At 48.0% G+C, this 60,948-nt stretch overlaps 4 protein-coding genes and 1 non-coding gene across 6 annotated transcripts; all 5 read right to left on the bottom strand.

The window, feature by feature from the left end:
* Positions 1–1,472: 1,472 nt before the first annotated feature.
* Positions 1,473–19,887, bottom strand: PPP1R8 (protein phosphatase 1 regulatory subunit 8). The gene is made up of 7 exons (XM_042885627.1): positions 19,789–19,887; positions 9,274–9,334; positions 5,669–5,822; positions 4,882–5,102; positions 4,066–4,210; positions 2,925–2,989; positions 1,473–2,030 (listed from the first exon to the last, which is right to left on the bottom strand). The coding sequence occupies exons 1-7, from the start codon at positions 19,851–19,853 to the stop codon at positions 1,677–1,679; spliced, it is 1,065 nt and encodes a 354-aa protein (XP_042741561.1). The 5' UTR covers positions 19,854–19,887; the 3' UTR covers positions 1,473–1,676.
* On the bottom strand, positions 6,951–7,116 carry LOC122187817. Its single transcript, XR_006181429.1, has one exon.
* Positions 19,888–20,874: 987 nt separating the features above from the next.
* On the bottom strand, positions 20,875–32,517 carry STX12 (syntaxin 12). Of its 2 annotated transcripts, XM_042885613.1 has the most exons (10): positions 32,356–32,517; positions 29,666–29,735; positions 28,652–28,751; positions 27,246–27,383; positions 26,757–26,800; positions 25,251–25,322; positions 24,823–24,928; positions 24,265–24,337; positions 24,006–24,088; positions 20,875–22,305 (listed from the first exon to the last, which is right to left on the bottom strand). In XM_042885613.1, exons 1-10 carry the CDS (start codon positions 32,465–32,467, stop codon positions 22,213–22,215), a joined length of 891 nt encoding a protein of 296 aa, XP_042741547.1. In that variant the 5' UTR covers positions 32,468–32,517; the 3' UTR covers positions 20,875–22,212. The 2 variants fall into 2 exon arrangements, with proteins under 2 accessions (XP_042741547.1, XP_042741548.1); XM_042885614.1 differs by lacking the exon at positions 25,251–25,322.
* A 3,467-nt stretch (positions 32,518–35,984) lies between these two features.
* Positions 35,985–40,613, bottom strand: LOC122187766 (guanylate-binding protein 1-like). The gene is made up of 15 exons (XM_042885568.1): positions 40,421–40,613; positions 40,206–40,318; positions 40,005–40,114; positions 39,732–39,925; positions 39,460–39,612; positions 39,289–39,389; positions 38,784–39,168; positions 38,573–38,700; positions 38,388–38,497; positions 38,116–38,300; positions 37,803–38,045; positions 37,438–37,718; positions 37,155–37,367; positions 36,824–37,090; positions 35,985–36,679 (listed from the first exon to the last, which is right to left on the bottom strand). Exons 1-15 carry the CDS (start codon positions 40,596–40,598, stop codon positions 36,464–36,466), a joined length of 2,877 nt encoding a protein of 958 aa, XP_042741502.1. The 5' UTR covers positions 40,599–40,613; the 3' UTR covers positions 35,985–36,463.
* Positions 40,614–49,268: 8,655 nt separating this feature from the next.
* On the bottom strand, positions 49,269–51,467 carry CITED4 (Cbp/p300 interacting transactivator with Glu/Asp rich carboxy-terminal domain 4). Its single transcript, XM_042885584.1, has 2 exons — positions 51,417–51,467; positions 49,269–51,156 (listed from the first exon to the last, which is right to left on the bottom strand). The coding sequence occupies exon 2, from the start codon at positions 51,143–51,145 to the stop codon at positions 50,528–50,530; it is 618 nt and encodes a 205-aa protein (XP_042741518.1). The 5' UTR covers positions 51,146–51,156; positions 51,417–51,467; the 3' UTR covers positions 49,269–50,527.
* Positions 51,468–60,948: the final 9,481 nt, after the last annotated feature.

Raw genomic sequence — 60,948 nt, 5'->3', positions numbered from 1 at the left:
TAGCTCTAATTGCCTCAACACCATGATAGATGCAATCACTGCAGATGCACAAGTCACACTGATTTTGAAGCACCTGTCCAAAACAAGTCTAGTGCCTACAGCACAGAGGCACTACAAAATAGCACTGCTTCAGAAACCATCATATTTTCACAGAAATTCTTAGCCTGGCAGCTACAGTACTGTACACACTAATGAACAGCTGGCACCACTGTCATTTCAGTGCACATTTCCTAGAGGAATCCCCCAAACAAAGGAATGTGACTACATAGCTGAACTGCAATAGATAGTGTTAAAATACAAAAGAAATCCAAGAAGAAAAAAACAAAAGGGCTCTGGCCTTACCTTGTGTAAAGGCATACAATCTGAGTAACTCTGAATCAGATTTTCAAATCTAAAACTGAGGATTTCATAGGCTGGAAACAACAACCCAAATCACACTTCTCATTTTACTCAATGGGGAAAAATGATGAAATAGTTAAAAATAAAATAAAAAAAAAGGAAAAAAGCTCATGTCATGAAACCAACTTGAACTTGGCATGCTTCTTTATTCAGGGTGAGGCAGAATCTCTACTGAGAATTCCTATTCTAGCTTTAGGTGGCACGTAATTCTTATCTTCTGTTACCAGCAGCCAAAACACCGTGCAGACTGCAGTTTTAGTTGTTAAATATGAGTCCTGCACCACTGTTGATGGCTGCTCATGTTCACCTGTGCCTTGTTGCATGCCATGTGCTCTAAGCTCAGAAATGCCATTAGCAAGTAAAAATGAAACTACTGAAGTTAAAAGGGCCACCAAGTTTAAATAAGTATCTTCCTCTGTGCTAACTCTACCTTCAGTTACCACTACCTTGCTGTTGATTCTTTGCACACTGTAGACAGTTTCCAGCCACCAGTCAAATGCTCCCAGGCTTGCCATGCTTGTTTGCTGCCATAAACACCCATACAAACTCAGATCCATCCATGGGTGCCCCTCTATCCAGCCACACAGCAGTCTGTGATACAACACTGCACCACAGCTCAAGAAGCCCAGAGGTTCCCCATTCATCTCAACTCCCAAGTTCTCACGAATTCACGTGATGCTGCAGTGCTTTAGGTGGAAATTAAAACGAGTTGTAGCCAAAGTAGGAAGAAAAAAAAGAAAAAAAAAGAGATGCCCCATGCAGGTAAGGCTTTGAAAAGATAAAAAATAAAAGCTGGCCTGTATTTTGCAGGTTTTAGAACTCAGACCAGTGGGATTTCTGGAAGGCCTGGCCCCAAGAATATCGACTTCTGATACAGCTGACCTGCTATGAGCAAGCCTGGCAGGAACGACGTTACTCATAGTAAGCACAACACCTAAATACACACATTTGCAGGGTCATGCCATAAATGACAACCTAAACTGTGTGATTCTGCCCCTTCAACCTATATGATCAAAATTCATAGTAAAGACCTTTGGGGATAGAGGCTAAGAAAAGGCTGCCATATATTTTGGTTCAGAGGGAGATGGTAGCTATATTGTCGTTGTCTTTTTTTAAACAGTTATAAAAATGTTTGAAGACAGATCTTTAAAGGATTATTTCGCTTCTCCAACCTCCGTATTACATCTGGTTAGGACATTAAAATTGCAAAAGGACAATACTACACATAAACAGTTTCTGGAGTTCGTAACTCCCATTCTCCCTCATCAAACCCTAACTCAGATCAGCAGGGAAGGGGTTGGCTTCTTGCCCGGCCATGCCTCCTTTGCATATTTCTTCTTCTTGGGTTCATTCACAGCTTCAGGATTAAAGACAGCAGGATTTGGAGCTGGGTTCATGTTAACTGTTGAAGGTACAACAGGAGTCAAGTCCACATCTGGGGCAAGATTGGGGTAGGGCATTGGCAGACCACCAATGAGTGCTGTCCCATGGACGCCGTGTGACTGGGAACCTGCCTCATTGTGGGTTGGAGGCAAACCCCCATATAATCCTCCGCTGTAGGGGAAGTTCTGCATACGCCGTGTCGCAGAGTCATCCGTGGTCAGTGAGCCCGGATTGTCCAACCGTTTCTTCTGTAGAGCAAAAGCATTTTAGCAGTTATTCAGAATACATGAAACAAGAAAGCTACTTAAACCAGATGGCTGCACAATTTTCCCCCAAAACACTCCGAGAGCAGCCACAAATAAACAGTCACAGATACGAGTGGATTTCCCACTCTTTGTCCCAGAATATTTCCCTCGGGTTTCTTTGAAAACTACTCAGTAATAAATGGTTAAAAATGCACAATGAATGCAGACCAGTCTTGAGCTTTTCCTGAACACCAGACCAGGCAGGTCACTGGTCAGTAACACAGTTCCTCTTTTCCCTTTTAGTAAGAAAGAAACTGCAATTTTCTACATCACTCGAATGATCCTCATCACCTGAATCTTCTCCTGCAGTAAGTTTGTGGCTTAGGTAGAATGATCCTTTTCCACACTTATTTTATACAAACAACAAATGCTGCTCAGTCACTTGAAGTTTTGCATAACTTCTTAGAGTATTCAAATTAAACACAGTGCTGGCAACACACTTGTTCTGGAAGAGTCTTAGCTCTCTAAGTTCTGGCATGCAGCCTTATCAAATCTTTAGTACTTACAGTGTTTAAACAAACACTTTCTCATTTTAATTATTTGTTTTGCACAGTTCCCACAGTTTCAACCAATGCCCAGTATTACCACACTGAAAAGTGATTTGAGATGCAAAAAAACCTGCCATTGAGCCCATGTGCTGTTAAAGAAAGAAGATGAGCTGGACTTAATGCAAAATGGTCAGATTGCTAAAAGGTATAACTGTGATACACAAACACAACTTCTCCTTAAAAGGAAAATCCCTTTCAGCACAGCACATTCTGTTGTAAGGTGTAAACCACCCGGTGAGTTAATCACTGCAATAATGGATTGATTACAAGGTTGAAAGTCACTGCGTACCTTAACAGGGACCACTGCTGTCTGTACCATGTTCCTGAAACGCCCAACAGAAGGGTCCACGTCCTCTGCAAAGGGAAGAACAGTGCAGCTTTCAGAATCAACAGAGGAAAAAACAGAACATCTGCCAAGTAAGGACATGAAGGAACCTACGCGAAGAGCTGGTAAGTGGATGTACTTTCCAGCACTCCAGCAGCCCTCAGAAAGCACAAGTGTGCTTTAATAAAGAAGAGAGAAGTGGCTGGGTGGGGACACCTAGTGGCTTTGTGTCAAGGAGGCCTCATCAGTTATTCTGGCAAGGAAAACTTCCATGCAGCTACAAAATGGGGCAGTGATCTAGAAGGGATAGATGGACAGCCGTGTTTACACTGCTCAAACTGAAAGGAACTGTGGGCTGAAAGGTGCTGCTGGACAATGCACTGTGCATGCTCACAGGCACAAGAGCTGGTCCTGAAAGGCCTTGAAGGAGTCAATGAAGAAGAATTCAATGCAGCCTTTGAAAAATCAAACACGAAGATGTTCTGAGAGCTACATTATGAATAAGAATGGCCGTTCTGGGTGCCACGCATTATCAAATTAAGGCAAGACTTATGAATAAGCTGTGCTTACTATGAACATTAGCTACTAAATACATCATTAATGTCATTACCGTAAAAGAGCTGAGGAAGAAAAATGACTAAAGAGGGATTAGACACAACTCTAGAAGTGTCATTTTGAATTAGATAGCCAGACAAGTAGCAAAACACTGAGCTGAAGACAGACACTGAATCCATTAGGGAACAGGAAGGGAAAGCATTAAGGCTCTAATTAAAAAACAAACAATAAGTTCAGTTCTCATTTAGATTCTAGAGAAGGCAAAGAATTCAAAACCTTTCTTTCTTTTGGATCCATAAGGTCTTTTCAAATCTGATTAAAATTGAACAATTAAGCTGAATGTGACATCTCCATCCTGCACAAAATCATGCAGAAATTTTACAGAGAGAAGAAAAGCAGAAATCACAGATTTAAGTGAGTCAGAAATAGCAGATCTCAAACATTCCGTGTCAAATTTCTATTCTCTTACCTATATACAGCCATGAGGAACTCCTATGAGAATTTGGAAAGAGAGCCTTTAATGTTATCAACTAGAGAGTAAACTACTTACCTGGATTGATGATTTCATCATCATCACTGAATGTCACTCTGGAATTCTTCCGTTTTCTCTTTGGTCTCTGAATATCCAAGTTCCCTTCCTCTATGGTTAGTGTGGAAATTCTTTTGTTGTGGGCTGTATTAAACTCTGTCAGGTTCTAAAAAAAGATTTAGATAAGAAACATCTTAAGCAAGAAGTCTGTGAAGTCTGCTTTGATCACCGTCTGTGCATGTCAAAAGATTGCCACCCACTGCCTAACTTCAACTCTGGACCCCTAGGAAGAAAAAATGTTTTGATGCAGGAACAGATTATCTAGAAATGCTGCTGAGTGTTTCAGTGGAGATGCTAAAAACTTAACTAGGCTTGGGCAACTTGTTCTAGCTGACTTTGCTCGAACAGAGGGCCAGATGATCTCAAGAGCTCCTTTCCAAACTCAGTGATCCTGTGAATACCATGCAAACTGCTTTGCCACTCTGCACTGGCTAACTGTAAGAAACAGAGCTGCATTCACTGTTATTTGGCAATGGGAAACAGCATGGGAAATCACCGGTGACCTAGCTGGCAAGAGACAACTCTTTGCAAGGCCTGCAATCCCTCTGTGAAAAGACTATTGGAATAGTGGGATTATTGGAGCACTGATTCTGGGAAAAAGCATGAAGATACCCTATCATGGCAGAATGAGATGATCTGTACGTTTCTGCTGGCAGAAGGCAACTCAGACCATCTTCATGAACAAGAAATTAAGAACCTGAACCAAGCAAACAAGTAGAAAATGCCACCTGTTACAGACGGATAGACCATCTAACAACAAGGGACCTTCATACTCACGTCAAGCTCCGTCTCCTCTTCTGGCAGGCCCAGCAAACCCTTGAGCTCTTCATCTTCTCCACCCATTTTCTCATCTCCTTTAACTGCTGAAGGCAGAGTCTGAGGCTTCTCTCGCAGAGTATATGCCCGTGTAGAAGCACCAAATGAAACTGTGGAATCAATGGGTATCTGTTGGGGTTTGTGAGCTTCCAAACGGATATGACCCAAAAACGTGCCATGTGCTGAGAAGAACATCACAATGGAAAACAGTGTTAGTCATCTGCTCGAGCTCACAGTGTTCAAGCCTTGAGAAGTTCAAAACCTGCACGTGGTTTGCAGAGATACAAACCAACGAAGCACTGCTGCAAACACCAGCTGTGTGTGTGTTACCTATCATCTCACAAACTAAGACAGTCTGCAGAAAATCCTGTATGCCACAACGTACCATGTCTGCAACCATTCTCTTGGTGGAAAACACAGTATGTCAGCTTCTAGATCTTAGAAAACCACTCCTAGGATAGAACGTTTCATGACAATTGCAAAGGAAAGGTCAAGTGATTTTCTTCCACTCTCTTAAGAGCCTAAAAACACCACTTTAAACACCAGGGGAAGCAGAGGTAAGCTGCCTGGAACAAGCACTCACTTGTTCTTAACCACTGCCAATCTTTCACTAGGATGCTATTTCAGATTCTGACCATCTGGCCACAGAGTGCAAACAGCAACAAAAAAGAAAGGAAAGCATCTCTCATTCAAAAACGTTGAAGCACTGAAGCAGTATTACTGTGGGATTAAATGTCATGTTACTTACTGCTGTTTAGATCTATGAGGAAGACCCTCTTGAGATGTTTGTGATAGACCAAGGCAGCATGGACCCGAGAGCAAGACTGGTGGTCAATGGTAAAATCGCACAGATCAGGATTTCTCCCAAAGAGATAATATTTCTTCTCATCAATGATGAGTTTCTGAGGTAGAATATCAAACAGAAGAGGACATTAGACTCCTAGAATCTTTTGGAGCTTCCTGGAAAAGTTCAAAAATGTGAATAAAAAGAGTAAATGCAAAACAAAGCATCATAAACTGACCAACATGCCAGTAATGGCTGACATTGTTCAACACAAAAATGTGCATTTTTTCTTTTTAAATTCAGAACAGCTGAATATGGAAGATGCCCAGTTATTCCTGTCTCTAACATCTCACTTGATACATCAAGAATCACTGTTTGATCAGAAATTCACCTTCAAACAGTATCTGCTGACAAACAAGGTGCAAGTGCAAATAAAATGTGAACAACCATATTCTTCCTGTTGGAACATCTGAAGCATGCAGGTCTCTCCTCTGAATTTACTTGTGTCTGGTGGAGAACTGTACACCTTGAAGGCTCACTGTAATTCAAACTAGAGCAATACACTGATACACTGAAAGAGTCTCCTGGACTTTTATATCTTCTGGGTACTTTATTATCACTGTCTCTTTACAAATACTGGTTTTCACAAGACTTCTCCTTTTCCCCTGCAAGCCCTAATCAACAATTACCATTCCTATGTTCTCCCATTATTGCCCATTAACATTACAGCTGTTTCACCCAGCCACTGACCTGCAAACAGTGTTTGTTACAACACAGCTTTTGAGAAAGGTGAGCTGGGTTTTGTGGGGATCCAACCTCACACCAACAGCTTTATGACAAGTAGTACCCAGTATTGTCCCTTAGTTCAGCACTGAGAACTCTCCCCACATTCAATACCTCTGTACCAACGAAATCTGTGGTTTCAGTTTGTGAGAAAGATGAGCACTAACTTCTATTTTTGCATATTCAAACAAGTTACCTAAACAAAACTAGCATACAAATTAATGGATCTTTAAAAGCTTATTTCTTATTCCATATGTAAGCATTTAGCTGTTTTACAATTTCAAGGACCACAAAAACTGGTCCAGTTATTTCTCATTCTTGGCCAAAATCTACTCCAAAACAAACATCCAACAGGTTTTCATTTGCACTCAGGAGCTTTTGCAAAGATTGAAACAAATTCATAAACTGGAAGTCTTGCAACAAATCACTGTTGCCTTCACTTCCCTGTGATGTTTCTAACATTCTCTGTGCCTCTGAGCTATAACCCAGTGTCATCCTTCGCACACTGAGCTTAAACACTGCAGGGCTCGTTTTAATGTTGCACTTTTCAGACCCAGCAATCACAAAGTACACCTCAGACCTCTGGAGGAGACCCGGCATACAGACGGCTCGGTTAGTATCAAGTGCTCCAGGAGCCACTACAGCAAACAGGACCTCAGGCTGTGTAGGTGCCTGTAACCAGCAGTCACCTCGTGCTGCAGCACTCAGCACATGGCGCAGTGTGCGGCAGGCAAAGCGCCCCTGAGATGCTTCAAAGCTGATAATCGGCATCAGATGCTCCAGAGATGAAGTAGGACTCTATGGTCACTCCCTAACCTCTCCACGATCACATCCCCTACTGAACCCCTGAGTACCTGGATAGTAGGCTAGCAATGCCTGGTAAGAGTAAGCAAAAAGAACTGCTGGATGACCATGTGACAGTAGAAAAGGGAATCTGGATGTTTGCACCATCTGCTTTACCCATTCAGACAGAGACCTCAGGCTTACAAAGCCAAACTTGGCCTTCTGCAGATCCAAAAGCTTTGGGTAGAACAGCCTAACCATCCATCCTTGGAACGTGACAGGACCAGGATGATATTCCTGACTGACAGTTTACCAATGCTGAATTTCTTCGTGCATTGTCTAAAGCAATGGTGCATTCTCAGCTTCTGTATTGCATTCTGCTGCCTTTTTCAGTCTGGAACAGATCTCCTTTGATTGCCTCCGTGGGTTCATTTAGCACAGAGTTGCATATAGGCTCTTTCATCCAAAAGCTCTCCATTCTCAAAAATCCAAAAGAAACATGACAAGAAAAACCTTGTCTCGTAGAATAAGTCTCTCAGGTGGGAGGGCTGCAGTAAGGCCACCTGCCAGAGACCAGAAAAAAAACAAAGGCACTGCCAGCTGGCTCTGCTCACCATCTCCTTACACGGCCTGAAAGAAATACTGGAAAGCCTGATGCCAAGTACAATCCTTACCACAGATGCTATTGATAGGATGGCAGTGGGATGGCTGAGCTGACAAGCAGTCCTAATTCAGCTGTGACCTCTGAAACCTCTAAAACAGTTCCTAACAACTGCAACAACACTGAGAAAAGACAGAGATCATGGTTTGAAGACAAAAAATGCACTGGGATTGAAAGCTATTGAGGGCTAGGGAGAGCCAGTGAAGGATGGCTGCACTGAAGGTTAGTCCAAGTAGCTGGTATGAGCCAACTCATCCACTCCTTACATGGGGTAATGAAGTACTGTGAAGATGTGGTTACAAGTGTTGGTACCTAGTTCCTTTCAAATTAAGGCTGAGCAAAGATCTCACACAGGTCAATGCTGGCATTGCCAACTGCCTGTGCTTTTAAACGTGGACTAAGAGCAATCTCTGAAAACAACCAACAAGTTGTTTGTTAAACCAACAAGTCGTGGACTATCCCCCATAAAGGCTCATTTTACTGGCTTCTGGGCTGGGCAAATATAAGCCTGTTTGTAAATCCTCTATTTTCTTTCCTTTGCAAAGCATATTCTGGTATCCTAATCAATTTTTAAACAGTAAATCTCTCCTGCAGGACATCAGAAGAAACACTTTACGTCTGATGCACTTGCAGTAGCATACAGTACAAATCAGCAAAGACTAAGCTCCTCAATCCTTCTTCATCTGACACTGAGCTCCTAGTTTTCCAAATTTCTGCTCAGAGAAGTTGGCTTGACTTTGCTGTCTAGAAACTTCTGTCTGTGTTCCAGTCAACTGGAGGTTAGCAGTCTCCCTGTGGCTAAAATAGGGTCATTGGCTTAGGTCTTCTCTGTCAAAAACATGAAGAGCATTTGGTTTGTGTGTTGGTTTTTGAAGAATTTTTATTCTTACTCTTTTGGATTTGAGGTTTCTTCCCCATGTTGAATTCCTGCTCCTGAAGTTTCTAAGACAAAAGTCTAGGAAACAAAATTGCAACCTTGGAAGCAGTAAGACTCTGCCAAGTGCTGACTTTCCCTAACATTTTATTTTCTCTCTCACACCAGGACAGGTTCAGCATTCAGGAACCAAAGCATCACTGTTTGCAAACTGACCACTGTGGTTCTGCATCCTTTCAAACACAGCATCTAGAAATGGAAGCACTGCACAGAATGAGAGACAGTACAGGCAAAGGAAAACTTTCACTTAATTCAGCAGTTTTGGAGTAAAAGAAAGTGATTTGGAAATAGCAAACCTCAGAGAGAAGGGAAATACTTCTGAGTGGGTGTGGAAAGTGCTGCCAGATTTTCTACCACTGGTGCCTATATATGTGATACATGGAGCACACACAGAATCTGCTCTCATACCTCAATGAGTTTGTCTCCTTTGACTACATCCAAATGTAAGCCAGGTGGAGGTTTTCCTGCCCTGGAAAATAAAGAAAGTTAAGTATAGTATCAAAGTATTTAGTGAAAAGTTCATTAACAGTAGAGCTAATATTCTATTAGATTTACAGACCAATGCAAGCAAATTTATTTGGAGAAAAAAAAAAAGATTAAACAGCCAAAAATTGTCCTTTTGCTCCATGCAGATTCCTTTGCCTACACATAAACCACACGTGTTTACAATGAGTTAAGCTAACAGAACACAGGCATTTCAAGATTCACTACTCCAACCAAAAGACAGCAACTTCACAAATCAAACAGAGCAGCTCCCAACATGAACCCACAAGGAGAGAAGGGCACAGACTGGACCTGTCAGTATAAGGGCCTCCTTACGAACAGCCTGAGCTGCTGAGAGGAACAGGATCTTCTACCATCTTCACCAGAACTGGTGATGGTCAAAAACATCAGAAGGGTTCCACGCATATCTGAGTAATATAAAAATGCTGCCCAGTGACCAGTGTTCTTCCACTTAGTCAAACTTCCCTACCGAACAGGTAGCATGGAAGAAATGACAGCATTAGATGGGAAGGGGATCATGATCCTACAGCAGCACAGACCTCCTCCACCAAATTCTCCCTACAGCTCAGATCCCCCTGCCCTATGGCTGCACTTCTGCTTACCCTATGAAGCAGATTCACTGGGCAGCTTCATTCTCTTGAGAAAAGGGAGCACAGAGGCACCTGGGATTCAGCAAGGCACAGCAGAACAACACCAGCACGTAGCTGAACACAAGCATTAATGCTGGTGATCAGCATTCACAACCACAGCAGCCCCACGGCATCAGTATGCTGCTGTTCACAACAAAGGATCCTTGACTGCTCAGAGCAAACCGACTTTTTCTGCTCAGCCCTTTAAAGATGTGTATTTGTGACTCTCTCTTGCTGACAGCACCACTGCTGCTTGTCTCTGTGGCTTTCTGGGCAACAGCAGCGACCCAGTTCTCAGCTGCACTGCTGCCCTTCCCAAGAACAACCCCAGAGATCACATTTCCATTTATTGCTTTTCTTACTGCACAATGCAAGCCAAGAGAACAGTGACAATGGGCAGTGACATTCTCAGCACGGTCGGGGAAGGAAGAAAGGTCACTTGTAACTCAAGTTGTTTGAAGGGGTTAAATATAGATGCTCGTGCTGCTGGGATGTTTTGAAGGTTCATTCTGTGCCCTTGGATCAGTTGGTTACTATACACATGCTTTCTGAGGTAACTTCAGATAGAGTAAGTCCTCTATTATTCCTACTCGTTTGTTTCTCAAGTGCTGTGCAAGTACTTTCCATTCCTGCTCCAAATCCATTACAGCAGCCTGCTCAGCTCTCTCCCTGACCCCTCCTGAATAGGCCAGTCCCTTTTCACAAGTTTCCCTACCAAATCCTTCTCTGACGTTGTGTGTAGCATCGTCCTGTCAAGTGAAATGGATGCTTCTGATAGGCTTACTCTCTTGGATCAAAACAACAACAAAAAACAAGCAAAAAACCACAGCATGTAAAACAGACACAGCAAGGCGGCCCCAGGAGGCTGAAATGGTCCCCTGACCAAAGGAGCCCTGACGGTCCCCTAAGAACAGGATTATGTTAGGGCAGAAGAAAGACCAGCAGGTAGAAATGCTCCCACTGAAGCTGCACACTGTGTCTGGTGAGTTTTACAAGGATTCACCCCACCAGTCACCGAAACACAGCCGGGGAGCCACCTCCCCCCAGCACTCCTTCGGAGCCCAGCCCAGCTGCAGCTACAACCGCTCTCCCTCCCTGTGCCGCTCTGTGATCTCAGCTCTCACGTTTCATTCTAAGATGGGTTTCATTCACAGCCTCCCATCATTTCTCACACCCACTTCCCAGTGTTTCCTCTTGCTGTCCCTGAGCACTGGCAAACTCGTTTTTCTCCGTTCCGCTGAAGATCCATCAAATTCTACAGCACAATTTCCTTTGGCAATTTCTGCAAAGCATACCTTAATTCAACGGAACAAAAGCTGCCTCCCCTCCTTTTAAAAATAAATATCTGTAATTTGCTTCCAGCAAATTAACTCTACGTGGAAGTCCCCTCCTATTCAACATGGCATCTGCTCTCCCCCCTCTCCTTCAGTGATTGCTTCCTGGTTACTCAAGGGTCAGCAAGCCTTAAAAGCATTTCAGCAACATCTTCAACCCCTTGTTGGGCCAAGAGAATTGCTGCTAGGATGGTGCTGTGCCCTCAGCCCACCACAATCCCCACTACCCAAACCTCTTCTGCTCTCTACAGGTCAGCATTCTGCACCAGACCTTAGCTCACTGAAACAAAGCCTGCCTAGCCCTCTCACTGCATCTCTGAAGGCTCACCTGCAAGAAGAGCAGCCTTCCACAGAGCTAACATGGCTGACTGATGAGAATATGGCAGTTATTGGTGAATTACTCTGCCAGATCAGAGGGAAGAGGACATCCTATGACAGCATTTGTCTTCACTGAAAAGGAATATAAGGATCTCAAGTGCCAGTACAAGAGAATCTGTGACAACTGCTTATAGAAGAAACCGCAAAACCTAGATGATATTTACCCAAGTATTCGATGAGAAACCAAACACTTCTAAACCTAAGAGTATGGCAATTAAATTACTCAAAAAAGTCAGATAAATTAAGGTATCCACTGATTATGCTAATTTTCAAACGTGAGTGTGACGTGGAAACACACAATAAAGTCTGAAACTGGTAAAACTGTACTGATAGAAACTGTGTTGGCAGAAACTTGTGCTGAAGAAATACATATTGTGTGTGTACATACATTGTACCACGGTGCACTGTTTAGTGGGAAAAACTGATTTGTATTGGTAGTGACAGGTGGATGGTTGGACTGGAAGAACTTGGAGGTCTTTTCTAACCGTGGTGATTCTATGATTCTATCAGACTGCATTACAAAGAAGATCTAACAGACACAGAACTGAGTAACAGCCAGCCCAGAACAGAGCCATCTCATTTGTCCTTCAATATTCAGCAGTATTTTGTTTGGAAATACATGACGATACGCAGTGTGTGTTGGTCCCTCCAATGCCATGGAAACACGTTTTTTCTTTTACAGAAGAACAAACGTTGCTCTGAAGTACACACAACCTGCTCCATTCTGCAATAATAATTAATTCTGTGATAATGCCAGAAGAACCTGAAGGAGCACTGCATTCAAAGAACACAGCCAAGCACTGAAGTGGTTTCTGCTCTGTGGGTATCCTGAGGAGCTGTTAATGCAGGATGTAGAGAGCGCTGATGTCTACCAGCCACACCAGTCGACTGCCTGCAAAAAGGAGTGTGCATACCCATGGATCGTGACAAACAAGCACAGAAACGAGACCAAAAATGTCATCAGCAGACACAGAAACAAATGTGTGTGCAACCCATGACCTGTACAAGGGATGGACGGTTACAAAATTGACTGTTTTCACACTCAAAACGTTCCCAGTAGGATGCACATTTACACACTATAGGAGAAAAGAAACCAACACCAATATTCAGATTCCTTTGGACCATTTCTCACGTAAAACCAGAGTGCTATGAAGAGTGCAGCACTGCTTCTGAGTGATAAGCATTACCAACTCTATTTCTCTTTCTCACTCCTGTGGAACAGCATTGGGCAGACCGAAGTGACACAGGGTAAAGAACGTTTAGCAAAATGAAAACAACATCTAGCAACAGCATTACTCTCCCAGTTTACAACAGCTGCCTGCCCAAGGACTCCCTGAGCCACAGCTGCTGTTCATACAGGTTGAACCCAGGTAAACTTACATTCACAGAATCTGACAGTTTCACAGATCACCCACGTTCAGCTGAAGCATCACCTCCACCTCTTGGCCACAAATCTGCTTGCTTCAAACTTCATTTTACAGATTCTGCTTCTTGTCTGAAGGACAGCACACACTCATCTCCTACAGCTTCTGAGGACACCCAACACATCCCTTAGTTGTTCCTCTTCCAAACCATGGAGAAGCTCAGGCATCTGTAGCACAGCTTTCACTGTCCTGAAGATAATGCTTAAGATAACACCCAGGAGAAAGAACTCACCTGGTTTTTTGAAGAGGTGAGCATTAACCCACCGTCTATTATGCTTATTGCAGACAACCAAGATGCAAATAGTGCAGTACATGAGCAAAACAACAAGCAAACACAAAGTGGTTCTCTTGATACATGTGATAGATGAGGACCACCTCAACCATGCAAATGCAACAAGGAGCTCTGAATTCCTTGCTGCTACTTAGGAAAGATCTGGAGACATCAAGATGCCATTCAGAAACAACCAGAAGAACATTCAACAACATCTGACAAAGGAAGAAATTACAAAAATAAAATGTTTTCACATTTTGGAAGCTCTATGGCTTCTGGTTACTCTGTAAAAAAGGGTACAAGGATGACAGCCAGTACAGGTGGCGTTGCACATGGGAAAATAAATAAGTGGAGTATCTCTCTTCAGCTTAGGGAAACAAAAACATGCAAGCATCCATTCCCTAAGTCCTCTTAATGAATGCTACAAAACGAGCATATTCATTATTTCTTGAAGCATGGTAAACAATAATCCTTGGCTTTGAAGAGCACCAACAAGAGCACCTCTTCTAGCGTCTGCATCATCTGTGGAAAGCACTGTCACTCAACATTAACTTACACCTTAATTCCACTGCAAAGGAGCATCAGGTCCAACGTTAGATGCTAAGCACGGCCATCCAAACACATTTTCACAAAGCCCCTCAACTTCTGGCAGCCAAAGGCAAGGTGCCGTCAAGAGGCAGGAAGAGGCAGTAACATAAGTTACCACTCACCGTCATGGAATGACAGGAAACCACCTCAGCTGATGTCTTCAATCACTGCCACCATCCTTCTGTTCTTTTTTTTACAGAAAGGAATCAGTAAAGATGCCTGGCGAACACAAGGGTTGTTTGTGATCTGTGCACCAGCAATGGAAATGCCACACATGCCTTTCTCAACATGCAGCACTCACACTGCTGAAGCTGAGATCAGGTCAGCAGTGGAACATACAGTTGTGGTGAATAAACACAGTGGTGAGGCCAAACTCTTTAGAGTAATTATTTTAGCTCACACTGAGTGGTTTCTTCCCTTGGATGAAGAGAAGAGAAGAGGGCTGCAGAAAGAGCTGCCCAGTAATTCTGATCCAACCTTGTTCTGCCTGGAGGAAATACAATGGTGAGGGCACTGAACTTCAAACAGAGGTGGATGGGAGGCATTTATGATTTCCTCTGCTCTTGGAAGCATTAAAATAATTCACAGAATTACAGAATACCCCGAGTTGGAAGGGACCCATGAGGAGCATTGAGTCCAACTCAACTAGAGCAAGGAGACTTTAGCACAGGCTTCAAATTAACACGTTTTTAATTGCCATTCCCAGCAGGTCCCTTTGAGCTCTATTTTATGGCAGACTCCTGAGGAGAACTATGGCTGCTTTCACTGAACAAAGCATTCCACTAGGATTAAAGCAATTGCAGAACTTCACCTTAGTGCTGCTTGTTGTCCTGCTACAATGCACAGTTCCACACAGAATCAGACTGCACTGCTTCACTCAGGTTCCCTTGGTTACTTACTTGGGAATAAGGTCTGCACAGAATACGGTGAAATTCAGAAACTGCATACAGAACCTCTGACAGAAGGGACTTAAATACCCCATCAGAGAGAACTGGAGGTTCCGTGGCATCCTAAATTCAGTTCAAACTGCACTCATCCTTTGATTTCTCATCAGTGAGTTTCTGCCTTGGAGTTCCTCGCTCAGGAAGTTAGAACTTAACTACCCTCCATCTCACATCTCTGTATTTATCTTATTTTTACTGTTCTTGTCTTCAGTTACACCAAAAGGATGGACAATACTCTGACCTCTCTGGGTTGACCACACATGTGATTGTAAGAACTGCGGTCGCTTTCGTCAAGGTCGTTAATGAAAAAAACATGAACCCAGTCAGCCACAAACTATTAAATTGCTATTGCCTCCTCAAAGCCAACTGCTTACACACTCCCAAATCTCACCTGATCCCCTCTACAGCATTTTAAATGGCCATTTCCTATGTACCCTGAAAGCAACTCTCCAAGAAAGGTGGTTCATCCGACAGAGAGCCTCTGCTCCCTCATTCAAATAATAATTCCTTCAAAATACAGCCCAGCAGCTGGACATGGCAAAGCCCAGGCCTTCCCATAGCAACTCCAATCAAAAGCTGCTTAATAATGATTAGCAGTGATGTATTTCAGAGGGACACCATCAAACTAAAGCAACATCCACACTGGGTTTTTTGAAACACTTAAACAACAGAAGGCAAAGATCCATTCTTCTCTATTAGAAACTAAAAAAATGTGTTTCTTCAGTTTCTTTACCTCGTGCTACAAGGGCAGAATCACTGTTCTCTGTGCTACGCTGAGATGAAACTAGATGATCATTAGTCCTTTTCAACCCCGGTCATTCTATGATTCTGTGAGGAATCTGTATACATTATTTCTACCCTTGATGGCAAACCTTTTATTGCAGAGCCATACAGCAATGGGAAAGGAAAGGCACAGACACAAGAAGATGAAGAAGAGCCCAGGCTGAGCTTAATCCTGTATGGGGCAAAAAACTGGGAACGTTTCAAAAAAAGAGCACAAAGCCACCAATGCTTTGGGATGCTAGCTAGAAAGTACCAAATAATGGAACTGAACTCAACAATACCTTTTCAACAGCTCACATTCAGGGCTGACATAACAGCAGGGTCACAACATCCAGCTGCATCCAGTTGAAATGGAGAGCCTCACTGAAGCAAGCCCTATCCAGCTCAGAGAGAAACCTTGAGCTTTAGCTGTTCAGGACACAGACAGGCCAAATTCAGTTCTACTGTGTGCGTTTAAAATCAGGCCAATTATTTAGGTTTTTAATCGTGGGCTCGGAAGACTAATTTAGGCACTTCCTAAAATCTTGGTGTAGGTGACTGCTATGCACATCTTCATGCTGAACTTCAAGGACAAGGCACAATTTCCAGAGCTCAGCTTCTCCAGAGATCTGTGTAAATCTGTTCTTAGCCCCCAGAAACTGAAGAGAAACCACAGCTGCCATTCAGGAATACTACTTTACATGTATGTATACTGCAGAACAAGCCTGACATCCCAGCTACTGCTGTGTCCTGACAGAGGGCACAGCATGATTCCTGGTCCCAAAAGCAAGTTGAACCAGGACAGAAGGAAAGACAGGCGATATCCTTGAAACATGTGATGCTCACCTCAAAACCAGGCCAGAACATCTGCACCTGACTATACTAAAGCCACCTCAGAAAGTATGCCAGAGTCCCCATAAAGCCAGGATATGTAATTCTTTCTTAAGGACACTTTCTAGTCTTGTGGCTTGACTACATGTAATCCATGAACGTCTTGATTACAACTTTAATCTGATTTTAATTATGTAGCCCACGCCCTTGGGCTGCATGGGCCCATGAAAGAATTACAGCACACACATAAACGTGAAGCAAGGTAAGGGAATGCTATCGAGACAGATGACAAATAATAAGTGCTGTCCTGAGTTGGTTCAACTGTTGGAAATAAACAAGAATAAGCGTCCTATGGACTATGAAGAACTGAGCCACAGCAGCATGAGAACTAAACCAAAGCCCAGACTTCAACCATTGAAACCCATGAACTTCAGTCTCTGGAAACTGAATACTACAACATTATCCATATTAGGGAAGAACACATACAATGACAGGGGCAGAACTCAAAACCACCACATGTTTAAAGACAAGAAAAAAACAACTACTTAGGACAATGATGTTTAAGATATATTTCCTATATGACAGGTTGCTTGCAGCCCTTACAGCAGCTCCATGAGGAGGCAGAAAAGAAAACATAAGTAAAGACTATGACTTTGGTTCCAACACAAGTTAACGAGATTGGAAGGCACTCCCTGCAGAAGCAGCTGCTACTCACCATGAAGACTCCCTGAAATGTGATGGCTTCTGAGCACCCAGAGCTCTCCCTGCTAAGATCTACCTGGCTACCAAAGTTTGGGATATGTCCACACTGAGATTCTCTGGAATTCAGAGCTTCAGACTGGTCCAATTCTGCCACTGCAAGCCACTTCCACTCTACAGAACCCTGATAATGAAAAACTCATCACTTATTGAATATCGTAACTGCGTGCTCTTTGGTTTGCCCTGAAGCAGTAAGTACTTTCAAACTGTGAGCTAGAATCTGTAATTCAGTAGATTCTAAGGGAGATCATGTAAATCTTTAACAAGAAATACATTCTACTCTTTCCAGACTAGAAGAATAAACCAGAAGTAAATAAATCCAGCACGACAGGAGAGATCCTCCCTCCTGCTGGATGAGGCAGTGGAACACCACCAACCCTAAGTGCCCCAGTTTCCATTCTCAGTTGCCTATATTCTTTGCAGAACACAAATACTGTGACTGGTAGCCATCTATATTGGCTCCCTGCTTCAACTTACTTTTCTTCAGTTAATGAAACTACTTACCTGCTTCAAAAGTGTTAGCCAAGAACTTTATGTTAGCCCACACAAAAAGGAGTTATTCATTGAAATTAACTGCCACATCTTTGCACAGCAATTTGTGTAAGAATAGACAGAGTCAGGTGTGCCTTTACTATCCTGCATAAAGCTTGTATGAAATATTATGATTTGCACACGTACAATAGAGGTGTACAGAAAAATAAGGAGCTCCCTTCAAAAGCACGAGTGTCCAAACACAAACTCTGGTTTACTTGTGAAGTACTTCAGGAAATTATAGTAAAAGAACATTCAGATTGAAGAAAAAAGGAGAAGGAAAAAAAAAAATAAACAGATTGGAATTGTTAGGAAGAAACAGGGCCCCAGTCTCCCAAGATGACCTCTTACTGCTAGGTGTGAAAACTCCAGCTTGGATCACATCCCAGCGCAATGGACTGTGCTTCAAACCTGGGTCAGGTCAGCAGCAGCACGGTGCAGAAAGCTGCTTGGCTGTGAGCCCCTGCCCTGCCTGCAGCAGAGCCAGAAAGCAATAGAGCTGAAGAGGCCCTTCACAGGTACAGTCCTTCTCTCCACACGGTATTTCTTTAGGAACTGTTCTGCAACAGCACTCAAGCAACTGAATCTAAGCATTAAGCCATACTTCTCCCAGCTGTTTCATCTACAGGTTCCAGTGGTAGAAACCATTCAAATTTATCACCAAATGTAACGTAAGTTGTTGAGCTTGTTGAGTTGTGAGTTGTTTGATACTGTCGTATCCAAATGCTAAGAAAAGCAAACTAGCTTTCAAATTTCAAGCTGGATATCCAGAAGGTACTGAGCGTGAAGCTCAGAGGGCTGGAGCACCTCTCCTGCAGTGACAGGCTGATGGAGCTGGGGGTGCTCAGCGTGGAGAAGAAAATGCTCCAGGGACACCTCATAAAGGCCTTTGTGAAGGGAGATTATAAACAGGAGAGAAACCAACTTTTTGCACAGGTAGATAGCGATAGGAAAAGGGGGAATAGCTTTAAGCTAAAGGAAGGTGGATTTAAATTAGATGTCAGGGGAAGTTTTCCCTCAGAGGGCGGTGAGGCGCTGGCACTGCTGCCCAGAGCTGTGGGTGCCCCATCCCGGGAGGTGCTCAGGGCCACAGATGAGGTCCATGGCAGCACAACCTGGTGCCTGATGTAGCATCAGCAACCCTGCCAGGGCAGAAGGCTCGGATCTGGATCATTTTGCGGGGTTGCTTCCAACCCAACCATGCTGTGATTCCATTTGCTGGTTTGATCTAACTCACACTGCTGTGTTACAGATCACCATCTTGTCTCATAGAGATGCTCGATACCGCCTAGACCCAGCTCAAACGTTATTTTATTCGAGATTTAGACGGCTTTACGATTTAAACGAAAACTGAGAAGCACGTTGTCCTTGCAGCGGCTCATCGAGCGCTGCTACCCAGCACGCACAGCCAGGATCCGCAGCCGGATGACGGTGCAATCGGGGCCCGCAGCCACGCACACGCGTGCGGGGAACTCGCACCAAAAGCTGCCATCGCCTTTCAGCCCCGCCGTGCCCATCCACCCCCGAGCAGCGCAGCGGGGCCCGGCCGAGCAGCGGTGAGGCCCATCCCGGCCGTGCCGCGGGCAGAGCGCTGTGTAACCGCGACCGGCTCGGCCAAAGCCGCGACGCAGCCCCTGCAGCCCATCGCTCTGCCCGGCTTCCCGCGCTGCCTCCATCCCGGCCCGGCCGCCCCGTCGCCGCTCAGAAGAGACGCAGCTCTACTTCAGCTCGGCCCCACGCAGCGCCGCCCCGCCCCGAGCCGCCCCCAGCGCCGAGCCGGGCCTCCTCCGCTCCAGACCCCCGAACCCGACGCTGCCCCGCGGCCCGGCGGCTCCGTCTCCTCGCCCGTGAGGCTCCGCAGCCCCGCGGTTCGCCCCGCCCCGCCGCCGCTCCCCCGAACCCAGTCGCGCGGCCGCTCTCCTCGGCGGTTCGCAACGCCGCAGAACCGCGCGGCCGCGGCCCGCTCACCAGCTGGGGCATTCGAAGAGCGAGAGGCCGCCACCGCCTCCGGCCGAGTTCGCGTTCGCCGCCATCTTGTATCTGCCCCATTCAGGCGGGCCGGGGGCAGCCGGGAGGGGCGGCGGGAGGAGCGGCGGAGGCGTCCCGGCGTGCACCGCGCCGGGCTGGGGCGGAGCCGAGCAGCGCCATCGGCGCCAGGGCGCGACGGGCGGGCTGTGCAGTGCCGCTTCGGAAAGCGCGAGCGGTGCTCGACGTTCCTGTAGAGCGCCTGGAGCCTCCGGAGCGAAAAGGACGCGGTGCTTTGGAGCGCCACGGAGGCGGTCAGAGGGTGGAGCACCTCCGTGTGATGACAGTCGAGGTCTCTGCTGCCCGGAGAACGATCGAGGGGACCTGAAAGCCCTTCCAGGACCTGAAGGAAACTGGGCAGGGACTTTTCATGAGGGCGACAGGACGTGATTTTAAACTGGAAGAAGGTAGATTGAGACTAGATGTTAAGATTAAAGGGGGCTGGAGCACCTCCCCTACGAAGACAGGCTGCGGGAGCTGGGCTTGTTCAGCCTGGAGAAAAAAAGGCTGCGGGGTGACCTCAGTGCCTTTCAGTACCTAAAGGGAGCCTACAGACAGGAGGGGAATCAACTCTTGGAAAGGGGAGATAACAGCAGGACAAGGGGAAATGGTTTGAAGTTGAGGGCGGGAAGATTGAGGTTGGATGTCAGGGGGAAGTTCTTTGCTACAAGAGCAATGAGGTGCTGGAACAGCTGCCCAGAGAGGCTGTGATGCCCCATCCATCCCTGGAGGTGTTCAAGGCCAGGTTGGATGGGGCCCTGGGCAGCCTGGGCTGCTGTGAAATGTGGAGGTTGGTGGCCCTGTGTGTGGCAGGGAGTTGGAGCATCGTGATCCTTGAGGTCCCTTCCAACCCTGGCCATTCTGTGATTAAATTACTTACTGTGAGGGCATTTCATGCTGAAGAATCACAGACTGCAGTGCTAAATTGGAAGAGACGCTGCTGGTGCTTCTATAAAGCAGACTTACAGAGGAATCTGCAATCACACTTCTGGTACCATTTAAGCTGCATGAGAAAGAAGCTCTGGCAAAGGCTTTTAAAAGTGTTTATTGATAGTTATTGGAATGATGGCGCAGTAGTGCAAACCAATGTGCAATTGGGAGAACACCCTCCCTTCCCAGCTTTCACATTTACTTTATTACACAGGAGACATGGAAGAAGGATTAAATACAAAATGGGTCAGTACAATGCATTTACCACACTACGATGGGCTTGAGACAGGTTACTGATCCCTCAGTGCATGTCAGTTTAGAGCTACAACAAAGCAGGGAGTGACTGCTACGTCTTGACCAGCTCTGCTAGCAAGACAGCTAGAAGCAGCAATCCTTAATTTGCACACACATCCTCAGTCTCAAAACCTTTGCACTTTGCTCAGCCAATTTCTGCACTTTGTTTCATAAAGAATGGAAAAATAACAGACATTCACAAGCCACACAATATTTACTGATACATTACAATAAGCTTCAAGAGTCCTTCAAAGCAGGATTTCTCATAATACACATCTGTCTTGTTTACCTGTAAGCTTAGGTACCTGCTTCCTCATCTTTACACCATTTTCTCCCCGAAAAATCAATTAGGAGCAAGAAACTCAACTTGTATTTTAGTGCTTTGAGAGTCAGCATTGAAAGAGATTTATTTGTCCAATAGTAAACCATCAGCTAATTTCTTCAATGACATTGCACTGCTAGATAGGATGTCCTCAGACTTACAGTACTCAACTGGTGCATTAAAAAAACCACAACCCCAACCATGCACAAAAATTAATAAAAACAACGAGTCTCAAGGCTAAACTGACTGTTCCTAAGCACGCAGTTCTGATCATCATCCATGCATACTTCTTGCTTCTCAGATCTGCAGTGGCATCTTTCTCTTCAATTGAATTTAGAACCACAGTCACCCAGAGACCAATAAAACCATGGGGCAGATATCGGAGACTTGAGAAACTGCTGGATTAAGGTAATGAAAGTCGGTGTTGTGCCCTCTTTGAATGTCATTCTTATTCCAGTCCAAAGTTATCTGTACATATAAAAAGTCAAATTTCTGCCACTTGTCAAAATAAACAAGACATCTCCAATTATTGATCACACTTCAGCATACAGTTGGGACAGGGAATAATGCATTACAGAAAGCAAAACCACAAGATGTTAGTTACATAAAACAATATAATTTGTATATAAACTGATAAATACTGTCTCCATGGTTCACTAATTCCAAATACTAGTTGTCTGCACATTAGTTGCTAATAACTATTACTAGAAGTAGTTCCAGCTTGTGCTCTCTCAGGGTGGTTTCATTTCCGAGACAAGTCTGCCTGTTCGTGCTGGGGGAAAAATATTCTCAGCAGTGAGACAATGTTCCACGTGAAGATCTCACTTTGCTGTCCACCAGATAATTAATCCTATGATTATAGAAGCCACAGCAAGGCCAAGAATCAGGATACAGATCTTCTTGCGGGATTTCTTCTGAAGAAGGAAAATAAAAAAGCCACTGATAAAGAGCAGATGAGGAAGAAAAAGCAAGTTTGCCAGTTCATGTTACTGAATTTGGTGAGTCAGAGCACTCAGTACCCATAATTATTCAAGGGAATTAACAAGTACCATTTATACAATTTCACGTTCCTTAAATAGCATAAGCCACAACTAAATGTTTTTAGTTTTAGGTCTAAGAAATGCAATTAAATCAGAATGTAACAAATTCTGCTACTCTTAAGGCAAATTCAAAATTGTACCTCAAGATAACTACAAACAGGGAAGTCAGCAACACCTAATATACATTTCCTGCTAAGGTCTGCCACCAAGGCTGCAAAGGAAAGCTAAACATCTCTAGCTATTGGGATCTTCCAGCTAAAACAAATGAAAATGCCATTCCTGTGATACAATCCCCCCATAGTCTGGTGCAGAGATAGCACTGCATTTCTACAGCTTAAATGATGCAGCATACAGTTACTGTACTTAGTTTTACAGCTTTGAACACTTTCTTCATCATAGGAAGCCACAGTCTGTCCATGTGCACTGAGTATTTTTAACTTCACATAATGCTCTGAGTCTGGTTATGTATAATCACTTCCTTCTCTGTCTAGAAAAAAAAACACATCTAATACGTGCCTGTCTTGGTATACTGTCTTGGATGGATTTACTGCCATCTCAAAACATTTATAAATACTATGTGCTGCCAGGTGGCAAAAGCTACTTTCTTCTTGCAGTTAAACAGCACTGAGTGTAAAGCTTTTCAGCATCTCAACACTTAAAAGCACCCAATTTTTTTTTATCTTGTGTGGGAGCAGACACCTTTTTCCTCACAGAACCTGAGCCAACAGTCACAACAACCACAGGTGGATGAGTTCAGAAGGCAGCTCTGGGTCTCTGTCCAACCACTGCTCAAGCAGGGACACCCACAGCACACTGCCAACGACCACATCCAGGCAACTCCTCCAAGGAGGAGAATCCACAGCCTCTCCAGGCCAACTGTTCCAGTCACTTGCACAGCACAGAAGAGCTTCCTGATGCTCAAAAAGGACCTCTTGTGTTCCAGTCAGTGCCCAGTGCCTCTCGCCCGTCACTGGGCAGACATTTCCACCAACAGGAATGTAAGGATGCTATGGAAACCATGGGCATCATAGAAATGATTTAAGCAGCAGTGAAAACCAATGCAGAAGAGGTGACTGGACAAGGAAGTCAGATCACAGGTTGGAAACTGAGCAGTTAGAAAGGCGCTGCAAATCTTGGTCATCACGAGTTCCCTTAGTTTGGGCAAGGATTTTATTTTTTAAGAACTTTTTTTTTAAGCCAAGTTTCTTACATGAAATCTTGGCTTAGCTGATATGTTTATAAGATGGCCACAACATGCCAAACTGCTGTTAGCAGAACTGTTCAGCTCTCCCCTGAGAACAACAAAGACAGCTGAACATTTAAACCTGCTGAGAATACCTAGATGGAGGAACAGACTGACTACACCACTCTGAATTAGAAGGCTAATTTCAACAGAATGTTCGAGTCAGTTGCTTTATCTATTCCTTTCAGCACAATTCTGTGGGAGTGCCAAATTGCATGATCTGTTTTTAATGGCCTCTTTGGTGTGCTGCAGTCCTTAGCACCTCGTTAGAGCTGTACCATTACTGGTACTCACCTGTACACTGACAATAATGCAAGCATACATAATTTACCTGATAATAGGCAGCTCTCTGTAACTGCTCACTGGCTCTTTCCACATGAACTTCTGCACTTTCCACATTTGCCTCTATGCTGTCTATGGAAAAATAAGAGAACCTGTAAAATAATTCAGACTTTTGATGATTAAAAAAAAGAAATAATATATATATATTTTATTTTTTTTTTTTTTACAAAATATCAGAAAAATTGAACTACACAGGCAGAATGTGCAACTGAACTAGAAAAGAAGCTTCTTATTATCCAAACACTTACCAATCATATCTCCTTGGTCGTGAATCATCATGGCTAAATCCTTAAATATCTGATTGACATCCAAAATGTCGGCCTGAAGACAAGTTTGACAAGTTATACAAAACACTGGTTACAGCTTTTTTGCAGCCTAGTCCTTAGTGCCTCTTCAGAACATCACTCACAATAACTGAATGGGTACCATCACTCACTGACTCAGGTGACTTGATGTTGCTATTGATGGAACTTGGGATTAACATAAGAGCTTGCAATATTCTCACTGCTCGTTCTTTCTTTCATGTCACAAGCAATTAGCAGAGTAGGGAATTGAGATGAACCCTGTCACGAGTTGCTCCTACCATCTCTGAAGGCCCACCAGCAAACACTGAAAGAAAATATACCTAGTCTCCTTAAACTGGAGCAGGGAGATTTATCTTGGCATCAATCCTTTCTACAAGGAACAGTTCTTTTACCTTCAGGTCTGCTCAGCCCATCCCATTAGATAGCACTGCATGAATTCTTTGGTTTACATCCTAATATTGTTAACTATATATTAACGTAAGTGCAGGATCTGCTCTTCACCTCTAATTGCCTGATTGCCGTTTCTCTTTCTTTAATAAGCTCAAGATCCTGTTCAGTTATTGCCACATCATCTTCTTGAGACTGCATTTGATTCCAGTCTTCACCACTGTGAAGAGAAGGAAAGAAAGTAAAACATTGTTTCTTTCAGCACAGGAATGTTTTCTCACTATGATTACACTGAATCACCAGGGTGTTAAAGTTGAAAGGATTCCTACAGAACAACACCAGCCTTGCAACTAACTGCAGACTTACGACAGCAATTACAAGTGAGAACAATAATAGGGACAGACCAAGAAAAGTGGAGAAACTGAAAAGCAGTACATGCATAGGATAGTTTGTGCTAGGATGTGACCATTACCTATAGCATTATAGGACAGGCCTTATTTGAGGTTGCTTTTTTTTAAGTTTGCTTTTTAAAGTGTCTGTACCTTCCTTTCCTCTCACCATCCCCCACAAAAAAGGGGGAATCAATCAGGGTGAAAGTCTTGATGGAGAGCAGCCTGCAAGCACAACATTATCAAATCAAAAGAACACCTGGCAAGCATCTTGGTGCTAAGATTCTCACTTGCTATCTGCCATTTGGGGATATGAAGAACCTTTAGTATTTTCATTCATTAATCTAGCAAGAACTGCAAATTAAGTCACACATCAAGAGGGGTGCTTAGAAAAATCTCTGCATCACGGTGCACACCCACCCTGATGGCAGTACTTCATAACTGCCACGTAAGTGGCACACACTGATTACAGTGAAGGCAGTACCAATAATACAAAGTCAGCTATGTGTCCAGCACAAAAGTCTTCTGGGGTAATATCTCCCTCTTCTTCTCGGAGCCAAGCGTATCTGAAAGCACTGCAATATACCCAACAGGCATGCTGTGACATAACTCCAACTTCCAAAGGCTCCAAGCACAAAAAGAAATGACAATAAACTACTTGAGTAGATCAGATACAGCAGAGACATTCAGGAATTCAGCTGACAGCAGAATCTTCAGGTTTAAGGCACAAGTGTCTGATGTACAGCACATAAGGACAATTTCAAATATGGAGTAGTTGCTACTACATCTCACTGAGACGAGGGCCTCTCCACAAGCAAGTATTTATGTGGCACCCCGTGCATTAGTGAGCAAGACTTCAAACTCATCACAGCATCTCTATAACTGAACAATTCAGCATGTGGAACCACAGGACTAACACCAAACAGCTGATCAGGGGATGAGACGTCTAAGATAGGTGCCTTGATTTAGAACATTACAAGGTTTATACAGATAGGGCCAACGTATTTCATCCTCCATTTTTCAGGCACGCATAGTGGAAGCTGACACCGTAATCACAAACGCTTTTGCAGTGTCTTGAGTTCACTTGACTCACTGTAGAGCTGATGCAACATTCTGCAAACTCATCTGCTATGCAGGCACAAAGTCACTGCAGAATCTATATATGAGCCTGATATTTTATAGTGATGTTGACTATGCTGTTCTGGTATCAATTGATTATTACCTCCAAGGCTTCTGAGTTTAGAGCAGTCTCATCCACTACTTTGTAACGGCTCCATCTGGGCTCATAGATAACACCCAAACTCATGAAAGAAGTATGGAGTTGGTTTTTTTTTTTTTGGAAATTGTTTTGTGATAGAAAACACGTGTGGTAATCTTGTGCTCACAGTCCAGAACACCAGGAGTTCCAACTACCACACACTGGGGACTGAACTATTCCCACTGGGACAGTAATCAACTGCCTACATTTCAGCAGGCTCAAATACAGCCATGCACTTTTTTTTTTTTAAAACACTGTATATTACAAACACTGTACAAACTGCATAGCATCTTTCTGCTTTTCATTCAGCTGAAAGAGCCTTGCCCAAGCTACAGTATATCTACAATCATTTTAATTATGCATAGGTAAGAGTGTACCCCAAGAATGCAAGCAGCTGTTACCTATCAAACGAAACAAGCTGTTCTTCTCTGAACCGCTCATCAGCCTGGAATAAATAAATGAGGTGTTAATATTTCAGACTACCAGAACTACTAGCAAACAAAATCAACAGGAATATCCTGAAGACAAAGGCATATGCTGTCTAGAGAGTTCTTTGCCATTGTCTCTTCAACTTTCAGATTTAACCTGAGGGAGTTTAGACCAGATTTAGATTCATCTTCAGATTTAATTTTAAGTTCAGACTCTTTTTGCAAATCAAAGGCAACTGAAAGGCAAAGACAAGAGTCTCTTTACTCAGATCATCGATGCATCAGCATATCAAGATGTGTGCCTACTAATTACAACATCTGGAACAGCAAAACGACCTACTGAGGCCTCATCTGCGCTCAGTGATGAATCAGTAGACAACCATGAAGTCAGTGGGCAAAGACAAGATCTCTGAAATGATTTGTAGTCCACTACATCACAACAGAACGCCTGCAAATACTTACAGAGATACGGGAGCCAGCTCTTGCCCTTGCTACAGTCTCTTTTTCCTTCTCTGACACTTGCCTCTGTACTGCCTGGAAATTATTTAAGGCTGCAGAGAAATCATTCATTAAACGTTCTTTCTGAAGCCTCTGTTGACGCTAAGGAAAAAAAAAAAAAAAAAACAACAAAACAACAAGCATTCAGATACTGCCATTCACGTTACTGCAACCATCTCCAAAACAGCATAAAAAGAAAAGTAAATGCTAACATTTAAGTGATTAAGAGTTTCCAGCATTCTGGGGCAGAAACTGGAGAACAAAAAGCCCAAATGCTCTGTGCTCTACCTACTGTGGAACTGTCCTGTGCGTGTTTCCCTGGCACGTTCCCTTTGTGTTGTGACACCCCATGTATGGAAAACAAGAAGTTGGAAAAAAGACTTGACCCAAGGACAGTCAATACTACAGCTGATTCTTACACTTTCCACTGCAGAGATTACCAGTAGCCCTCTCAACCTGTAGGCTCTCTAGTACTCTCAAGAAGCTTGTAGCAATTCAGCAGATACGTCAAGAAAAATAATACGTACATTATCAATGAGATCTTGCTCCTACAGATTTCAACCACACTGCTTCAGTGGGCTGCGTTCACTTACAGAAGTCAGTGCCACACTCAGCCATGTGACCGGACTTTGCTTAGAGAGATTAACTGAAAAATACTTTCTGAGCAAACACACAACACACCGCTGTACTTACAAGCGGTATTTAAACCTTTAGATAGAGAATTGGATCTACTAAGACAACATCTGCTGACCCATATCCACAGATGATCCCATAACAGCATCACAAAAGCAGATAAGCCAGCACTGCGGCAGTGATTTGAAGTGGAGACAAAAGACTCCAACATCACAGGAGCATCCATTCCCTCCCATTCCCCACAGGAAGGGATGCCCTGAAAGACTGTTTTGCCAGAGACAAAGTCATAAGCATTGCCTCAGCAGATTTCTTTAGATGTGAGCAAGCTGAGTCAGCTCCTTCCCTCCCCCACCTTCAGTTCAGGCCATAAATCCCATGGAAGGAAAAGTTTCTTGGTGCAATCACACTTCATACTGACATTCAGCTTGCACTGAGTTTTTATCCAAAAAACACGTCTCACATCACCAGACTGCTCTGTAAACAAGATTATTTCTTCAGAAATAGAGTTCCATACTCAGCTCTCCCCAAGTTTTAGAGCTATTTGCTGCTGATAAACGTTTCCCCCCCCAGCATCACGCACTCAGGATGTAGCTGGCTTAGTTTGTCTTCTCACTTCAACAACTTCCTTCGTTGCAGAAAGCTGCTGTCTCTTCAGCTGTGCCAGTTAAAGCTCTGTGAAATTGCACTCTAAGCCAGCTTATCAAGTCAAAAAACTCTAGAAAATTATACATGCATACCTGTTCAGAAGCAGACAGAGGAAGTGGTAGAGACCCCAGCTCTTTGAGATACTCATTGGTCTCTTTGGCCAAGCAGTTTGCAGAATGCTGTAGCTGTTGTCTAAAACAGTGGTGCAGAAACAGTGACACAAGTTTCTTCCAAAAAGCAACCTGAGCATTTCAACATTTACAATAATGACCAAGTAAGGTTTCCGAGCTCACACATCTTTAAGGATATTTTTCCCTAAGAGAACAGAAATGTACTCCACGTGTAGTGAGCGCAGTGCCAACCATCACAACTGATGTATTTATGTGACAAGCAGCTATTACGAAAACGAGGATGTCGCATATTCAGATTCAAGGTGCAGTGACGTGAAAGATTACAGAAAAACTCACTTCTGACATTTCTTACTCCAGAATTTATTCTCTCCATAACATTCTATTTCTGCTTTTCAAGCAGTTATAAGATGCACAGACTCCCTGTACAGCCTCTGTGGGACATATTATAGACTGTACTGTTAAAATGTTTTCTACACTGTCCTCCACTGGCTCGCTGTGAAGTTATACCTTGCATTTTGGCTGCCGGAGAGGGTTGCTCATCTTTATAGCACCTCAAATTCTTCTGTATTAAAAGCTGTCTTTCCATCAAATACAGGCCTTCCTCACTGTTCTTCTGGACTGCCCTTATGTGAGGGCAAAATACCCAGTATGACATGCATGATTTTTAAACCACAAGAAAAGCTACTAGGGCTACTCCTCAGAACAGATAACACGTGGCTAATATCATACTGCTCTTTTTAGGTTCTATATACCATTTTCTAGTCAATCTTACTCAGCAGTTTTGAGTGGTTTCTCTGGAGTCCTGCAGGAACACCTTCATATGTTCACTAAACTACTTCACACATCTCGTAACGTTTGCTTTGTAAGACCATATTAAATTCTGCAGTAAAGCATTTCTCCAAAGTAACTCACTTCTTCTAAGAACAAAGGTAAAAATAAAAGAGCCTGAACAACATTTGCTCAGTGAACACTTACAAGTTTTCCTGCAGCTTGCTGGAGTCCTGCTTGGTTCCCAGCTGGCTCATCAAATTCTTTATCTGAGCAGCTGAAGAAAAAGAGACCACAAGATTAGTAAGAGGAGTTTTAGTATATTTTACCCCTTCTTTAAGGGCTTCTCCAATGAAAGATCTCTCCATATTTTGTTTAACTCAAGCTGGTAACACAACACTTAGACTTTGCATTTAAACATCCCCATTTAGCCATGGTCTAGCTCACCAGATTAACTTTCAGACAGAAAGATGACAGATTCACCTTTGGGATGTGTAGGCTGCACTACGTACCTAAAAGCTTGCATGCTCCTCTTCCTCAATTTTCCTAAACCAACAATAATTTTTGTTCCTACCAACCACGCTGTTTCTGCATCTCAGACCATCACTGCCAGAACTACTTTATTTAAAAAACAAAACCAAATAATCTGTGTTTTGCTACTCCTGATAGACAGAAGCTGTTGCAGTACTGGTAAAGTCTTTCAGGTACAGCAGCTAGAGCAGCGTTAGCTTACATCGATCTTAATCAGATTGTAGCCAGAGAAGTTCTAGCCATTCCCTATCTTCGTCCACAGTTCCTCTTGTGCAGGCACTGCTTATCATACAACCATCAAACCCTTAACACACCTGCAAAGCAGCCACCCCTTCCCCTCTGCCTCACAAGGGGGAGGCAGAATGTTTGAGCAGCCCAGCACGCTGACCTGCTGTATCCTGCAGCTGCACACTCCTTAGCATTAATAAGAGATGCTGGGGGCACCAGTAGGACAAAACCTGATGGGCTCCTAGCAATCATGAAATCATGCCCTATTCCCTCAAGCAGCGAGGCAAGACATAGAAGCATCAACTTAGCATCGTTCTAAAGGCAGCTGAGTGTCAGTGAAATAACAAGAGATACTTCCAGTTCAGTGAGATTCTACTGGTGCAATTCCTGCTTTTAGCCTGGAGCAAAACACTTCAGTTGATGAAATGTGTTGCTAAAGAAACACCAGATTCCAATGACAGACCTCTCTTCTAAAGTGAAGGGTAACTGCTTATAACAACAGCAATTGAGCCAGGGCTGCAGTATGATTCAATCAGTAATGAGGCAATAATTCTGACTTCTGCATACAGCATGATGCATTTCTGGTTTCTATTAGTCCATACAGCGAGGAGTTGTTTAACAACTTCTGATACAACAAGCTGAATGCTGCTTTTAGCAAGCAAGACTGCACTAATTTCACAGATCTATGAGCCACATGCAGGTCCAAAGAGTTTGCAGCCAAGTTAAACTGACAACACATAGACCATACACCGTGTGGACATCAAGGACCAAGCAAGTGGAGTTTGTGCTACATCAAGATATTCTGTGCTATTTATTTTTCCCTCCTTTGACGGTATATTCTTGTACAAGTCCCATTGCCATGCCAGGCAATGTGTTTTCTGTTCTTGCCTTCACCAGTTCCCACAATTTTCCATGCGTAGCTTATTTCATCCAACAGTAATGCACAGAACCTACAGAAAATGGCAACAAAGCAACAGAGAGGCTGGAGCTCTTCCCCTTCATTTTTTGGGCGCCAAGCATACACATCAATATAGAAAGTCCCTTCTGTTAGCAGCTTTCAGTCTACAAATCCTTTCAATTTTAGGCACAAAGCATTCCATGCTGTTATGCACTTCAGATTACTTACAACATTCTAACCTCCCTCTGGGTGTTTAGGTAAAACAACAGCCTTGCAGGCAATAGCTTTGCCAGCTTGCTCCAGCAGCTTTCTGCACACTTGTGAGAAGTGCTACTTCTGCTGAGTTTCCTAAAACAAATGAATACAACCCATCTGTCCCCACTGTTTGCTTGCTGCTTTTTCCTAGGGGGAAAAAGAGGAGAAAGGAGGAAGCGCTCAAGGTTTCTGTTTCTCTTCAGGCCTTTTATCAAATACAGAGTACAGCTAATTACTGTAACGGTAAGGCAGCTGTTCTGTGTTCCCAGCCACCTTGATAGAAGCTGTAAGACATTTGTTTCATCTGAAATTGGCAGTGCACTGAGGTAGGGCAGCTGCTGGTCATGAGACCAAGCAATCTTGTGCTAAGAGGAAGAGGAGCTGAACTAATTAGAGGAGGAAGCTCAGAGAAAACACACAGAAGAGGCAAGGCAAACCAAAGCCACATTTTCTGACAACTTCAGGAAGAATTTAACAGGCAGCCACACCAAGAGGAGGCAGAACAGCTTGAGGAATGCTTACAACTTGTGAGATCGAAGTGGAGCAGCAGAAAATCATTGAGGTTGACAAAGACCCCTGAGATCACGCAGCCCAACCATCCAACTACCAGCAGTTCTGCCTGGTAGGCTGCACAGGGACGGTCAGCCACCCATCACAATGCCCGAGCACTCCTGCAGAGAAGCTTTTCCTAAAATCCAACCCGACAGACTCCGCCAGCCGCATTCAGAGGACCAGAGACACGGCAGCAAGATTCGGGTTCCACCTTTAGAAAAGGCAGCATCTTCGCCAAGGGATCGATCACCCGACTGGAAACGATTCCCTCACACAGAGGCAGGGCTCAATACCCGGATTTCAACGACTACTTCACGACATTAACTACTCTACGACATTAGCTACTTTATGACACGAGCTGGAACAGGTCTGCAGCCGCCCCGCCCCGCCCCAGGCCCACCGAGGAGCCCCGGCCCGGTCCTCCGGCACTCACTGTACTGCGCGATGCGCTGCACGTTGCCGCTGCATGTCTGAATGATAGCACCGAAATCCCGCGGCGGGGCCGTCGGCCCGGCCCGGTAGGGATCCAGCGGCCCGTACGACATGACCGGGCGACTGACGGCTGCTCCGAGCCCGGCTGCCAGCACCCCGCCGCTCACCGCGCATGCGCGACCTCTGCTGACGGAGCGTCCGCCCTAAGCCGATGGGACGCTGCCTGCGCATGCGCGGGCGCGGCCGGGCGCGGCCTCCGGTTGCCATGGTGACGGAAGCGTCTCAGAAAGGCGTGAAGGCCGCAAGCTGTGTCGCAGCCCTGAACGTGGAGTCGGCTGCGCTCTGACACTGGCACACGGCTCAGCACCACCATGCCGCTCCCAGGGAGGTTGTGGATGCCCCATCCCTGGGGGCATTCGAGGCCAGGCTGGATGTGGCTCTGGGCAGCCTGGTCTGCTGGTTGGTGACCCTGCATGTAGCAAGGGGTTGAAATGAGATGAGCATTGTGGTGCTTTTCAACCCAGGCCTTTCTGTGATTCTGATTCTGATTCTTGCTCGTCTTCTCAGCAGCAGCAGAGGGAGAAAATGACATGGAACAACTCTTGGGTTGAGATAGGATGGGGAGATCGCTCACTGGTTACTGTCACAAGCAAAACAGACTCAGTGTATGGAGGTTAATGTGATTTATTGCCTACTGCTAGCAGACCAGAGCAGCGAGAACTAAAGGCAACACATACCCCCTCCCATCTGTGTTCTACCTCCCCCTCACCCAGCAGCACGGCACAATGGGGGCTGTGCTCAGCCCATATCACCCCATCTCTGCTGCTCCTTCCTCCTCACCATGTCCCTGTCCCAGCGCAGGGTCCTTCCCACACGGTGCTGTCCTTCCCAAACTGTGTGAGCTTCCCACAGGCTGCAGATCAAGCCCCGCTCTAACACAGCTCTGTATCACAGGGCCCGTTTTTCAGGGGCTGCTCCAGCATGAGGCCTATAGGCAGCAGCTCCCCCAGCCCTCCTGCAGTCTTCACCCTGGAGCCTGATCCTGTGGGACCTCTTTGCACTGTGGGCTCCTCCATGGCTGCACGTGGAGATCTGCTCCACATGGTGCCCCTGGGCTGCAGAGGGACAGTTTAGAATTAAGCTTTATCCTTAATCTTTCAGTTATTGTTATGCAGCCAAAGACAATCACAGAATCAAAGGGTGCTTGAGGTCAGTCAGAAGGGACGTCAGGGTCCCTCTGGTCCAACCCCTGCTCGAGCAGAGACACTGGATCTGCTTGTCCAGGACCACATCCACGTGGCTTTTAAAGATCTCCATGGAGGAGGTTTCACGCCTTTTCAGACAGCCGGTTCCAGGGCAGAAATACACAATAAAAATAATGACATCCTGATGTTCAGATAGGATCCTCCTATGTACCGGTTTGTGCCCCTTGCCTCTTGTCCTGGCACTGGGCACCACAAGCAAGAACCTGGCTCCATCCTCTTCACCTTCCCTCCAGGCATTTATGGTCATTAATAAGATCTCCCTGCTCCTCCACTTCTCCAGGCTGAGCAGCCCCAGCTCTCTCATCCTCTCCTCGTGACAATGCCCGCATAAAATGTCCCAAAACACATTAAAATAGAGAAATGTTTAGACAGGAGACATTGCTTTATTCTGCATGCAGCATAAGGAGAGAAACCCCCACAAATCATGCTCACCAAGTCTTCACACTGGTTTCTCCTTATAGTCATACCTACCTATTATATATTCATAAAATTATCCAAGTACCAATTACGTATTTTAATCTTCTGTATCTGAACAGGAGTCTTTGGTGATTGTTTGGAGAGGTGTCCCATTACTCACCTTGTCCATATTTGGGCACAGGATTTTTTAAGGACACCTAATCAGTCTCTTCTGATTGGTTTCTGTCTTGAATTTGTGCTCTTTCCCCACTTTATTGTAACCAGAGGTTCTGCTGGGGACTCTTTGGAGGCCACCCCCAGTTCCCATCAGTCAGAATCTAAATTCAAAGCTAGCAGATCTGCAACATGTGAATTTACTCCTTCCCATGGACCCCCCTTTGGTTTCTGATTTAACAGATGTTCTCTTTTTCTGTGTCCATGACTCCAGCACCCTGCATGGTGACCCTTCCTCAGTGATGAAACAGCTGAAATTGGTTCAAACTGTTTTTGCCTATTCTCCCTGCTTGAAAAATGACCCATCGCTGTCCTTTTGTCATTATATCCTCACCCCAGGGTGAGATTGGTACACCCACGTTTGGGACTAGGGTGAAGTCTCATACTGCCCACATGAAGCTGGAAAGAAGAGCATGAATGTACAGTCCCTGCAAGGATCCACAAAGCCCACAGCATCCCCCACAGAGCACATGGGAGTGAGCCCTGAATTTGTCCCTGGAATGAGTCCCCCAAATCCTGCATCCTCCCCTTATACCCATCCCTCCTACAGTGCCCAGCTGTACTCTGTATCTTGTACCTGCCTTTAGACCCTGATTCCTGTGTCCCACACTTTCACCCCAAATCCAGTTCTGCATCCTGCCCCCAAATTCAACATCTCCCAAACCCTACATCTTCACCCTAAATTCCCTATTACCCCACCAAGTCTGCATTCCCTCTAAATACAAGATCCCCCAAATCTCATTTTGCTCAAATCCCACAGCTTCACCCCAAATTCAGCATTTCCTCAAATCCCCCCTTTCACCTCAGATCCCACAGCTTCAACTCAAGTCCCATGTTGCTCTAAATCCTACAACTTTGCCATAAATCCTGCATTACCCAAACCCCACAGTTTTACCCCAAGTCTCACATTGGCCAAATCCTTCAGTTTTATCCCAAATCTCTCCATTGCATCCCAACTCCTGCAAGGCCCAAGTCCCACAGCTTCACTTCAAATACTTGGTTGCCCAAATCCTAGCTTTACTTTGAATCCTGCAGTTTGCCCCAAGTTCCCGTCACCCCAAATCCTGTTTCATCCCAAATCCCCCAGCTTTGCCCCAAGTCCCTCTTTGCCATAAATCTCCCAGTTTCACCACAATTCCCCCACTTCCATTCCAGTCCCTGCAGGATACTGCAGCTGCTCCTGCCCAGCTGGTCAGTGATGCCCAGGCTGTTGTACACCAGGTGCTGGAGAGCAGCAATGCCAGCACAAAGATCCAGGCATCATTGTGGCTGTTGCCCTGCACCCGCAGCTCTGTTTTTGGGGGCCAGCCATCAGAAATCCACAGAATGCCCCAGAAGGTTCCCAGAACGGATAGGGAGCCCTGGTTGAGGCTGGCCAGGTGTTTCATCATTTGCCACTGTGATAGGGCTCCTGACGGCCACCATCACCGGGGGCTGGAGCACCTCCTGCAGTGCCGTGGGGTTGAGGGTCAGCGCCCTGACTGTTTTCCAGCCAGTCCCCAAGCAGCAGCAGCCCACCTGACAAACTCCTCTCACTTTTTCAAGCTGTCCTTCTGTACAATGTCCTATGGAATGGAATATTCCTTTGGTCAGTGGGTGGAAAGTGTTCTCCCTTATTCCCTCTGTAGCCTGGTGCCACAAGGAGACAGAGCAAAGCGTAATTACTCATAGCATCCAAGATACAGGTCCTAAAGTACAAAGATCACTACAGCGTTGAGCACAAACACCAGATTAGTTCCCAGTCAGCAGTTTTATCATACTGAAAGCCAAAATCACAAAGCACAGCAAAATGACAACTTCAGTGCAACTCCTGGAGATGGTAAACAACTCGACTGACACATAAATATCAAGTGCTAAATGATATAGTTCCAAGAAAACACTGAAATATCTGTGCAAAAAAAATGCCATAATAATTAGCAATTATCAGGCTCATATCATACTGAATATTCCTTTGGCCAGTTCAGGTTAGGTATCTCAGTTCTGTCCCCACCCAACTCCTTGCATCCCCCACAGCCCTCCTCACTGGCAGGGCAGTAGGAGAAACTGAGAAACTGAAATGTCCTTGGCTCTGTATAACACTGCTCAGCAATAGCTAAAACATCAGTCCATTATCAGTACTGTTTTTCTCCTAAAGCCCAAACACAGCATAAACACAATGAAGGAAAATTCAACGCCATCTCAGCTGAAGCCAGGTCACAGAGGCAGGTGACTGGGTTACAGGATGCGCTTCATCAGCTTGCCTACAATGTCCGCTGCCTTGCCGACCACGCCGGGCAGGAAGAGCGAAGCCACGTTGACCAGGAGGCCCACAGCCGAGACAATCCATGTGTGGTTTTCAGTGCTCTGCTTCTCCTCCCTCAGCCTCTTGATCTGCAGCTGCATTTGCTCTGCATCATGCTTGTAACCCTCCTCCATCAGTGCCTGATGTTCCTGTGGGACAGAGAGTGCTGTTGGTACCGCTGCACAACGCCACAATACAGCCACAACGTTTGCTGGTACCATTGCACAACACCATCATCCATGGCACAGCCACAACATGCTGGTTCCACCACACAAAGCTGTCACAGCGCTCACCTTCAGGTAGTGCTCCAGCAGGCGGTTTTGCTCCTTCAGCCGCAGGCGCTGCTCCTCCAGCAGTTGCTGCTGCAGCTGCCTGCAGTGCTCCTCCAGGCTGCGTTGCTGCTCCTTCAGGCACTCTGCCTCTGCCTCCCTGGCTGCTGCTTCCTTGGCTGCTGCTGCCTCCTTCTGCCACTCCATCATCATCATGCGAGCATCGGCCGCATGCAGTGCCTGTGCCAGTGGCTCACGATCTTGCAGGAACACGTCCAGCACTGCATCCGCCTGATGGTACAACTATGAGGCACCGCCTGCATCGCCACACCAGGCTCCATCACACCCCACTCACCTTAACACCCTTCTCAGGCCACCACTGGTACTTATCCAGGACATGGCACAGATCATCCTGGAACAGCTGTGCTCCGCCTGGTGCTGTATAGTCCCCACACTGCAGATGGTGCTCCACGTCCTGCCACAGCTCCCGCAGCACCGCCCGACAACGCTGCTCCGATGCCTCCTCATTGCGCCAGCAGAACTCCTCCTTGGCCGCCTCCAGCTGTCGCTGCACCACAAAACAGGTCTGAATCAAAGAGAAATTGCCCCAAGAACCCCACGGCGTGACAGTGACTCACCATCAGCTGACACTGGTAGGTGCGCTCATTGTCAGCAAAGGCACGGGACAGGAAGATGGTGACAGCACGGCGCTCCCAGCGCCGGTGCACATCCACCAAAGTGGCACGCGAGTCCGTGGGCAGCACCAGGTCCTGATCCATGCCCTTCTGGTACTCAGCCACTGCTGCTGCCACTGCCGCGGTGTTCTCGGTCCTTGCCAGTGCTGTCACTGCGCTCTCCACACAAGGCACTTTACCTTTCACAATGGTAGCCACATATTTCTCCACCAGGGAAGCCAGCACTGTGGGAGACACCATCACTGAGACGCATCACACCCACACACATCCCCCGTGTGCCACACCATCCTCATGCCACCGCCACTCACTGGTGCCCGTCACCCGGCGCCCGCCTGGCAACTCCTTCACCGGCGCCTTCTCCCAGATGTGCTGGCAGAAGGCAGCTGCCTGTTGCCGGAAGCGTGGCTGCAGTTCATCCTCCCGCATCTCCTCCAGTCGTGCCAGGTTTGCATCAGCCGTCGGTCTCTCCAGCACAAACAGCTTGCGGTTTATGAAGAAGGCGCACAGGCAGCGCCGCAACTCATTGTGCTCCTGCACCACGCGCCCATTCCCTGCATTGCCAACATCAGCACGGTGCCACCACCCGTAGGGACATATGGTGACACATGGTGATGGCCGTACCGGACTTTAAGACCAGTGCATCCTTCAGGTACTCATCCTCAGTCAGCACACGCTTGCCCTCCCGCAGCTGCAGTGTGAAGTCACGCACGGCCCAGACGAAGCTGGGGAAGACACGGCTGAACTCAGTTGCTGGATCTTCATTCTCCACCCTCACGCGTATGTGATTCGTCAGCTCTGTCACCAGCCTGCAAGACCCATGTCAGTGTTATCACCACGTCAGCGCTGTCACCACCATGGGAACACTGTCACTACCCTCCCGCTCATCCCCATACCGCAGCTGATCCAGCGCCTGCTGGTTGATAGTGCCCATGCTGTTGTACACCAGGGTGCTGGACAACAGCACTGCCAGTGAGAAGATCCAGGCGTCATTGCTGTTGTCACCCTGCACACACAGTTGCGTTTAGGAGGGTCCAGGAGGCTGTGAGAGGGCCTGGGTCTGCTTACCCCTGGCACCCACCTTGTGGGGATCTCCCAGCCCCTCGGTATCCAGCAGCACCAGTGCCACACCATGCTGGCGTGGGTGCGGCAGGCACCACATCCAGATGCCCTTGGTCTCCGCCCGCACTGTGGGGCCCAACGGGAAACCTGTGGGCAGTGAAACCATCAGAAATCCCCCAAGTGCCCCCAGACATGCCCCACATGGATGTGGTTCCCCTGCACCAGCTCACCAGTACGCCGCTGTGCCAGCCGGTTCATCAAGAAAGACTTGCCAGTGCGGTAGGGCCCGGCAATGGCCACAACCACCACGGGCTGGGTGATACCACGTAGCACTGCCAGTGCTCTGGGGTTGAGTGACAGTTTGTTACTGTCACCGTTGTACACCAGGCAAAGTGGGGCTGGCATCGGGGACAGTGGGTGGGGGGATGGTGCTTCCACCCAGGCCGCATCCTCCTGCCGTTGGGTGGTGTCACCATCGGTGTCATCATGTCGTGGGGAGGTGCTGGCCTGGGGGATGTCATCCTGTTGTGGGATGGTGTCACTGTTGTCAGTGTTCCTCAGGAAAGTGTCATCTTGCCAAAAGTTGGTGGCTGTGGGCCAGTTGTCACCAGTCTCCTGTGTAGGGACAGCACAGTGTAGGAACACAGAGACAACACGGTGTTAGGACATGGGAACATGGAGACAATGTGGTGTGGGGACATGGGGACACCATGGTGTCTCTGTGCCCCCATCTACCTGCTGTGCCATCTCCTTGGCCTCCTGGCAGAGCCGCCCAATCCGCAGCACTGCATCCTCTTGCATTGCATCCACCACTCGCTCTGCCAGCGCTGCCAGGTCTGGGAACATGGCATCCTTAGAGGGGGTCCCACAGTATCACCCCCATAAACCCTGAGAACCTCCACTCACAGGCACCGCCCACTTCTGCCCCTCCAGGCTCTGTTTTGGGATCACAGCCCAGCAGGTGGGTGCAGAGCTGGGTCAGGCCCTCGGCACTGCTTTCGGACACACGGAACAGCTTCTGCTCAGGGAACAGTGTCAGGACACAGCGTGCCACAGGGCCTGTCGGGACAAAGAGACAGTTGGGTGACATGGGGACAGGAGTGGAAGAGGTGGCTGTGAAGATCTAGGGATGCAGAGACGTGGGGACTGGGGACATGGCAACTGGGGACACAGCGCACCTGGGGGGCTGCGCAGGGCTGGCTCCAGCTTGTGGTCCTCATCCCCCAACAACTCCTCATCCTTGGGTGCCTGGGCTGTGCTGCACAGGCTCCAGACGAAGGGTGGCAGCACGAAGCGCAGCAGATGGTCTTCATCTTCTTCATCCTCCTCCTCCTCCAGCAGGCGCAGATGGTGTGGCAACTTCTGGGCGTAGCTGCACAGTGAAGGAAAACAGGAAAACAAACAAGAAAGACCTAAAGGGGAAAAAGGACCACACCCCGAACATAGGATACGTGAGGAGCTCTAGCTGTTCCTGTGCGTCACCATTGCCGTCACCACTGCCATAAACCAGCACGCTGCCCAGCAGCAGCTGCAGCATGAAGAGCCGCAGCCCGGCGCCATCCTGCGAGGGGGGAGGAATTAGGGGCGAGAATTGGGGGTCGCTCAGTGGGACGGCGGATCGGGGCCGCCCCACCCCGGACCCCGCTAGTTACCTCCGGTTCCTCGCCCCCGAGGAATCCTCCGGCGTGCAGCAGCAGCAGTTCACGGTCGGGCCACTCGGGGTGCGGGCATCTCCACATCCACAGCCCAGGGCTGCCGGGGAAGCCTGTAGGGCAGCGGAAGGGATGGGGCGGAGAGGGCGGGGTCAGATCTCCGCCGACCCCCTTTAGGGTCCCCTCTCCCCTCTTCCCGGCTTCCACTCCCTTACCGCAGCCCGATCCCGACAGCTGCTCCATGAGGAACACGGAGCCCCCGTCGGGCGGCCCCAGCGCCGCCACCACGTGCAGGGGAGCGGGCAGGGCCCGCAGAGCCTCCAGACCCCGGGGGGAGAGCCGTATGCTCCCCCCCGGCCCGTCCGCAGCTGCCAACAGCAGCGGCTGCTCCATGGGTGCCACAGAGCTTCTGACAGTTTCTGTTTCGATTCCCGCCTGGTCCCGCCCTATGGGAGTGCTCCTCACGCCGGCTTCGCTGCTGTTTGCCTTTCCCCATTGGCCACTCCGCAAGCTAAAAGTGAAAGCTTGGCGGCTATTGGTTTTCCAGGCTGTCAGTAGGTGGAACACGTGCTGTGATTGGCTGCGGGGAGGCAGCATCGCAGCCACTTCTGGCGTGCTCACAGCCCTGCGGGTACGGGGTGGTTTGGGAGATATTTTGGGGGCAATTCGGGGCTTTCGGCACTTTGGTGAAGCTGTTCAGTTTTGATTTGGTGCGGGCCAGTGCTTTATTTGGGCTGTCTGTGTGTCTGTTGGTGCGTCCACTGCTGTACCGTGAGCGCTGTGAAGGGGATCCATAATGGATCAACATCATGTTAAGACTGTGGGCAAACGGGGCTCCTCACAAAACACAGGCATGGATGGGACACAGCGCAGCTCGGTCATTTCCCACACTGAACCTGTTTGTGACGCAGACTGATGTGAAATAGAACGCATTCCAGGAGAAGTAGAAGATAAAATCATCATAAAATCATCCAGTGAGGCACTGGAACAGGTTGCCCAAGGAGGCTGTGGATCCCCATCCCTGCAGGCATTCAAGGCCAGGCTGGATGTGGCTCTGGGCAGCCTGGGCTGCTGGTTGGCGACCTGCACACAGCAGGGGGTTGGAACTGGAGATAATCACAGAATCACAGAATCACAGAATCACCCGGGTTGGAAGGGACCCCAAGGATCATGTAGTTCCAACCCCCCTGCCTAGCAGGGCCACCAAACATACACATTCAGATCAGGTTGCCCAGGACCCCGTCCAACCTGGCCTTAAACACGTCCAAGGACGGGGCATCCACAACCTCCCTGGGCAGCCCGTTCCAGGGCCTAACCACTCTCCTAGTAAAGAACTTCCCCCTAACATCCAACCTAAATCTTCCCTCCTTCAACTTGGATCCATTTCCCCTAGTCCTGCTGTTGTCAGCCCTAATATAATTGTGATCCTTTTCAACCCAGGCCATTCTCTGATTTTACGATCCTCCCCAAATCTGCTGAATTACATTCCTAAGAAAGTTTTAAGAAAGTAAATCGAAGAGAAACAAGTATGAAGGTGTTGGATTGCAGTAACTTGTGCTGATGTGTTGTCTTTTAGATACACCAACAAAGCAAACTGTTGTCAAGACATAAAAACAAAGTCTGAAGGAAAGAACCAATACTGTGAAAGATTATATTATATGTATTTTCTATGGACGTGTTATCAGTTGTAACAACATTGTTAAGCTTGCTAGTGTTCATCGATGGATAACCCTGCTCTGCAGTTTGTTTAGATAACAAAGCTGTGTCTCTGAACTGTGGAGATAAGGAGGTTCTGCTGAGCCTTTGTACCATGGAAACAGGAGGTCCTGCTTGGAACCAGTCACTGAATATGTAAGACACTGAGAAACTTCAGCACGTGTCACACAAGAAATGTGTATAAACTGAAGGTCTTTTGTGTCAGCTATGCATGGCAGGAGGATTTACCTCCGTGCTTCCAGCGCTGCTGGTAAAGAATGTCTCCAACTGGAGGCTTAGTGAGTTTCCTGATGGACCATCTCACGCTACCAGGTCACAATAAGAATCCAGGTTTCTATCTCGGCTGTGTGACTTCGTAACCACACTGCAATAGTTCAGCTGTACAGCTGCTCTCCTGGGTGAGCTGCTCTTCTGAAAGAGCTTCCATTTCAGTGAGGTGCATTTGTTGTTATAAAACCCCACACTCCCTCTGTCCTCTGATGAACAAGATGCTCTCATCAAGGAGAAAAAGTGATCTTTCTCTTGCTGCTCTTTTGTTCTGATTTGTCAGTGCCAGCCCTGAAGGAGCAACAGACAACCAGCCTGCCCCTTGGAGACGTTTTGTTGTGTAAATTTCTGGCCTGATAATTTACGCATTGCACTGCCTGAAAGGACCAGCATCTTCTTTGGGTGCTTTTCTGCACCCAGAAATAGGGTTGTTTTTTTTTTTTATTATTATTTTTGGGGGGTGGGAGAACCAATAAAAATGGAAATGACAAAGGGAATCTCTGGGTCATGAGATTTCACTGCACACATGGACTGATGATCCATGGTGGAAGGGAGCACGGCTCGAGCTTCCTGATGGGTGCTCGTTCACTCTCTAAGTACAAAGAGCTTCCATCAACAGCAGGCATGAACGTTAACTGCTAAATCAATCCAGCCTTGCTCCAGGAGCAAACTGCCCGGAGGCGATCCACGATGCTCACCCAGCCTCCCAGTTCGCCCAGCGCTGCTGCTGGACTGGGCTGTGCTGCTCGCCGGGGCCACCGGGAGGCAGCAGCGCCCCGTGGGCCTTCTGGGTGACCCCGAGTGCCAGAGCTACCCTGCAGAAAGGGACAGGTCTTCTGAAACAGCCTCTTTAACCCAGTAGCCTGCAAGATGCCTGGCGTTTACATCGGGTCCTTGTGTGCTGGTGCTATGTGGTGCTCCTGCACCGAGCTGCTGTGCTTGGAGCAGGAGCTGCAGGGTCCAGCCCTTTTCTCCTAGCTGTCTTGTTGCCACTCTTACACTATGACAGAGGATTTACCTCTCTTTTCTTTTTTTCTTTCTTATTCCTGCAATGTTGTATATTTTAGCCTGAGTTCCAGTGATCTGTGAAAGCATAGGAAGGTCTTTTAATGCAAGGCCATCGCCTTGCACTGCAGCGCTCCTCCAGCATGCTCAAGTTCTTCAGAGTTCTCACGCAACTTCGATCTGGAGTGCAGAAATGAAGGAGCTGATGGAGCACTGTGCTGCAAAGGAGCGTTGTGCATCAAGGAGCATCATGCTGCAAGGAGCATCGTGCATCAAGGAGCATCGTGCTGCAAGGAGCATCATGCTGCAAGGAGCATCATGCATCAAGGAGCATCGTGCTGCAAGGAGCATCGTGCATCAAGGAGCATCGTGCTGCAAGGAGCATCGTGCTGCAAGGAGCCTCCTCTCTGCCTGCTGGCCGTGTCAAGCTGCAGGATAGAAAGCTGTGTCCCCTGCCTGCCACCCTTCCGGGCCCTGGGAGCTGAGCACACTGAAGCAGATGCAGAGGTTAACATGCTGAAAAATTGAGAAGGGCTTTTTCAGCTCTGAATGTTCTTTATTCTTTGCCATATACTGACACAAGAACGGAAAGTGCCTTTTCCTGAAATGGGCTATTTATAAACTTGACTTTCCTTGCCTTGAATTCACCCCAGGTCCTTCAGACTGAAGTGAATAGAGCAGATCATGCAGCCCATCTGCTGGGACACCCTGCATCACTGACAGCTTTTAAAAACTCTTTGGGAATACAATCCTCCAACCTGAAGCAGCCTTAAACACTTCAGCTGTGCAGTTGATGTTCACAGCCCTGGATTGTGGCAGAAGTTTTGCAGGAGAAATCAGGCATCTGTGGCAGTTGTGCCTTTAACAAATGCAACAGTTGTGTTTGCACAAGGGCTCCTCGGGGTGTATGGGCAGGATTCAGCAGTGGTTTCTAGCAGTTTCTTTTCAAGCCACTGAACACTGTGCAGCATTTGCTGCATGCACACACTTGGGGTGGCATTTGTCTGCTCTGGGGTGTGTAGCACACAGTCCCCAAGGCTTGCTTTGCTTTCCTATCACAGGAGGCAAATAGGCACCTTCAAATCTCACCTCTGTGAGATGCTTTCTGAGGATTTCACCACGTAGGGCAACACTGCCTACATTTCCCTGTGCCCCTCCAGCAGACCAGCAGCTCTGTGAGGCATTGCTGAGCTCCTCTTCTTCCTCTTCTTTTCATCAGAAACACTGAGGAAGACTGTGTTTAATTATTAAAACTACTGCTCCCTCCCTGACCTAACTGTGTCCCCTTTGCAAACACAGCTTGCTCTTGGCACTGCTCACAGAATGGAGTGGGAAAAGACAAGAAAGCTGATGAACTGAAGTCTCCTCACCCACACTGTGCTTCACAGGCCACAGATAAGACACAGACTTTTGGAGCAGGCTGAACTTGTAGAATTCCCTGGAAATGTGAACTCGGGGATATTTCTGGCAAATCTGGAAAGGAAATTATCTTCCATCCGGAGGTTGCAGGATGCAACGTGGCCCTCTTTGCACTGAAAGGTCTCAGTGCTTCTGAGCTGCATAAACACAACTGAAAACGGGACTTGGCTGGCTTGCCAAAACCTCTCTCAGTTTGCTATAATGCCCTGTAACCGTCTTTTGCATTTACAGTTGAAACAGGAAAAGCAGGACTTGGTCCATACCTTGGTGTAGCAATTATGAAGCAACCTAATGGCACTCTGAAACCAGCATCTGAAAGTTATCGGTGTTGTAATGTGCCATAACCTACTACATACCCCAGAAGGGACCTTCATCTTACAAATACTGCTGAGAGATGGACCACAGAGTAACCCAGTGTTTGACCAGAGACCTGGGGTGCACATGCCCTCTTCTCTCCCCCTCCTTCAGTACATTGGCTGAATTAGGAGTCGGGTTGGGATTAGATGCTTGCAAAAGCAGTTGCTTGCAAAGTTATGGGCTTGAGTCTGTTGGATCTGGAACATCACTTGGATTTGGCAAAGAGCTGCTTTCCTTAATTCCCAATCATGTAGAAGCTCCTGGGAATTCATGCTTCTTTAGTGAAAGAAAAATGGAACCATTCCCCATGCATGCTCCACAGCAGCATGTGCATGAGACCACAGCCTGTGTGCCTGGCCCAGGGCAGAGGTGCACAGCACAACACTTCTGCACTGCTCTTCTTGACTGCAACCCCTTCCCCACAATTCAGAGAGTAAGCAAAGCTGCTGACCCAAAAGAGAAAGAAAACATTGAGTCAGCAAGCCAGCAGCTGGTGCTTTCAGACTCTTTTCCATGCACATATGCGCTGACCCTGAACCCTCAGCTGGCTCCTGTGGATCCAGATGGACATGAAGATGAGCCATGGCAGGCATCCTACTTTGTCCCAAGTCCTGGTTGGAATGGGGATGCTTACTGTACTGCATCAAAGATGTGTGTCAGCTCCCCTTCCTCACCCTACTTTGCTGCAAAGGTCACACCAGCACCGCACTGCAGTGCAGCAGACATGTGGTTTTTTTCTCCTGTCCCACTGCTCAGGATGTGTAGGATAGGGCTGGGGCTGCAGCTCTTGCCACAGCTGTCAACAGAGAATGACATTTGCTGTTGACTGGGCAATGATTGCACCTTTCTTATCATGCAGAGGTGGTCATCCTCCATCTCCTTGGCTGGTAGAGCTCAAAGGAGAGAGAACCATACCATGCAGAAGTTGCTACAAATGCAATATTATCCTTCGGAGTCTGTGTGTACAGGCCAGGTCAGTGCTTGTGTCAACCAGCAAGCAACTGAAATGGGAGAAACTGGGGAAGAAATGAGAGCAGTGCAGCACTGAAACAAGGATGTGGAGAAATGCCATTCTGTGAGGTTTTCAGAATTTGGCTGGATAAGGCCCTGAGCAATCTGCCCTATCTCTGAAGCCAGTTGGAGCAGGAGATTAAACAGTGACCTCCATAGGTCCCTTTCAGTCCAAATCTTTCTGTAGCTCTGTGATGAATAAGTGGAAAATAGAACAGCCAGTCCTAATTATAGCACTGGAGAAATACGTGACACATCCATGGCTTAAAGTACCTCTGTTTCTTCCCCCACCTGGTAAAACAGGACAGAAAAAGGTGATGAAGACAATCTACAACATGAAGTGAGTCTTGAATGGGGGATGGCTCTGGGAGGAACATGACAGAAGATACAAAATCGTTACTGGTGTGGAGAAGATGAGTATGGAATGATTGGGAATGAGGGGACGCCCAACAAAGTGAGTCAGTGGCAGGTTTAAAATGAAGAGGAGTTTGCAGAGCTTAAGCATCTTACAAAGAGCTTTCTTACATCTTCACAGCTCTCTGCATTTCGATGGCACAAGGGCATTGCTGAATGTGTCCACGAATTAAACTGTGAATGTAGGGTAGGTAGGGCCCCGGCTGGGTATCCTCCATCGTAGGGATAACCTGTGGCACAGGAGCTCCTTGGACCACTACTTTCCAAAAGCTGGGAAGGAGCATCGTAAGGACCACATCCAACCACCTCATTGCTCAGGTGTCCCCTCTACCTGCTCCAAGAGAGCACGTAAGGCCAGATGGGCTTTTGGCTTGACCTTCCCCAGCAGTTCTCATCTGGTGTTCTCAGTCCCTTTGACAGCAAATGGGACTTTGTCTCTTTTGGGACCTAAAGCTGCAGGGATCAGCAGACACCTTCCATTACACCTGGGGAAAAATCACACCTTATTCCCCTTCCCTTTTATTTGTTTTACAAATCTTTGCTACCCAGAATTTTACTTCCTGACCGGATGGCTGTACTCTATTTTATCATTTCTTTTGAGAAACATTTCTCTGCTTCACACGCTGCCCTTTTTTCTACAATTTCTCTTAGTATAATTTGTGTGATAAGCAGGTGAGCATCTGGGACAGTTCACCAGCACAGGCAGTACACAGGATGCAACTGAATTCTGTATTTACTGCAGGGCACTCATTGCTGCCTTCTGCTTTCTAAGTCTCTCCTAATGTTTTCTAACTTTCCCTTTGCTCTTCTGTCTTCTGCTGAACAACAAGCTAAGATTCTTCATACAAATATTCATTATGACACAAAGATCTCTGCTGAGTGGCTGCAGCTGAAGTCAGAAAGGTCAAATCTACTGCAACCACCTGATATTTACCAGTCATTGCTCATTCCATCACTCACTATTCACAGATCTTTCCCCAGTTCTCTGCTACTCTGAATCACTGAGTGTTATCTGCAAGCTTCATCGTCCTGCAGACACGTGGGCTGAGACAGAGATGTACAGAAATGCCTTTTCTTTCTGTACTTTCACACACATGCTCCCTGCCTCCAGGCCTGGTCTTTACAAGTATGATTACAAAACCTATTTGGATCATAACAAAGAGCCCAGCGTAGGTCAGGGGACCAGGAGTGCCCCAGCCACCCCATCAGAGCAGGCAGTGGGATGGGAGAATCTTCCTTCTACCCCAGCAAAGACGAGGGACTCCTGTAGGGGTGCTTCCCAGCATCATTTGATGCACCATGCAAGGAATGTGCTCCAGGTTTGAAGAGCACATCCTGCATTGAGGCTGCTTCTGTCCTTGGAGCTCCCAAACTGTCATGGCACTGTTGCTCAGCAATGGTTTGCAGTGCTCCATGTCAGCTCCCTGCTGACACTGAGGCTTTGGAGAAACACCCTGCTGCTGGGAGAAGAGGTCAGGTTCAGCTCACTGTGCAAAGCAGAGTTTAGGCTCACCTCGCCACAAGCAGTGCATCGCTAGCTGAAACCATCGTGGCTTTGGCCTGAGTTATCTGGGAATCAAACAGCTGACCTCAGTGGTATCTTCCAGGGAAACGTAGAGATGAAAAAGCTGACACTGGAATTCACTCAGCTGAGCCTGCAGGGACAAATTCCCAAGACAGTGCTGACTGGGACCCCGCAGTGCCTTCACAGCGCCAGCACTCTCAGCTCCTGTGCTCCAGCTTAAAGCACCACGACCCTGCATGCACCACCTGCCAGCAGGACATACGGACAGAGCCAAGAGCACATGCAGACACGTTCCTTTGTCCGAACTGCATCAAATGCCAAGTGCTTCCTACAGAGCAATGTGTTCCTGTTCCTTGGGCACCACTTAAAAAACATGCTGAAGTTGATAATCCTGCAGCTGCAGGGTGGACATGGTTCCCTGCTTTGTAGCTGTGACACTACTGGCCACAACGGTGCATCACACTGCCTGCTCCCCCTGCAGCCACAACCAACAGCCTGTAACAGGCCTGTTTATTTTAGGTTCAGCTCTTCTAATCTGAGGAACGAATCCAGCTGCCAACTTCTAGCTGCTTAACTACAATCTCTGCAGAGAAAGCAATCTCTTGCAGGTCTTTGACAGCCCGTTGCCCCCAAGCAGGCAGCCCAAATGGAACTCTCAGCCCTGCAACACCAGCTGTGCCATGCACGTTTTGATCACCTCTCCAGATTGCAAAGGCACAATCACCAAAGGCTTTCTGCAAGGACAGGACTTGCACACTTGCTCTAAAGCTGCACAAGGAACAAGGCCAGGTGACATCAACAGGTGATCCAAAGCGTGGCCAAAGTTATTCAGCCACTTGAATAGCAGCACCCACAGCTCCATTGCTGCAGGGCAACAGAGACACTTGGGAATATTCCTGCAGTGCAAGAGGACTTGTAAGAACCATACAGAAAGAAAAATCTCAGCTCTGGGAAAGAAGGAAATCCCAAAGGCCATCTTGATGTTAGGACCTTTACGGCACAAAAAGCAGCAGAGGTCTCAGTGCAGCTGTAACTCAGCTGATGGGTCTGCAAGAAGAGTAAGGAGCCCCCACACATCAGGCAGCAGCAGCCACCATCCGTAAGACATCAACCTCAACACAGAGAGCACCTCACCTTCCCAGCCACGCTATGAGGATCGATGATGGATCACACTCCCAATCCATCAGGATTGACTTATTCCAAGCCTTAAGCTCTAAACACAATCCTTACAATCTGGGCGTCAGGTTGGGGGTGATGGGACTCACCAACAGCAGCAAAAAAACCCACTTCTTCCCAGTGCTCCGCACTGCACCCATGCCAGAGACAGCACTACACAAACGCACACCGCAGACGTTTCAGTTTTTATTTGCAAATTCAGCTGTACATTCTCTCTTGGTCGTTGTCAGCAGCTGTCAGCAGCAGAGGGCAGCAGCAACTAGGAGATACCAGCAGCTTTCCACAGTGCCTGGAAACGAGACAGCGGAGGAAACAAAACCCCACCAGCTTTTACATTTAACCTTCCCCGAGGAAGGGAATTGGGAATCGAGTCATCTTTATCGCTTTCCGAGGGTGTTAGATTTACACAGCCCTGTGTGCTCAGCACAAAGGCCTTGGGTTGCAGCGATCATCTGAAACGCAGCTTGAAAACTATCCCGGGCTTTCTTTTTCCTGAAGCCAGCATCTTAAAGCTGCAGTACTCTCCATGCATCCTTCCCAGCAGTCCCAAAGCCAAATAACAAAAGGAGCCCTTTGCAAATAAATAATCATAGGAAAAATAAATAAGATTAGCTCTGGAATATACAGTTGCACGGTCTTTATTTGGTTTCAGAGGCGGAAAAAAGTGGAGCTAGACTGCAGCTTTAAGCCTCGTGCCTGAATTAGCCTCTAAACAGTGAGTAAATTTTACAGTCGATTGCTAATTGTACATTTTGGAGACCCATAGTTCCACAGGGATGAACATTTAGGCACCTATGCACACCCTTCCCCAAGGCATAGTTTATTTTGCTCAGTCAGTTCAGGAGGAAAAAAAAAAAAAGCCTGCTGGAGGGGAAGAGCCCCTTTCTGAGCTGAACAGACAAGGCTGAAAACCTATTCACTGTCACAGCAGAAAGTCCCAAGAAATAATGTAACCCCACCCATGTTTGCAAGGGCAAACTGGTTCAAACCATGCAGCGGGGAGACAATCCTCTCTCTGGGGATCCTTTAACTTGCTGGCACCGCAGAATCCTTGAGCAAATCCAGCTCCCAGCAGGGCTGCCAGCTGCCCGTGGCTCCCCGTGCTCAGAGCCTGGTTGTGGAAAGTCGTAAGTCCATTACTTCCATTTAAGCCAGAAATCCTGTTAATGCCATTTAGAGGCAGCTCTACAGCAAGAGCTCTTGATCTGCTCTGTTTGGGGTACGCATGGTTCCCACCCCATGAACTCCCAAATGAAAAACCACACAGAAGAGAAAAGCAATCCATTGCAAGCCAGTGTCCGATGATTGTCTCTTTAGGGAGGTTAGGAATCCAGGACAGGGAAGGCAGGGGAAGGGAGGAGGATGGCAGGTGGAGAAGGAAGTTAGAAACAAACTCAAAACCACTACGACACAAGGAGGAGCTCAAAGCCCCTCAACAGCTGATGGCACTGGGTTGCTGTTTGCTAACAAAGTCTGAAATGAAGTCGAACTCGTTCTGTCCCAAGAACAGCTCTGGCAGCTCCTGAATCCGGTCCAACCCCAGTTCCAGGACAAGGGACGTCAAAACCTCCTCATCTATGAGATCAGTGTCCATAACGTTCAAGGTCAGAGCCGGGGAGGGCATGTGCTGCATGCCCGGGTGCTGGCTGGGCCCCATTCTGTACTGCTGAGCACCAGCTCCCATGGGCCCGCTGCTCATGCCCAGCGGGTGACCCTGGTACTGGGTGTTGAGTTTTTGTAGGTGCATACTAGCCATGAGCTGCTGGGTGCCCACCGGCCCCATGTACTGCTGCTGCTGCTGACTTGGGCCGTTGAACATCATCGCGTTCTGCATCTGGTGGTGGCTCATCTGCCCGCTGAGGTTGGGTCTGGGCCTCATCGCACCATCCATTCCGGCCCCTCCGTACGGCATCATCTGACCCGCCGCAGGTAGCGTCCTCAGCACGTGCTGCCCATGCTGCGGCGGTCCCTGCAGCCCACTCACACCCATCCGGTAGCTCTGCAGCCCGGTGCCACCGTGGCTCATGGACATCATCATATGTTCAGCCATAGCTCCGGCCCCTGCAAGGCGACACGCGGCTCAGGGAAAGGCTCCCGGACCAGCCCCGCTTCCCGCTCCCGTCCGAGGCGGCTTCTACTGAAGAGCGCCCCGCAACTTCGCCCCGGTGAAAGGCGCAGCGCTGCAGCCTCCCGCAGAGCCGAGTTCCAGCCCGCCCGCCCGCCGCCGGCCGGTGCAGCCCAGCGCGACTCGAACCGCGGCGCCCCTCCGCACCGCCCCGGGATCGCGGCGGGGAGCCCGGCTGTGCCCGCGCGGTACGCACCGATCCGGGGCTCCAGCGGCTCCGAGCACCGGCACCGCTCAGCTCAGCTCTGTGCGGGGCGCGCAGCTCCCGGTAGTTATAGAGGAGCGGGCAGGGCGGGACGCGCAGCCCGGCCCCCAACACCCATTGGAGGCGCGGCCCGGTGCCGCCCGGCCCCCGACAGCACAACGCCCGGCCCAATGATCGGCTTGGCGGCTCCGTCCCGGCACGGCGCAGCAGCACGGCGGCAGATGGGGCTCTCCGTTGTCACGATATGTCACTGTTACGGTGTGAAGAGGGCCGGATCCCTCCAGCACGGGGCGCGATGAAGTTGGCGTATCCCCACCAGGTTCCCTTCCCGGATCCGAGGCGCTGACTCCTTGGGCAGGCTTGGGGGGTAGAACAGCCCCACAGCACGCTGTGTCGTACCGACTCTCCTGGGACTCGGGGGCTCTTGTAAGGGTGGGCCGGCGATGCTGGGGAACTACTGACAGGCTGTTTCCTAGTCCATGCAAGTGGGGAATGGTGGTGCCTTCATGTGAAGCACTAATTTGGAACTGCACTTCCATGCATTATGTTCTCTTACATTATTTGGTATGGCCCCCCTCCTGCCTCCTGAGCAGGGATATCATTCACCCCTCATACTGCAGACAGCGTCACATCAGCTCTCTGGGGGAGTCAACCACCTTTGTCTTCCTCTTCTCCGCTGTTGCCCTGACAAAGCCTTTGCACCCCATCACACTGTGGTGGCCGTGTTGGATTTCTTGCTCATACTGAAGGACATGCATGCAGCAGTTTGTTGAGTGCTGCCAGAGTGCTACAGCCCGTTCCCTATGAGCAGGGTCCACCACAAGAAGGGCCTTTGCTTGCCTGCAGTGCTTGCAGCATGGGCAGCAATGAGATGCTCCTGCACAGAAAACGCTCACCAGCAACATGAATGAGGCTGCTCCCACAATGGCACCAGGTAAATGCCTTCATTCCTCTGCCAGCAGTGCCCTCCCAGCAGGGATGAACTGATGTTGTCTCAGCACAGCTGGTAGCCGTTCCAAGCAGAGATTTGCTGGTATAACTCTTCCTGCAGCAGCATCTTTACTCTGTGCGTGCAGTTTTGCTCACTGTGTCCCAGTGCAACCCACCTGCTTCTCTGCAGGGCTCTAGCCAGGTAATGTTACTGTGGACAGAGATCTCAGCAACACTGTTCCTCCCTGCAGGACCTGATTCTTCCCCATGGTGCATGAAAGCACAGTGGTGATTTTTCCCCTTCATTTTTATTTTTTATTTTTATTTTTTGTTGTTGTTGTTCTGATGGAACCAAGAGATTTCTTTCTGAAGGCATTAGCACTGCATGGTTACCCACTTGGAAGGCAGGTAATGGCAAAGTTAAACTTGCTTCCCCAGCTCCTTTCCACCTTTGTGTGTGTGCGCTTTCCTGTGCAGCCTTTAACTTCAGCATTACAGATCACAGCTCTGATAATAACAGCTCTTCTCTGCAGACTCAGAGCAGGCAGTTGCATGGAACTAGACAGCATTTATGTCTTCATGCATAACCCTCTTGCTCACAGACCCTGCTGAGGAGGAGGAAGTGCCTACAGAGTGTTTCAAAGGTTGCCAGAGTTGTTTGTTTTTAACTGCGTTACTTCAGAAATAAGGTCCAAACATCAACTATCACAAAGGGGCTGAAATTGGGCACAGCGGGGGAGCAGCTGGTAGCACTGACCCGAGGGGTTCCTTCTATGGGACATCTCTGAACACCTTAAAGCAGCAGGTAATGCTCTCAGGGGCGAGCAGCCAGGAGCAGAAAGCACCTTCCCATCAGAAAGGCACCGACAAAGCTCAGGGCATTGACCTCCAGGATGTTCTGAGAGCTGCTTTTGTTTGTGTCACCTTCTGCCTCGTTAAGTGCCTGGGATGAGTTTCAGGTGTTGCTGGTGAGCCTATAGCCGATGAATCAGTTGTTTAATTGTTTAATGTAATTATATAATGATTGTTTTTTAACGCTGGAGATTTTCACAAATGCATTTTTTAGCACTCACAAACACGTGCTGTGCACATATACCCACCTGAAGGAGAGTTTGTCTGCAGTGCACACCCAGCTGAGGAGCAGATACGAGGGGAGTGTCTGCCTTCACCTCTGCAGGGTTTTCCAGGTGTGAAATCCTCCCTCAGCCAAAGGAGTGGTGCACAGTGTGAGTTCCGTGTAGGGCAGGAACTCCTGAGTGCAGCAGGGAGAAGGGGCTCTCCGTGATTAAGCTGCAGAAGACCCCCGGGGTGGCGAATGGCTCATTCACTTTGCAAACAAGCTGGCAGATGAGAGAGAAAATCCCCTCCCTCTTCACACCAGCTTAACACCCTTCTCCTTTGGGAAGCAGAAAGCAGATCAGCAACTCATCCATCCTGAGCATCATTCAGCCAGGGATGCAGTTCTGGCTGGGGTCAGCTCTCTGATCTGCCCTATGTTGTCTTGTCGTTTTTCACCTGCATAACCTGCGGTGTTTGGAGAACTGAGTCCCTGCAGGAAGAGGAGGGGTACTGGGCAGGGAGATGTGTCCACAGACCCATCAATCAGCCCATGGACACAGTGGGACCTTTCTGGGAAAGCAGATAAACGTTTGCGCATCAGCTCTGGCCCTTGGGGGCTGTTGGTTGGCCACCACTGCCCTAAGTCACCACAGAGGCCACCTCCAGTGATGTCACTCACAGCTTCCTGATGCAGGACTTCCCCTGCCTGCCTGCCTGGTGCCATCAGCTCTGCTCTTGAGAGCGGGTGATTCTGCTGCAACATCCAGGGTGTAACATAACTGGACGGATCAGAGAGCTGACCCCAGCCAAAAGAGCTCCGTTTCTGGCTGAATTATTTTCAGGCTGGATGAGTTGCTGATCTGGTTTCTCCTTCCCGAAGGAGAAGTGAGATTAGCCGGCATGAAGAGGGAGGGGATTTTCGTGCTTCGTGCCTGGGAATTAATGAGATTGCTGCTCTGGAGGCACTGGTTTGGCTCTGCATGACTTTGGGATCTGGAAGCACCACCTGTGTTTGTGTCCCAGGTCAAGGCACCCATGTAAGTTCATCAAATCAGCAACCTGAGCACCAGAACACTGCAAGCCTTTTCTTTTCCCTCCTAAGAGGATGCCTGCAGCCTACTCTACACTACACAGTGCCTACCCTACTCTAACACAGTGTAGTGTTACTTGTGCTGTTGCTTATAGGTGTCCCCTCCTCACATTTTATCCATCATGCACTGACTGCACAGCTCCAGTGATATCACTGTGCTAAAGTCTGCATGTTCCCAAACCCATGGGGACAAGAGCCACAGGCAGAGCTCCGTGGGATGTAAAAGGTACTGATGGATGGGGACAAGGCAGGGGTTATTCCTCTGACCAAGCAATTCCCACTATTCACTTCATCTTAAACCCACCCAGCTGCTATGGGATGTAATTCAGCTTCCCAGGGAGACTGCAGAACAACTCAAGTAGCCATGTGAGCCACATACTGGGGTGTAAACAGAAGGATCTGAGGAATCTCATGATTCAAAATCTCCTGGATTGGGTTCTGACTCCATGCTTGGAGGAGTCATGAAGGACAAAGGCTGAGAGTAGAGATGTGGAGTGGAAGGGTGGAAGTCCACAGAGCTGTGACCTGCATTGAGAATCATCAGCTGCAGCTGCCAATGGGTCCGTGGCTGTGGGCAGATGTGGGGCAGCAGTGTGTATAAATCACCTCCACAGCTTAACTCCTCATCTGAATCACAAAGGACTCCTGAAGAACTGTTTTTCCCTAAAGGGCACAAGATGCCGGGCATCAGCATGGCTCTCCTCTTGCACTCTCTTGCCTTGCAGCAGCTCCCATAGGCAAAGCAGCTTGAGGCTTTGCTGGTTGACTGTGGCATTTGGGAAAGATCTTGGGTTGGACAAAGCCAGATCTGAATCACTAAAGCAAGCACTGAATTCCCTGAGGTGCAGAATAGGTCACTTTGTATGCAGGAGGGTTGGCTGTTAGACAAGGCAGGCATTGCATGTGCCGTGCTTCTCTAATGCAGCTGTGAGTGTGCAGCTGTCCTCACACCACTGCACCCTGTTGGGTCTCTGGGGATTCCACCTTCTCCCAGCACTGTGCAGGATCTGTTTGGAAGGACAGTTGCAATGGTTTGAGAAACTCTATTTTGAAGATGTGAAGTCCAACAGAAACAATGGTGCTATAAACACTGAACCGGGAGCAAATTCCCATGGAGTTCTTCCTGTGTGGATTTAAATTATGATGCCAACAAGCCAGAATTTAGAAGTTCAATTAATATTAGGCTCTTTGACATGGGCTGTAGCTCTTATGTCTCATAGGAGTCTCTGACAAAGGAAAATACTGGCCAACAACAGCTTATTTTAAACACCTGTTACCAGGGCTATTTCTTGTCTCCAGGTGGACAAGTGAGGAGACAAGAACCATTTCCCCGGGCAGGACATGGGGAATGTGCATGAGCTGAGCAAACCCTGCATCCCAAACTGCAGATGGATCCACTCTGAAAGAACATGAGCTTCTGAAAAACACTTGGATTTCAATTCAGAGAAGTGGAGATTCCAAGAGAGCACAGCACATCTCCTCACTGGGGCTCTGGGCAGCCATGGTCTGGTGGCACTGAACAGGAGGTCCTTGGGGGTGTTCAAGGCCAGGCTGGATGGGGCCCTGGGCAGCCTGGTCTAGTATTAGATATGGAGCTTGGCAGCCCTGCCTGCAGCAGGGCTTGGAGCTTGATGATCCTTGAGGTCTCTTCCGACCCAAGTCATTCTATGAACAGCAACCCAAAATTCCCTCTCCCCAGCATCTACATGCTGAAGGGTTAGGGTTAGGTTCAGGTTCCAAAGGTGCAGATGTAGCCAGGCCAACAGCTGAGCTTGGCGTCGGTGCGCTCCAGCCACTGAGCTGCCAGCCCTGCTTGTAAACAACTTTTTTTTCCCTTCCCTCTGGGCTAATCATGTTCTGTGGGGGCAGATAACATCACTGGAATCTTTCCAGTGTCCTTTGCAAGCGCCTCCTGCTTTGGACTTTGGTTGAGAAGCACACGACTGAGACACGAGCTTCTCCCAGTGCTTTCTCTTGCCTGCTCTCCCCTGGCTGCTCCCTGCTCTGTGTCTGTGGTTTTCAGCCTGCTGTCTGTGCTCCATGGGCTGGACCCCAGTGCCCCAACAAGTCCTTGTAATGGATGTGCTGCTCTTGTGTAACAATGTGGGGCTGCTCTTGCATGGCTCCCTCAGCACCCCCATGGCTGCCCTGCCCACTACCAAGTGCGTTCCCTTCCCTGCACCAGCCAAGCTGAAAGAGAGCTCCTATCTCATGCCTGAGACCTGTAGGTCAGTGTCAGCTTAAGAAACCCAAGGTCTGGCTGCTGCTGGGTGCTGCCATGGGGCCTTGCTGGGTGTCCTGGTCACTGGGATCTCCCTCAGGCAGGGTTGGAAGCACATAGCAGCAATTTCTCTGGCAATTTGCCTGTTAAGTCAGGGCTCCCATTGCACGGCCACATCTTCTTGAAAGCCGTCTGCCCATTGCTCCCAGCAGCACCCTGTTGGAATCTGGCCTCTGGCAGTGGGCTTCCCCTCCCATTTGGTGGGGCTCTCCTCACACTGCATGGCACAGTCAGGGACCCTCAGGTTATTTCTCATTATCTCTTGGTGCCTGTGTGGCACTGCACTGTGCTGCCAGTTTCTCTGCTTCACTGAACCTGCTTCACTGTCGTGCATTTGGAGGCATAGGGCAGCCATGGCCATCGCTGTGGCTTCCTGGGGGGCTTAGGCTGGAGTTTCTTGCCCTGTCATCAGAAGGAGCTGTTGCTGTTTATCTTCCTCCTCTTTCCTTCATGTTATGCAACCTCTTTTTCAACAGGCAGTGGCTGTTTTCCTCGGGTTGATGTGGCTTTGGAGAGAGAAACCACCTCCTGTCGCGCTGTGCTGCGTGCATTGGAGAGGTGCTTCGAGACCTTTGCTCTGCATTGTCTGCCTCAGTCTGGGTCCCAGCAAAGGATGGGATAACCAGTGCTCATGGGCACAGGGTGGGCTACGGCAGAGCTGGGAACAGATGCTCCTCCAGGTATTTGCAGACCCTCATGCTATGATGGTACTTCCATGCCTCATTCCACTCCTCTCATGCCCTGGAGGGCATTCGGCTGAGCGCTTGTTTGCCTACTAAGCAATGTGAGCGCAGGCCATGATGAGTGTGGGGAGGAGGGAGAAGCCCTGGGAAGATGTGAGCTTGTAGCTGGGTGCTTGTGGGTGGGCTGGGTGCCCGGCTGCTCTGCTTGGTGTGGCAGGGGAGGAGGAGTGCGTGACTCAGGGCCACTGAAAGTTCTGTCCTGGGAGAGCTGCCTGGGATCCAGGTCACAGGGACCTGTTTCTCAGGTTCCTATTTTTGTTACTCATCAGCTCAGTATTCCTGAAAACAAATGGTGTTGTTGTCAGCTAATTGGCAGCACATGGTGATGGAGCGTGGCGGTGTCCCGTGGGAGCAGCCGCGTGTTTACATGGCTGGATTCCAGCCTCGCCGTGCCCACCAGCAGAGCAGTGGCGTTGCAGGAGCTGCTCCGTGGGCTGTGCAGTGGGGAGCTGTTTTCAGAGCGGCCTCCTTCCAAGCCAGGGCACGAACATGTTTGTTTTGTTTTGAAGGAAGAAAGAAAATAATTCTTCCATCGTCCATTCTCCTGCTTTTCATGGTAATGCTTACAGGGAGCCCTATCTCCGATCCCAAAAATAAAGAAGAACGCATCTGGTTGATATTTATGGTAAAAGAACCACAGTTATACAGCTCTCACCAAGCACTGGTGTGCTGCTACCTGGGTTTCAGCAGTCTTGTCATGTCACCAATAGGGCCGAGGCAGCAGATTTGAGCAGTACTGTGGATGTGTGCCAGCTGCCCCAGGTCACCCCAAGCAGGGGGGCTTGCAGCCACAGGAAGCCCAGTGTTCACATAGATGCATATTTTTCTTACATAAAGAAAGTGGGCTGGATGCCTAGGTGAGTTTTATCAATTAATTGGCAATAACTGTAAAGATGCAATAGTTTAAAATGCGTATTCTTGGCCAGAATCCACTGAAATCCACGGGAGCTACTGGCACATGTGATGTCGGGAAAACAGTCGCTGCTGCCGTTGTTGGGATTAAAATGCAATTGCCCTTTTTGGGAACACTGATTGCTGAAGGCATCTGTTGTGTAAGGGACAAGCTGGTGAAAGTAGCAGAGTGCCAGGCAGAGAGAGGCTGTGCTGTGCACATTGGAGAGGCGCTTGGAGTCCTCCGCTCTGCCTCGTGTTCCCTCAGTCTGGGTCCCAACAAAGGCAGAGTTGGGATAATCGGTGCTGGTGGGCAAGGAGGTCCCTGCTTTGATGCAGGATGCAGAAGGAGGGATCACAGGATGGGGTGAAGAGAAGGAGAATGGGAGCCAGGGTTCGTGGCAAACCTCCTGCCTGGGAGACCTGTTTGGCCAGGGGGGTTGTGCTTCACCACTGCATTTTTGGAGGCAGCTGAATCATCTGGGGCAGTTCTCTGCTGCTTCAGGGAGGGGTGCGCTGGGTGCTGGAGATGGAACTGCGTAAGCAGGAAGGAAGGGGTTGAGATGGGAAGATTTCCTTCTTGCTGTGGATATGCAGCATTAGTTTGGCTCGCTCTATCGTATGAGATACACCCTCAGCTTTGGAGACCAGTTTGGATCAGTGCACTTGCAACCAAGTGCCAGCTGTACTTCATCCAGAAGAACCCCAAGGCAGAAGTTCAAAGAGCCCTACTCTGGGATTCCGGGAGCTGAGCTCCCTGGGCACGAAGCAGAGAGGAGCACTGCAGTGCTGGAAGCAGGGTGAAAATGAGCAAGCAGGAGCCAGGCTGCAGCCAGGGCATTGATCCCTGGGCTCTCTTCTGGGCACTTAAGCTGCTGGAGATTGCCAGATAGAAAGGTGCTGGGCTTGGAGGTCTGGCAAGGTCCAACATGGGCAGGAGGCTTTCACAGTAGCACACGGAGGCACAGATCTGCTGTTGATCCCTCCATGTGAAGAGCTGATCCATATTGCATAGATTTTTCCCAGCACTCCCAGTTAAGCTCTCCTTTCCCCATGTTGTATGAACAATGCAGTTTTTTCTTGAGGTACAGGAGGAGGTGACAGTGAGCACACAAACTCTGCAGGCACTCCTGGAATGATCACCCTTCCCTGCTGATAGCATGAGCGATGCACGTGCTCCATGGCTCCATCTAGATCTTGGCGTGTGCTTCATAGTCTCCATTTTTTTGGTCACTGGGGAATGCTTTTAAGCCTTTGATGGGGAGAACCAGTGTCACTGCTCAGGAATGTGGCAGGTGTTGCCTGTGCAGTGTTTGGGTCCCTGAGATTTGGGTGTGTAGGGGGCTGTGGCAGGACAGCCCGGTCACTTTGTGATGGGAAAAGAGGAGGCAGTGCAGCCGAGGGGCCCCATGGTGGCAGCAATTTGAGTAGCTGAATGTTTTGCTGCTCTTGCATGATGCTCACTCTGCTGCTTCTTCCAGGGCAGTTGCATTGAGATGCTCCGCTTGGGGGAATGATAAAGTCTGGCTGATCCCTAAGCAGGCTGGAGGGCTTTGGCCACAGCACTCTGTTAGAAGAAACTTGCTTCAAACCATTCAGATGAAGGCTTCGTCCATTGCAAAGTTGCAAAAGAGGGTGGGGGGCACAAAAGAGCAGCTCAGACACACATGGGTATCCCTGGGTCAGCTTTCTCTTCTCCAATTTGAAAGGCCCCAACTCAGCCCTTCTCATGACTAAGATGCTCCATTCCCTGCATCATTTCCGTGGCCCTGCACAGGACTGCTCTGGCACGTCCATATTTTTCTTTTGTTGCAGTTTGCACAGTGCTTTCTGGGTGCTGCTTCCCTGAGACCCATAAGGGCAAGACAAAGCATGCTAGGAGGTGGGAGACTCCTGAGCTGCTGTAACCAAGGTGTTTGGCCTTGCAATGGGTGAGTAAAGCATTACACATGGAAATGGGGGAAGGTAGAGCTGCTGCTGTGGGGTTACCAGCATGAGTACGTTTTGAAGCTGGTGTCAGGAAGGAGCAGGAGGAGATGTGAGGGGTTATAAATAACCAGCTCTCAAGGGGCAGAGCAGTGAGATACTAATTTCCATGAACAGACTCCTGGCGTGTGACACCCTTTTCCCTCTCTCACATGGTTGTGCTCCAGATAACAGAAACCACTGCTGATTTCCTGGACTCGCTGTCTTTGTCATAAAAACCCCCAACAGCAGCAGTTTATATATAAGGCTTAAGGAAAGAAAAAAAAAAAAAATAGAGCTGCTATTCTGAGAATCACTGAAACCAGCAGCTTTTACAGCTCAGCACTTCAGTTCTAGTTCACAAGAAGCTCAAGGCACTCCAGAAGGAAAGCTCTGCTTTCACAGCCAGGAAAGGAAAGTGGGGCTGGGCTGTAAAAGGGGCAGTGGAAGTGGGTCCTGGACACCAGGGCTTCCTCCCTTCTCTGCTTCTGCTGACTCCATGCAGTGCTTATCTGCCCTTCAGGAGCTTCACCAGGGAACATGCCCTCCTGGGAGAAGCCCACA

The sequence above is a fragment of the Lagopus leucura genome, unplaced genomic scaffold (genome assembly GCF_019238085.1).
Source record: "Lagopus leucura isolate 7727_CA_CO unplaced genomic scaffold, USGS_WTPT01 Super-Scaffold_100051, whole genome shotgun sequence".
Lineage (NCBI taxonomy): Eukaryota > Metazoa > Chordata > Aves > Galliformes > Phasianidae > Lagopus > Lagopus leucura.
The sequence above is the reverse complement of the archived record's forward strand: the minus strand, read 5'-3'. Positions and strand labels throughout refer to the sequence as shown.

What these genes read in the sequence shown, in the direction of transcription:
- PPP1R8 (XM_042885627.1), bottom strand. Translation starts at nt 19,853, where the DNA reads ATGGCGGCGAACGCGAACTCGGCCGGAGGCGGTGGCGGCCTCTCGCTC. An exon ending in CCTCATAGATCTAAACAGCA is followed by an intron (nt 5,103 to 5,668) that starts GTAAGTAACATG and finishes TGTTCTTCTCAG; the next exon opens with CACATGGCACGTTTTTGGGT. An exon ending in CAGCAGTGGTCCCTGTTAAG is followed by an intron (nt 2,031 to 2,924) that starts GTACGCAGTGAC and finishes TTTGCTCTACAG; the next exon opens with AAGAAACGGTTGGACAATCC.
- STX12 (XM_042885613.1), bottom strand. Translation starts at nt 32,467, where the DNA reads ATGTCGTACGGGCCGCTGGATCCCTACCGGGCCGGGCCGACGGCCCCG. An exon ending in CAGCTTGTTTCGTTTGATAG is followed by an intron (nt 25,323 to 26,756) that starts GTAACAGCTGCT and finishes TTGTGCTTGCAG; the next exon opens with GCTGCTCTCCATCAAGACTT. An exon ending in AGAGAGCTGCCTATTATCAG is followed by an intron (nt 22,306 to 24,005) that starts GTAAATTATGTA and finishes TTCCTTCTTCAG; the next exon opens with AAGAAATCCCGCAAGAAGAT.
- LOC122187766 (XM_042885568.1), bottom strand. Translation starts at nt 40,598, where the DNA reads ATGGAGCAGCCGCTGCTGTTGGCAGCTGCGGACGGGCCGGGGGGGAGC. An exon ending in TCGGGGGCGAGGAACCGGAG is followed by an intron (nt 40,115 to 40,205) that starts GTAACTAGCGGG and finishes CCCCCCTCGCAG; the next exon opens with GATGGCGCCGGGCTGCGGCT. An exon ending in GGCAGAAGTGGGCGGTGCCT is followed by an intron (nt 39,390 to 39,459) that starts GTGAGTGGAGGT and finishes CCATGTTCCCAG; the next exon opens with ACCTGGCAGCGCTGGCAGAG.
- CITED4 (XM_042885584.1), bottom strand. Translation starts at nt 51,145, where the DNA reads ATGGCTGAACATATGATGATGTCCATGAGCCACGGTGGCACCGGGCTG.